The following is a 72,089-nucleotide window of genomic DNA, read 5'->3' on the forward strand; positions in this document are numbered from 1 at the left end:
CCAACAAAAAGCCCGACTGTTTACATAAATTTATGAAATGGTCTTTTCACTAGCTTTCATTTGGTACCCATATTTCAATAGTAAGGAAAAAAAAAACAATCCCTCCTCGCTTTTTTCATTAGCAGGTGCCATTTTCAAAATTTAAATTTATTCGGGTAATAATACGTTTCCAGTATGAAATAGTTATCAAATTTATATAGCCTGTGTCACTACCACAATTCTGACGAATTCAACCACACCTCATATGTCAAAAACCGTCCAGCCGTTTGGACCATTTCACAATCCACACTTGACTTCTAACTGCTCTAAATTGAAAATGGCCGAATGGATTAGTCCAAAATAATTCCAAATAATTGTAATTTTTTTTAACGTTTTGTAATGATTTGTTAGACCGAGTATTGAAAAAGTTACAGTATATATTTGTGATCTACTCACAAAGCCCTTTCATTTGGTACCCCACATGGTATGTTTAAAAGAAAATAAAAATAAAGTTTGTACTACCGACTTTATGACGTCACAGCAACTACCCCCGCCACTTTCGCGCTTGTCATCTCATATATTTGTGTTCAGGGCATTACACTGAATCGATACCATATTCACCCATATCCGAGACGGCATGAGCGAAAATCGACTTCCAGAAGACTGCGTTCGCTGGCCGGTTGACTAAGTTTGTCAAAAACGAATGATGAAAGAAAGAGATTTTGACAGAAAGTTCAAAATCGACAGATTTTTGTGGATTAGATCCTTTTCCACAAATTAGGTATGTCCAAATGTGATATGCATTTCTTCATCTGTAAATAATCGTTGCTTTCCTCTAGATACGAAATTGTTATTTTAGGCGAACTACCATTTTTCACCACACCAGCTCGGAAAGGCTTACTTTGCACTTCAAAAACTGATAGCAAAGTTGCATTTTATTCACATGTGAGGCAAAGTAATCAAATGCAAATTTTGAGTTGTTTTCCTATGTTTGCTGGTAGAATTTACTTTTAAATGATGATTTTGGATGATAAATATTTAATAACATTCATTTAGATTTAATTTTGTTTGATATTTTACGTTGAATATTTGCTTCGGGTTGGTGTGGTGAAAAATTTTGTGTACAAATAACTATTTTTTTAATACAGTTGCTCAAAAAGTGCTACTTTACGTAGCTGTTTAGCGTGCGGAAAGTTGGTTATCTCGAACTAGTGCTTTTCACTTTTCCAATTTTTTTAAATTTATACTCGTTCCAATTCACGACTACTTATTGATGAGTGTTAATATTAGTTTCCATTATACGTCGTAATCAACATAAAAACCTACTGTTAATGTAAGAATACGAAAAATATACATATTTCATATTTTATAACACGTTTATTTTTTCTTCTTCTTCTTCTTTAGGCGTTTTTCTTAAGCGAAGGCAACATTCGATATTGTTTTTATAAATATACGATACACAAATAATCGTAAATAACGATCCTTAGGTAATAATAATACAATGTTTTATATTTACAATTGTTAATGACTTATAGACATTTGAAAAAAAAAACTTTCATTGAAGTGGGTTCAATAGTCGAATAAAAGCTAAAAAAAACACCTCTTCATAATGTCAAAAATTGTCACTGCAAAAGAGCGACGACTTTGTTTTCCAATCTTAAGTTTTCAAAAAGTTGCTTATAAAATGAGTGAATCAGAGTTTGAAATTGATTTTTAACACCGCCAGACATTTGTGAGAAGGCTGCAATTGCAAATGAGAGTGCTTTGCCTGAAAAATCTAAAAATAAGTAAGTTTAGAATTCCTTAGGTACTTGTTGTTTTTCTTATTTTTTCGCAACTGTATTAAAAAACGTCGTTCGATACACGTGCGGAAATGTCATTCTTCACTCGCCCCGAGTCTTGCCACTCGCCTGCGGCTCGTGGCAAGATATCTCGGTACTCGTGTAGTAATGACATACCTTCCGCACTAGCATCGAAATGTACTATTACAAATAGGCTTCGCTCCTAATGATATGACTGGTGACAAAAAATCAAGAAATTTAATCCTTAAACAGGCCTGACGCATTTTTTACTTTTGATTACTGATTCGGGTAGGTAATAGTTTTAAAAGAAAAGTAATTTCTTGATTTTTTTTATTATCACTTATTAAATAAAAAAAACCCGGTGGTTTTTATATGCCCACTGCCCGTTACCAATGGTGCTACGTAGTCCTTATATGGCCACTGCCTTGTTAGCCATACCGAGTAGGTAGTTTTAAGGGTAGGTCACTTGCATATCACATTTACACTTGCGTTACAAAATGCACTAACTGCCAACACTTGCTTGGCTCGCGCCGATGTCGTGGCTCGTAAGATTGACCGTTGAATCAATATTTAATTTAAAAACCAAAGGAAAATATATTTTCATATATCTCATGCTCTGAAAGTGGGTCGTTGTTGTTCTAAAAGGTGCGCAGAAAGTGATACGTTTATGCTCTAGCGCAGAAAAGTGGTGTACTCCTCTGCGTCCCCGTCCCACGAACAACTGGGTGGAAACAAAATGGAAAAATAGTGTCTTTATTTCCTCGCTTGGAACAATTGGTAATTGTTTAGTTTTACTAATCCCACGTTGATCCTTTTTTTTTTTATAAAAAATGATGTAAGTAAATTGTTAAAAATAAATTATTCTTGATTTCTTTCGTTGAATACTATTTACTCGATTTCATAAGGCGGGAACCAAAAGGAATACACCAAAAATATTTTTTTAAACCTTACACTTGCGTAAATGAGCAAAGGCAGGATCTTATTCAGCCACAGTTAAACGTTTGTACGATATTTAGGTGTCCGTGCCTTCGCTTGAACCACATTATGAGATAACACCCTTGTAACTCAGCCCTAATCAAGCGAATTCATCAACTAGTAGCGCCATCTATCGCGCTACCCAAGTACTAATGTCGACCGGTTGCCAGCGCTCGGCTGCTTTCTCTTCAGTACGCTTTTGTAACTCAGCCGAGCAACACGTTTACAAAGCAAGTTTAAAAAGATCAAGAAATTTAAATCGTAAAGATATTTTGAAAACCTCCGACTTCGTGACATTCCGCTCGGTGCCCATGGCCCAGCGACGAGACGCAGTGACCTTCCTACAGGCACCGTCATAAAAAGTACACGGGTACTTACGCCTTATGGCTTCGTCCTGTGGGACAACAAGCGTCGTCCCGTGAGACGACATGGCGTCGTCCCGTGAGACGACGAGCGTCGTCCCGTGAGACGACAAGGCGTCGTCCCGTGAGACGACAAGGCGTCGTCCCGTGAGACGACAAGGCGTCGTCCCGTGAGACGACAAGGCGTCGTCCCGTGAGACGACATGGCGTCGACCCGTGAGACGACATGGCGTCGTCCCGTAAGACGACATGGCGTCAACCCGTGAGACGACAAGGCGTCGTCCCGTGAGACGACAAGGCGTCGTCCCGTGAGACGACAAGGCGTCGTACCGTGAGACGACAAGACATCGTCCCGTGAGACGACAAGGCGTCGTCCCGTGAGACGACATGGCGTCGTCCCGTGGTATCGTCCTGACACACGACTTGGTATTGTCCTGACAGACGACATGGCAGCGTCTTGTAAGACGACGAGCATCGTCTCGTTAAAAGACCTTGTTACATTCCGCTCAGTGCCCGTGGCCCAGCGATGAGACTAAGTGAGCTCTTATAGCCATCATCATAAAAAGAATACCTACGGGTATAAATGGCACACAGCGTCGTCCCGTTGGACGACAAGCGTCGTTGCGTGAGACGACATAGCGTAGTCCCGTGAGATGACATGACATCTTCCTGTGGGACATCAAGCGTCGTCCTGTAAAGCAGTAAGGCGTCATCCTGTGATACGACAGGCATCGCGATGAGTTACGTCATCATGTGAGAAGACATTGCGCCATCCTGTGGTATCGTCCCGTGAGAGGATATTGCGTCCCATAGACGTTGCGTTGCATTGTTTCATAAGACTACATTTTGTCGTATCGTGAGACATTAATGCGTCGTCCTATGAGATGATATCGCATCGTCCTCTGAAATGACATTGAAATGATGTTGTCTTGTTAAACAAAAACCGTTGTCTCATGGTCTACCATTAATACGGTAGCGGACGTCTTATTGGTCGCTTTATCGTTCGATGTCTGCACAGTCGGCCTCGCATTTAAGATCTGCATGGTCATGAACCAATGCACGACTTAGTGGGCGTTATCATCATTGTAGCCGACCAAATGGTGTGTCACCTTTTAGAACGACGAGCAGCAGAATTGCTATTAGCGGGTTTGGCGCGAAATTGATAAGGAAATGCAGTTACAATAATTGTCTCAACCTGCCAGGAAAAAGGAAGGTTTCCGTCTTGGTCGTGTACAAATGTTGGTCTGGGTCGATAACAAACAATTCCCGTGAGATACCAAACAAACCAAAAATATACATTCTGAGGATCCTAAACTGTATGACTAACCGGCCATGAAAAATAGCAGTTAAAAAACTGTGAAAAGGGAAAAGTACAAAGTGAAAAACCTTGTGTTATACTTTGCCCAACTAGATCCTATGTCAAAAAGAGAGAGGGGGAGGCAAGAAAATTGACGTTAGCCTTAAAGAAGGAAAGAAAACTAAAACTCTCTCTTCTGAATAGGAATACCAATACAAGTATAATGCCAATTCATTTACGGCTCTGTCATAGGCTAACAAGAGATAACTCTTTATTGCGGCTCTAAACCTGAAAAGAATAGAGTTTATGATACTCATATATATTAGTGAAAAATCATCGCACTAAATCCCTCTTTTGAATGATGAATGACTAGTCAGGTTAATAGTGTCTTTGGGAATACTGAAGCATCTCCTGTATACTCTCTAAATATTGACCATTAGCTAAAAAATTGCGGCCTGTTACAAAGAGAAATCTTTTACTTACTTTAAATCGTCTACTATGTAGCTGTGAAACAGAGACCACTGAACTAAGACTAACACGTAGAAAACAGCAAGTACCTTCAATCGCATTCCGTCTTCCGTCCAATAGACCGAACTGACAAAGGCATTTATAATGTAATTAGTGCTCTATTCACATCAGTCAGGTAGAAACTTGGGAATTTCCAGGTTCAAAATTCAAGTAACAAGCTCCACTTCGGAAGATTATCTAAGCAGCGGGTTGTCAATCGACCTGCCGTTGGTATAACAATCATACATCATAAAACGTTGACCATAAATGTTACATAGTTCAATTTCAAAGGAAATGAACTCTTACTGGTAATATAACTATCGGAAACAGACGGTATTTGTAGGAGGTGCTTTCACAGAATGTCTAAAAGGACCAACTAGTAAAATATTAAATTAGTATGGCAATCCGCATAGTTACCCATGATTGTTCAATAGGTGAAACATCGGTTTCTTTAGTGGTAAATGTTATGCCTATGTAGAAGATGAGGCGGCCCTTCAAGTTATGTACATAAATAAAGAATTTATGAAAAGATTTTTCGGTAGTTTAGTTAGAGTGGAGTTACTGATTCTGTTTCGAAAAATCGCGAATTGAATTAGAGGTGAAGCCGCCTAAGAGAACTAAGCTGTCGAACCAATAGCCACGGTCCACGGCTTTACATCTAAACGATGATTGTTTAATTTCGCCAAATAGACAAATTAAAATGAAGTCACTTCAGAAACTTTGAAACCATGTGGACTGCGGGGCAAGCCAACGTACATACAAACGTACAACGTACGTAACCGTACACACATGCGTAATATGTAGAAAATATTTGCAGGCAGTCACCGATAGCAGATACCGGATTCTGAAAGAACACGGATCAGAAATATCCTTCTTTCGATTTCCAGATGAGAGGTTTCCTTTGCAGATAAGGAAGTACTCACGTGATTTTATCAACCGACGAAAAAAAAAAAGGAGGAGGTTCTCAAGTCGACGCGTATATTTTTTTTTTTTTTATGTATGACCACGCATAACTTTTTACAGAGATGTTCGATTTTGATAATTATTTTTTTATTGGAAAGGGTATACCCCGAAGTTGGTCCCATATAAATTTGGAAAAAAAAATCCAACCTTAAGGGTAGGAAAATAGGGGATGATTGATTTTTTCACTCACCGATTGTAACGTATGACCACGCATAACCTTTTACAGAGTAGTCGTTATAATAATAAAAAATTGGAAAAAAATCCTACCCTAAGGGTGGGAAAATAGGGGTAATTTATTTATATTACAGAACAAAATAATAGTTAAAGTAGGTTTATTAATATAACAGTTAATAGCTAAAGCAAGGTAGGTAGCTATTTTAAAAGTAATCAAAAATTAAGCATGTAATAATTTGTATAAATTATAGCCACAGAAAAATATAAAATAAAAACTTTTTAACAAAAAAAATAACCGCCGAAAAAAAACTAAAAGGAAATAAAAAAACCGGCACTAACACGAAACGAGTCGACCAACAAAAACAATAGCACACTGAAAAGAAAAAAATAATTATTTTGTCTTCAATAACGCAAGTGAATACCTATAAACTATGTATATACATACTTCTGAAATCAATCACACAAATCTGCGTATTTATATATTTACAATCTGTTATTTTTGGAGTCGGTGCAGGTGCTTCACTAAGGTGCTCAAGTTTGTTTGAGGCTGGCACCGACTCCAAAAATAACAGATTGTAAATATATAAATACGCAGATTTGTGTGATTGATTTCAGAAGTATGTATATACATAGTTTATAGGTATTCACTTGCGTTATTGAAGACAAAATAATTATTTTTTTCTTTTCAGTGTGCTATTGTTTTTGTTGGTCGACTCGTTTCGTGTTAGTGCCGGTTTTTTTATTTCCTTTTAGTTTTTTTTCGGCGGTTATTTTTTTTGTTATAAAAGAACAACAACATACGGTGGTTCAGGAAAAAATGCAAGATCTAAGCGAAATATGATCCCAGTAGTGACTCATGACAGTCATGACTACAAATATGTTCGCCGGTTAAATAGAGCCTGCAATTTACTCTGAAAATCAACACTAGTTCTGCTGTCATTGCCAGATCTAAATACAATAAGCTTAGCTGAAAGCTAGTAGTCCAGGGTTTACAGCATACTGTTGTAACAGGTCTCGTAGGGCATGTAATTGGAAACGTCATCGTCAATGCAATCAATTAGAGTTCCAGGTGTAGTACCCTACAAAATCATCGTGTCTTGGTTATAGGGCAGATGCTCTGCTAATAGAATTACAGCATTAGTTGTGAAGACAACTACAATTCATATATTTATATATTCATGATAATAAGCTTATATCATTAAATACAGTAAATATGAGATGTCAGTAGACATATATCAACGTTACGTCAGGCGTAGCTCACTCCGCGATTTCGTCGCGTCGCTAGAAGTACATGCGGCCCACACCAATTTTGGTGTCTAGCACTAGTAGTTGCCGCGCACCGCTATGGAACGGACGCCTGCTCGCGCTGGCGCCACCTTGCGGTCATAATCTGTCGTAATAGTACATACTATTATTTATTCTATGATTACGTCAAGGTAGTGACATGAATATAATATGTCGCAGAAAGGCCTAGATTATCAAATAATTGTTTATTTGTGGGCATCATGATGCCTAATTAACCCTAGGGTTCCCTCAAGATCATCAAATGATACACAACTTGATTGCACGAAAGCCAATAAACAACATACAACGTCCTTGTATTGCTAAATTTCTAATCAAAAGTACCTACAAATTAATAATAATAATAATTCAGCCTATATACGTCCCACTACTGGGCACAGGCCACTTCTCACTCGCGAGAGGGCTTGGGCTATAGTCCCCACGCTGGCCTAATGCGGATTGGGGCTTCAAAGTACAAATTAAGAAATCAAATTAATATTTGGTAATGAACACGTCTACACGTGTTAAGGTTTGACAGGAATTGTGCCACAGCATCGCCCGCGCGCGCCGGTGCTGGCAGCACTTGAGATTAGATGACATCATGAGACACCCGTGGTTTGTGCCACTGCAATGGTATAATGCCAAGAACTTACTGGTTCGGACCAATATACAAATAATAATAATGTTTTAATCTGTCTGGATGTTACGAAAGTTCCGCAATTGGTTTGAAAAGGTTGCACTACAATTTAAAGTGGATAGGTCCACCTCCTCTACTCTTACTCAAAGAGTCTTTCATCGTCAGTCAAGAGGTTTTTACACTCTTATTAGAAGATCGTATGTATACGAAAGCATTAAAAACTCACACAACGTGCTAAGTCTAACAATAAAGCACAATCCATTACCAGCGCGCGAACCATAAAATCTTCAGTTTGGGAATCAGCTTGCCACCAGAAAGAGTGAACATTAAACAACCTACAATTACAAGCCTTTATTATAATTAGCCTAAAAATTATGGGTGAAGGCATTGGAATTATTCAAAGATTAAAAAATCTTCTATAATATCCTACTTGGTAGACGGATCTTCAGTCTACGCACAACATCATGGTGAGATGCCATCCACAACAACTGGAGTTGTCTGCATCACTTTAAATTCATAATCATCGCCTCCATACGATTGTCACCTTCGTGTCAGTGATTCTGTTCATTAGTTACATTCGCTTGCATGACTGACAAGCATATAATAGAAGCTTGGTTGACCTGGCACCAGCCTAATTGGCAAGTTTTCAGTTATCTGTGGGGAGTAATAAATTTAGCAGCATAATTGACACTTAAAATAGGTAGGAGCCTACCATTTCATATAAGAATTAATATCTATTCATGGCTTACTATTAATATGGTTGTTTTTTTTTTAAAGCAACCCTCACCTAAAACTAATCAGTAAGGAAGGATGTATTATCGCCTCAGTTGAAACTACTGCTAGGGTGTTGAGTTGAGAGTTGTTACTTGTTAGTAACGCATACATTAAATCATGAAGTGTTGTATTTTCTTCTTCACTTTCTGACGTTACTTTCAGGCAGAGGAGTACTTGATTCGAAATAAATCTCAATTGCTTCCACAAATAAGAACATCATGTTTATAATTTTGAACACATTTACGGAATATGTTGTCCTTATGTAATGATAGCCCATTAACAAATAAACCTGGTATACCTAGTCAATAACTATGTATTAATATCTAAATAATGTCAATATCGTATTGTAGTGGGTACCTATACAAACCTTTGGTTATTTGTCCAGATTAAAAGTCATATTACATTACATCTGGCCTATGATGCAACTTACCAATTTACATTAAATTGTTGGAAAATACGATAAATCAGAGAGGACCCAAGCTTTTCCAATTAGTTACAAGAATTTTAAACAGTGGATGGGCCGCAGTGCTTTATTTGTGTTAAGCAGTAGATAAGTAGTAGTAATATCATTACATCATACAACAAATCCTTTTTATCACCTAGTGGGCTATTGTAAGGAAAGAATCAGGTAGTTTGGACGGGTTTAATGTAAAACTCACTCGATGAGGTTCACGTTACACGCATCAGAGCTACTACTTCAGATAGTGGTTACACTTAAATATGTACGACCTACAAGTACCTACTTATGTCTTTAATTATGATTTTAGGGACAGTCTTTCAACTAATAGTCACACAGTTTTGTTTTATATAAAAAGTTAAGTAGTTTTATAGTCGCAATGGATAACTTATGTTGCCAGTTAGTGCTAACAATTGTCTCATCTATCGGTAATTACAAATAAGGAAAATCTAGTTAAGGTTTGACGTAAACAATCCTTTAGTATATCAATACGGAATAAATTTCAAGCCCATATTCTTATCAAGTGATTTTTGCATAAATTTAAATATTATCAGTCACAGTACGCCCGGGCCAGCGCCGGCAGAGGTTTAAACACGTCTCATAATGTGGTTCAAGCGAAGGCACGGACACCTAAATAGAACCGTTTTTCCCCCGAAGGGTAAAAAACGGATATTTAGGTTCCTGCCGAAGCTTGAACCACACCTAAGGGCCTTGCCGGCTTATGTGGTACTGAAGAGAAAGCAGCCGAGCGCTGGCAACCGGTCGACATTAGTACTTGGGTAGCGCGATAGATGGCGCTACTAGTTGATGAATTCGCTTGATTAGGGCTGAGTTACAAGGGTGTTATCTCATAATGTGGTTCAAGCTTCGGCAGGAACCTAAATATCCGTTTTTTACCCTTCGGGGGAAAAACGGTTCTATTAAATTAGTTTTTAAAGTTATTTAGCACTATAATCATGAAAATAAAATAAAATACAAGTTAAAAAATTATTATATTATTAATTAAATTGTTATAAAATTTAAAATACTTTTATTATGTTATTACGTGGTGCGCCTCACCAAGGTCGCGGTGCGGTCCGGTAGTCTGTTGCGGCTTTTAGAACGAAAAAGTATAAAATTAAAAAGTAAGAGGCAATCCCGCTGATTTTCATACTATAATGAACAAATAATTTTAAAATTACTGCAGTTTGTTAATAAATGTGTGTTTTCGTAAATATTGCAATCTAAATGATTTTCGCTAGGGGTTATTAATATTCACACATGTAAAGTCTCCGATTGCAAGTAAGTCCCAAGGAAAAAATTCATGGCCGTAGGTCTATTAGGTACTTCAATTACTGATTTTGCGAAATTGCCTTGTCTTGATTGGTTTCCTTGCATTCGATATGAAAAGTAGAGTGTTTAACTCGGGTGAAAGGCACCATTTCTGTCTCGGACTATTGGCGCTCTCACTGCGTTCGAGCGCCAAACTACCTCGACAGAAATGGATGTCTTTCAACCCTTGGTTAACAATCTACTATACTTTTGTACTATGAGGGTTCATTTATACTAATAAATCTTACCCATAAATTTCATGTAAACTCCCTGCAGGGCAGTGGCCACTTAGAAACCACATGAACGTGCCCCAAACGAGCAAAGGGCTCATACGAACCACAAATTTTTAGAGCGAATATTTTATCAGAAAACAATAACAAAACTGTAACAAATATTTTATCAGAAAACAATAACTAAGGTAGTTTATTAATGTATCTTATTTATTTTACACGATACAATAGAATACAATAAAATGAAACAAGAAAACTAAGGTAAATTATGACTTACTACACATACATTATCTAATAATCTACCAAAAAAAATACAACGCAAAATACTTACAGTAAGTATTTTTTTTCGGCGTAGCAAACTTTTATAGCGGGAGAAACGTACAAAAACGGCCATTTGTAGTCGATTTGAAATTGACAACTAAAATGTCAAAGAAATTTGCTTTATCAACTCCCATTTTTTTACGTTCGGAAATCACCCACTTTATAGACTTTACACGACGTATCCATTGTTCGTGCAGGTATACGCTTAAATCTTACTATGACAAAAAAAAGTGACGTTCTCAGAAAGTGACGTACTCAGAATGTGACGACCTCAGAAAGTGACGAACTCAGAATGTGACGTTCTCAGAATGTGACGTCCTCAGAATGTGACGTCCTCAGAACGTGACCTAACTCGAAAGTGACCTCCTAAGAAGCATTAAACAATTAAAATCATATATTACTTCTAGCATAAATCATCCCTAACTCTGAATTAAAACAGGAATTTAGGTTCCTAACATACCAATTGCATTTTCAAAGTTTCAGATTTTTTTAGCTCTTCTTCTAAATCTTGTAAACCTTGTATATCTTTGATTGGCAAACAATTCATCAATTTTGTTCCTGCAGAATTTTTCTCTGTTATGCCACTTCCCAGCTGCTTTTCAATTAGATCAACTTTGCGGACAGTGTACATCACTAAAGCTTTCAGCTCATTTAGAGTTGCAATAATGTAATTTGAAAAGAGAAAATATATTAAATGTGATATCGTTTACTATAAAAAAGAAAAATAAGAAATTGCCAACTAAGTTACAGAAATATGTGACGAAGTAAGGTAAAAACAGTGTGGGCCCCGTGATTACTTTTTGAAAACTTTCATGGGGGACCTGTCGACACGGCTGGTCGACGCCTCGGGAGACCATAGGGCTGGCGCTTACCTCTCCCAGCGCATATCGCTGGCAATACAGAGAGGTAACGCAGCCAGCGTTATGGACTCAATGCGGTAGGCGGAGGTTTTAGAAGGGGTATTCTTTTTATAACTTCTTTTTATTTTCATCTTTTTTATTAGTAGATTTTAGTTTTTATATAATATTATAAGTATTCGTTTAATTTTTAAGTAGGTTTTTTTTTTAAATTTTAGTTTAGTTTTTAAATCTTTGATTTGTAGTTGTTAATTTACTTTAGTATTTGTTTTATAGTACCTACCTCTGGATATTTAATTATGTGAATAAATGCTTACAAGCGAAAATAAGATAGGTTTTCTATTAGTGAAAATGTGCTGCGCTAATCTATTTTCAAGGGGGTTGGAAGCTCTTTTTACAATGTGGGTTGGGTAGCATCAGATTTTGCGGTTACCAAACAATAGGTACTACTGTTTTCTTTAAATTGAAAGGACACGACAAAAAACGATGTTTACCTTAAACAATGAACATAAGATTCAAATTAGATAATTTGAAATTATTTTTTCTCCCTGTCCAAGAGCAGGATTGTGCACCATGATTGGTGAAAATCTTCTCTAAACACCGGATTATGCAGTCCTTACTGGTCGCTCCACCAGAATACTTCAGAAACTGGAGCATTAAACAATTAAAACCATATATTACTTCTAGCATAAATCATCCCTAAATCTGAATTAAAACAGGAATTTAGGTTCCTAACATACCAATTGCATTTTCAAAGTTTCAGATTTTTTTAGCTCTTCTTCTAAATCTTGTAAACCTTGTATATCTTTGATTGGCAAACAATTCATCAATTTTGTTCCTGCAGAATTTTTCTCTGTTATGCCACTTCCCAGCTGCTTTTCAATTAGATCAACTTTGCGGACAGTGTACATCACTAAAGCTTTCAGCTCATTTAGAGTTGTAATAATGTAATCTAAAAAGAGAAAATATATTAAATGTGATATCGTTTACTATAAAAAAGAAAAATAAGAAATTGCCAACTAAGTTACAGAAATATGTGACGAAGTAAGGTAAAAACAGTGTGGGCCCCGTGATTACTTTTTGAAAAATTTCATGGGGGACCTGTCGACACGGCTGGTCGACGCCTCGGGAGACCATAGGGCTGGCGCTTACCTCTCCCAGCGCATATCGCTGGCAATACAGAGAGGTAACGCAGCCAGCGTTATGGGCTCAATGCCGTAGGCGGAGGTTTTAGAAGGGGTATTCTTTTTATAACTTCTTTTTATTTTCATCTGTTTTATTAGTAGATTTTAGTTTTTATATAGTATTAGTTTAATTTTTAAGTAGGTTTTTTTTAAAAATCTTAGTTTAGTTTTTAAATCTTTGATTTGTAGTTGTTAATTTACTTTAGTATTTGTTTTATAGTACCTACCTCTGGATATTTAATTATGTGAATCAATGCTTACAAGCGAAAATAAGATAGGTTTTCTATTAGTGAAAATGTGCTGCGCTAATCTATTGCATTTTCAAGGGGGTTGGAAGCTCTTTTTACAATGTGGGTTGGGTAGCATCAGATTTTGCGGTTACCAAACAATAGGTACTACTGTTTTCTTTAAATTGGAAGGACACGACAAAAAACGGGTTTTCTATTAGTGAACTTCATTAACTTTGCGGACAGTGTACATCACTAAAGCTTTCAGCTCATTTAGAGTTGCAATAATGTAATCTAAAAAGAGAAAATATATTAAATGTGATATCGTTTACTATAAAAAAGAAAAATAAGAAATTGCCAACTAAGTTACAGAAATATGTGATGAAGGTAAAAACAGTGTGGGCCCCGTGATTACTTTTCGTTTGGATTATTATTGACGGGTCGATAATTTATAATAAATTGCGCATCATAAGTGATTATTTGTAAATTTCGATAGGAAAATTTTAAGTAGTTTAGTTTCTGAGAATAAGTTTTCCGTGACGTCCGCTTAGTATGACGTGTTTGTCACTTGCACTTTCCTTCGATGTCATTATAAGCGGATTCTACTGTATTGTACAATTATTTTTGTGATCATTGTTTATTATTTTTATTGTAATTCTGACGATCATGTAGAAATTCATTTGCACTGTATGCCATGCAATTTATTATGTAATCATCTTTCATTTAAAAAATAATGTAATCGAATCTAATCAGTGACATTCATTGAAATACATTAAATTGATTATCTGTATTGGGGTAGACAACTAGTTAGTCAGAAATGGTAGTTCGTTTCATTTCAGCTATAAAAAATATGTAAAAATTACAGTTCACAGTTTTAAAGTATTCCGTACTCCGTGACCGCCGGAGAAGGTGAGGCATAGTTCACCAAAATGAGCGTTAAGGAGTGTACACGCTCCTTGATATGAGAATTTCAACAAAATAAGCTCGTAAGTCGGCAGGAAACTAATATTTCTTACCGTAGTCGCCGCTAGAATTAGACTTCCCAGAGTTATTGGATATAGTACGTATTGGAGACGAAACCCTCTCCGCATCAGCATTTAAACAGCCATCTCTTACTTCTTCATTACATGGAAGACTGGAGTTTGACATTGTTGGGGATGCCACTACATTAGCATCGGGATTGGAGTTTAACCCTTAAACAGGTTGTGTATCGTTTCAAATCGACTACAAATGGCCGTTTTTGTACGTTTCTCCCGCTATAAAAGTTCGCTACGCCGAAAATAAGTACTGTAAGTATTTTGCGTTGTATTTTTTTGGTAGATTATTAGATAATGTATGTGTAGTAAGTCATAATTTACCTTAGTTATTGTTTTCTGATAAAATATTCGCTCTAAAATTTGGTTTGGAAGATCTGAATCGAACAATCGGCCGAATATTTGGCATACTTCATATTCGGCCCATCTCTACTTTGTATATTCCAGTGAATGCAAACAAGGTTTAATGTTTTAGGTTTATTGTGTAGTAAAATTAGTTTTACTAGAAATTTTTTTTTGTGGAATGTTGAAAGAAAAATAGATGTGTAACATGTTTCATACTAAAGTAAAATAATTATGTAATACTTTATTAAGTAAAAGTTACTTTAGTAAGTAGAAGTTAATACTTCTCTCTACTCTCATTTCAAATCTGTATTCTGCCATGTGCAGACATAGAAGTTTGGCAAAAACGAGTGTTTGAGAAAGTGAAACATCGATAAATCTGTTATCGATAAGTCATAGGTAGATTAATATTTAAAATAATTATGTAACTACTGTGACGTCCAGGCTCCGTTGTGTACTGGGTGATCAAATGAAACAACTGTTATTGTTCGTGCACTCCGCCAGCCACCCGCCGCCATCACACTTCTCCACGGAGTGAAGCTAGCGGGTAGTTGCGTCGTTCTGTTTATTGTGTAATCGTCACATCTCTCCCTTTTTATAATGATTTATTTATTTTACTTTATATATTTATCATGCAACAATAGTTCAGTTTATCGTATTATCTTATACTCGCTAGGTTAATTTATTTTTCCAATCTAGGTATACTACCACCGGTTCGGAAAGGTTAACCTCAGACCCGAGAAGAACCGGCGTAAGAAACTCGGCGAGGTGTGGATGTATTCATTTTACAACAGTTAAATAATAAATATTTTCCAACACTAGCAAGCCTTTAAATCTGTAAAACTATTATTTTATTTTTACAATTTCTTCTTAGGTGTCAGTCCCTCTCCTTCTCCTATTTGCAGTTTTGAGTTTTTTATTCAATTGCTTATAACTCTTACTTTAAACGCCTTAATTACTACATTTTCCTTTTGATGCTTACACATTTCCAGGTATTTCCATTAGCATACAATATAATATTTTACTAATTAATACCTATTTCATGATTTAGGTACAATAACATTGTTAGGTTGCCAAGCGCCTTGGACATTAGTTACTTATTGGCAATAACTGATTGACTCTGTTTTACTTGTCTTGTATGATGTTAATATATATAATGCAATTTAAAATACTTGTAGATAATCCAAGGTCAAATAAAGTAGGAATGTTACATTCGTTGTAGAGGTACCACGTCAAGTACCTATGATTAGTTTTACTTGTGAATAGGTTAAGCAAACAATAATCTATATAAATAGATTTATATATTATTAATTTGTTAGGTGACCGCGTTAGGTACCTACTAAGATTTACCTGCCTATTTGACCATTATTATTATTAATTGCATTGCATACATATCTAATTATCGTTCTTTAATTATAATACTTGAATAATATAATCTTGACATCAATTAATCCAAATATTTATTTTATTCATTTTATTGCTCAAAAAGTAACACAGCAAATATAATATCGAATGTAATATTATTCTAGCAACTTACTTATGCGAAGAATCATAATTACAATTTATGTTATGACAAAAAAAATAACCGCCGAAAAAAAACTAAAAGGAAATAAAAAAACCGGCACTAACACGAAACGAGTCGACCAACAAAAACAATAGCACACTGAAAAGAAAAAAATAATTATTTTGTCTTCAATAACGCAAGTGAATACCTATGAACTATGTATATACATACTTCTGAAATTAATCACACAAATCTGCGTATTTATATATTTACATTCTGTTATTTTTGGAGTCGGTGCAGGTGCTTCACTAAGGTGCTCAAGTTTGTTTGAGGCTGGCACCGACTCCAAAAATAACAGAATGTAAATATATAAATACGCAGATTTGTGTGATTGATTTCAGAAGTATGTATATACATAGTTCATAGGTATTCACTTGCGTTATTGAAGACAAAATAATTATTTTTTTCTTTTCAGTGTGCTATTGTTTTTGTTGGTCGACTCGTTTCGTGTTAGTGCCGGTTTTTTTATTTCCTTTTAGTTTTTTTTCGGCGGTTATTTTTTTTGTTAAAAAGTTTTTATTTTATAATTTTCTGTGGCTATAATTTATACAAATTATTACATGCTTAATTTTTGATTACTTTTAAAATAGCTACCTACCTTGCTTTAGCTATTAACTGTTATATTAATAATCCTACTTTAACTATTATTTTGTTCTGTAATATAAATAAATTACTCCTATTTTCCCACCCTTAGGGTAGGATTTTTTTCCAATTTTTTATTATTATTACGACTACTCTGTAAAAGGTTATGCGTGGTCATACGTTACAATCGGTGAGTGAAAAAAATCAATCATCCCCTATTTTCCTACCCTTAAGGTTGGATTTTTTTTTCCAAATTTATATGGGACCAACTTCGGGGTATACCCTTTCCAATAAAAAAATAATTATCAAAATCGAACATCTCTGTAAAAAGTTATGCGTGGTCATACATAAAAAAAAAAAAAATATACGCGTCGACTTGAGAACCTCCTCCGTTTTTTTTTTCGTCGGTTGAAAATAACGTAACACTTTACTAATTGAAAGCTGATTTTTCAATTGAATTGTGACCAGTAAGTATTGTATTATTATTTCCACAATAATTACTGTCAGACTGTCACATAAATATTATTATTTGTACTTATACACTTTTTCATCGGTTTATTTCAATTACTTGCAACATATTTTATAAACCTGAAACATAGGTATACACCTTGTAAGTATATCTGCTTCCTATATCCTGCCATTGGTAAGTATGTCATTTAATTTCAATAAACATCTCCCAACGAACCAATGGAATTCCATTATTCTAACCATGATCCCATGAAATACTGAGTACACCAGAGTACAGTTCGAATGTTTAGGTAAGTACTTTACCATTTTATCGTTACGTTTAACGTTTCTAAATGATAAGACCTAGGTTTTTGGTCTTTTGAGTCTTAGTGCTCAATTAGTACAATAAATGTGTACTCTTGGGTAGATCAATGAAGTGGTTCAAGCTACAACTTTAATCTACTAGTTTTACTTAATTTGTTAGCCTCAACAAATTAAACATCAGGCAAACTGTCATTGAGAGCGATCAAAATCACGGTTAATTCGAATACTTATTGTTTTTATTTTATAATGTGTAGGAATGTGTACCGACACACAGTATTTAGTTATTTGTTTCTGTTTTGATTTAATGTATCGGTTCTGAGACTATGTATAATTTCTAATGTATGTATTGTCTCAACCGCATACCTAAGCGTTTTGGCATCCTTAATTATTGTAAGTTTATGCATGTGACTGAAATAAGGAAATATATTTTCCGGTAAAGTGCCTTTTTAATTACACTTAATTATAATTAGTCATCACATCACACACATCACTCATCTTCATCTGAGTAGGTGTACCTACTACCTAGGTAGTTAAAAAGGGACTTCGTCATCTACACTGTTAACCGACAAAAGTCGTATGTCTATTTACAAGACATTAGGTTAACTGCTGGTCACTAGAGTTTTTCTGTTAGTACCTTAGTCATGGTTGCCTTGGGTATAGTTTCGTAGTTTAGTAAGCAGTGCTTCCTCACCGTGTAAGGCTCCCCGCATCGCCACTTCAGTTTTTACAGCATTGACTTTAGGTACTACATGACATGATGTATTATGACAGGCCCAGCGTCTATTTACGTACCTGTTGTACTTGGGTTTGTAATTGAGCTTTGCCCTGATTATTATTCTATAGAATCATGTATTCCGGCTCTAAAATAGATTGGAATTGGGATTTATTATATGAAATCTGGGTCATATACGATTTTGAAGAATTGTATATCCTCATCTATTTATAGGTTTTATTTGGGCAGTTTAGGCATGCCTCTGTGTTCCACAATTTCCACGGCTACTTACGCAGAATGCATTATTACTCTTATCCTGGTCACCTGCTTGTTTCTCTTAAACTATAATTTAACCTGTCTCCTAACTGTTCCAACAGGATTGCTACAACAATTTTTAACCGGAATACCGTCAAAGTCGTCGTATAATATATTTTTATATATACTTTGTTCGTTTTTATTTAAACTGATACATTAAGTTCTTACCCATACGAACATCTGCAAAATGCAGTAAATTTATGATACGGGTATAGGTTAGAAGAAGGTTAAATTGTAATACTTTACAGGAAATGTTTTCCAACTGGCGTATTTTTTTTTTTGTATAATTGAAATCTATCCTGAATCTACATTAGTAGATATGCCTATTCCCGAGGCCATCCATCTATACCTACGCCTTAAGTTAACTGGAACAGTAGGCAGAGGCACTTAACTGCTTAGTATATAATTTCGAATTCAATAAATAAATTACATAATAGGAGGTCACTCTATACTAACATAATGTCAGTTAATGACTATTTTGCCTCCCTATTAAGTTTTGGTCGGCTAAAGAATCCATCTAATGGTGGTATCTAGGACATTTTGGATGACCTAAAACAAGATACTATCGTTAGTACCAACCAACACTATATCGCGTCAGTTTACTTTTAAGTACTATGTTGTACTAATTTGGACGACCTATAACAAAAGGTCCTATCGTTAGTACCAACCACCACTATCGCGTCTACTAGACTAGTTACTAGGTACATTTGACTCTTTTGGTTTGTTAGTACCAGTTGAACATTCAACTTACTAATTATTCTCTGTTTGTATCGTAGGTAAGTGTTATGATTTCGCTTATCATTTCTTTTGTTTTGCTAGTACTAGTTGAACATTCAACCTACTACTTATTTATTTTGCTAGTACCAGTTGAAAGTTCCAACCTACTAATTATTTGTTTTGCTAGTACCAGTTGAAAGTTCCAACCCACTAATTATTTGTTTTACTAGTACCAGTTGAAAGTTCCAACCTACTAATTATTTGTTTTGCTAGTACCAGTTGAAAGTTCCAACCTACTTATTATTTGTTTTGCTAGTACCAGTTGAAAGTTCCAACCTACTAATTATTTGTTTTGTTAGTACCAGTTGAACAATCAACCTACTAATTATTTGTTTTGCTAGTACCAGTTGAACGTTTCAACCTACTAATTATTTGTTTTGCTAGTACCGGTTGAAAGATTCAAACTACTACTTATTTGTTTTGCTAGTACCAGTTGAACGTTTCAACCTACTAATTATTTGTTTTGCTAGTACCGGTTGAAAGATTCAACCTACTAATTATTTGTTTTGCTAGTACCAGTTGAACATTTCGACCTACTAATTATTTGTTTTGCTAGTACCGGTTGAAAGTTTCAACCTACTAATTATTTGTTTTGCTAGTACCGGTTGAAAGTTTCAACCTACTAACTATTTGTTTTGCTAGTACCAGTTGAACATTTCAACCTACTAATTATTCGTTTTGCTAGTACCAGTTGAACATTTCAACCTACTACTTATTTGTTTTGCTAGTACCAGTTGAAAGTTTCAACCTACTAATTATTTGTTTTGCTAGTACCAGTTGAACGTTTCAACCTACTAATTATTTGTTTTGCTAGTACCAGTTGAACGTTTCAACCTACTAATTATTTGTTTTGCTAGTACCGGTTGAAAGTTTCAACCTACTAATTATTTGTTTTGCTAGTACCGGTTGAAAGTTTCAACCTACTAATTATTTGTTTTGCTAGTACCGGTTGAAAGTTTCAACCTACTAATTATTCGTTTTGCTAGTACCAGTTGAACATTTCAACCTACTACTTATTTGTTTTGCTAGTACCAGTTGAAAGTTTCAACCTACTAATTATTTGTTTTGCTAGTACCAGTTGAACGTTTCAACCTACTAATTATTTGTTTTGCTAGTACCAGTTGAACGTTTCAACCTACTAATTATTTGTTTTGCTAGTACCGGTTGAAAGTTTCAACCTACTAATTATTTGTTTTGCTAGTACTGGTTGAAAGTTTCAACCTACTAATTATTTGTTTTGCTAGTACCGGTTGAAAGTTTCAACCTACTAATTATTTGTTTTGCTAGTACCAGTTGAACGTTTCAACCTACTAATTATTACTTATACCAACTGCAGCATAGATGTGATGTACAGTTTACTTCTTGCAATTTATTTTTCTTGTTAGTCCGACTCCGACTTACTACTCAATTCATTTGATGCTGAGTTTACGTGTCTACTCCTACAGTAAAACAATAACAAAGCCCTCGGCATTCATCAGTCTAAGTACGCTATCTATGTTCTTGACTCACTTGACATCGTAACGGTCCTTGATAATTTAACTGGTCCGTTACCTGCTAGCATTGTTTATTATCATAAACAGCACATACCTATTTATATATAAATACATGTTAAGTCGACACTAAGTTAACATCGATTCATACCCATATCGTGCTATAAATAGCATTTCAATTGATTATAACTGGTTATTTTAACCGAACAATATTTCTTTTAGGACATAAGGTCCATAAAATGTATACAACTATACCGACTTAATATGCAGGTTTCTCTATACGTTCCCTCATGTAAAAATATCTTAGTATTTGATTACACGACTAAGTAGGTCGGTATATTTTAAGTATGAACGGTAAATACACAACTCATAATAATTATGATTTCCGCGAAGGTAGTTTGATTATTTACCCTTTATATCATATGAATTCTAATATACGATTTTGAGTCAGAAAATAAACCATGTACCATCTGTATTTGTAACACGCAAACCATCAGCATATTCGTTTCTGTCATTTCATGGAAATATTCATGGCTAATACGTCGGTGCCACATCATAGGAATAATGTAACATGAGTACATTATTTTTTGTAGTGACCCCAATTATTGATCTATCTTGCATTGATTACACTTTTGGATTTACATTTGGTAACTAGGCTCACGCACAGTAGCCATTGTCAAAGAGTTAGTGTAATAAGCACGCGTATATTTCTTCTTTGCTTAGTAAACATTCCTCCCGAGCTACGTACCATCAATTATTTACTCAATAATAGTTGTAAAGTTAACCACTGTTCTTATGTAAACAGTCAACAAATTTTCGCATTATGTACAACCGTACGTCACTCGTTACACTGAATATCACCTCGCCCAAAATTTTGTATTACCTGAATACAATCGGCAGCTCGGGAGGAAATGGACAAATACGGTAGCTATTAGGTTAGGATTTCCATACCTTAGGTTTGTTTTTTTTTCCGCCACCGTTACTTTTCCTTTCCGTATTTTTTTTGTAATATTTTACCCTCGTCGCCATCTGTGACGTCCAGGCTCCGTTGTGTACTGGGTGATCAAATGAAACAACTGTTATTGTTCGTGCAGTCCGCCAGCCACCCGCCGCCATCACACTTCTCCACGGAGTGAAGCTAGCGGGTAGTTGCGTCGTTCTGTTTATTGTGTAATCGTCACAACTACCACTTGCTGTAGGTAAGTCACCGAAAATGTTCAAAAATGCAAATCAATTACAAAGCGGTACATAATTTCTTTATTACATATATTTAGTATTTAAAACTTAAACCTGTAGTATACAGTGCCAAAAGAATTGAAAACTACCAATATGTCAAAAGAGAAGAAGATATCGAACGTGTTGTGTACTTCGCGGTAGCTATCTTCTTATAAAATGTAATAAATATCCAAGCATAAAGTTAAGGTAACATCAATAACAGACATGTCGATTTTTCTTTTTGTCAATCACTTTATTTTGCCACAAAAACTTCTGTCTGGCCATGCACAGTGGCTCCGTAGTAGGCCATAAGTCTAGGAAACCCATAGTGACTTTGGTAAAGGTTATCTATGGCAAATTATTAACTAATAGCCATACTCCCTGAGACTATATATAGTTTCTAAATTATTTAAGTAGATCACTAATTTTAGGACCCTCGAAGTGAGCACATCGACCACGCGTAATTAGCGTTAGCAGTGACATGGTCAAGTTAAAGTTTGTTTACGGCACATATTTCGAAATTCTTTATTTTTTATCAACTGCGTCATTATGGAAGTTGTAAACAAAGGTATGTATTATTATTAATTTTTATTAATAGCATGTTATTTATTTAATAAGATCGATTAGCTTGGGGTCTACGTGGCCTCTTAATGTTACCAAGTTATTTCATACTAAGAGGTATTCACGGTAGCTTTCAAAATTGTGCGGCCACATGCCAGTAATGACACTATATGCATCGTATTGCCCATAAAGCATAGTTATGGGATCATTATACTTTGTTTGCGCAACCCTGCGACCCTGGGTGTGTAAACCGGTGTGAAGTTATCGGCCAAAGTTATCGGCGAACAATAACCCGACCAAATTAAGAAGTCGAGATTTTCAATGTTTTTATTCGTCGTTAAAAAGAGCGTAAGTACATTCGTTTAAGGAAAAGTTGAATGTCATCAATTCTATTAAGAACATTTCATCATAAATTTTACTATGTAGCTGAAAAACATGCATCGTGACTGGTCGTAGAATTTTGTGCTTAACAAACAAAGAAAATCCTACTTTCTAGCCTACAAAACGCTTCAAGTCTATTATTTGTAAAAGCTATTGACAAAAGCTTGCATTTTTCTGTTAAAAAAACTTACTTTCTTTGATAACGATTTAACGATTGATAATATATAGTCAGCGCTCTAAAGATTCTAGACATATATTTATCAATTTGACCAACTTCCGGGCAGAAGACCACTGCCTAACTGACATCATCAGAAACTGTACATCAGAATCTTTCATAAAACGCTTTCAGAACCCACTTAGCGAAATAACTGTAGCTGCATTAGATAAAATAAAGTTAGCGGCGGAACGATTTTGTAAACTCATTTCAACAAAAGAAAATTTATTAACTTACATAAACTGAAAATTTACATCGACAGCTTTTATTTTAAGCTTTCATAATCCACCAATCTAGGTATTCTAAGTATTTTTTAAAAATAATTAATTGCAGAGTCAATTGCTGAAATATTCCAAATACACATAACTAATTTTGACCCACTTCTAGACGAAAGACCACTTTCGTTTTGACAACATTCGGAACTGTACACCAAGATCTTTCATAAAACACCTTCAGAACCCACTTCGCGAGCTTACTGTAGTTGCATCAGCTGAAAGAAAGTTATCGGCGGAACCATATTATATCCTTTATTAATTCAGAAAAAAAAACCTTTGAATCATACATGATTTGTGAATGTAAATCAAGAGCTTTTTCATAAAGTTTTCAGAATCTATTAACCTAGGTGTTCTAACTAAGATTTATTTTTTAAATAATTTATGACCAAGTCCGTGGCCAAAATATTCCAAATGCACATCACTAATTTTGACCCACTTCTAGACGAAAGACAACTTTTATTTTGACAACATCTGGAACTGTACAACAAGATATTTCATAAAACGCTTTCAGAACCCACTTCGCGAGCTTACTGTAGTTGCATCAGCTGAAAGAAAGTTATCGGCGGAACAATATTATATCCTTTGTTAATTCAGAAAAAAAAACTGAATCTTACATGATTTGTGAATGTAAATCAAGAGCTTTTTCATAAAGCTTTCAGAATCTATTGTTCTAGGTGTTATAAGATTTATTTTTTAAATAATTTATGAACAAGTCCGTGGCCAAAATATTCCAAATGAACATCACTAATTTTGACCCACTTCTAGACGAAAGACCACTTTTATTTTGACAACATCCGGAACTGTAAGTAGTAGGATATTGGGACTTTTGAGCCATTTTGGAACACGTTCCGCGTCGCTTTGCTCCGCTACACTCGTTCCAAAGGCCCAAATCGTCCCAATATCCTAGCTACAACACTGGGGCAGAATCCGAAGTGAAGTAGTCGTAGAATGCCATTATCCTAGCTACAACAGTGGAGTAGAATCCAATTGCATATTTAGGATGGTTCCTAATGCGTATCCATAATCGTCTACAGTTTTTGTGTTGTTGATGATCCGATGTGGGGTAGAATCCAAAGTTGATTTTGAATAATTATCCCGCAGCAGTGGAATAAAATCCAAATTGCATTACAACTCGTTAAAGTTATCGTTTAGGTTTCGCTTAAGTTGATTATTAAAAAATTTTTTTTTTTAAAGTGCAAAAGGCTTAACAACGGGTACTAGCTAGCATTGTACCCACCAGATCTTGTTCTGATTCGAACAGGATCTCGTAACGCACCATCATTGCCCAGATTTGCAACGGGTAGAGATTTGCCGGGCTAGGTTTATTACGGTGTTTGTCACAGTATCACATCGCAGAATTGGCCAGAAACTTTGATGTGAACGTGGATCGGTTACCCATACTATCAACCGCTATAGCATGGATAAACCGTTGTATAGTACAGTACCTGCCCTGCCCTGCCCAAGGTAGGGTTATTAAAACCAAGCAGGATACTGTATACGCTACCGCGTGTTTGTGTTTAACCGCCACCGCGTTGAAGTGTGTCGTGCATACATGCCCTGCCCAAGGTAGGGTTATTAAAACCAAGCATGATATGCACACGCCACCGCGTTACCAAACCAATATCGCAAGGTTGGCCAGACCTCGTAACATTGAGATGGTAAGAGTCACCGTGAACTAGCGATTGTAGTAGCCACGGATTCTCCGAGAGCTATATCAATGTTATTTGTATTTATACAAACGATTCAAAAAAACTTTAAAAGCGCGATGCAGAACATGGAAAAAATATGATTCGAAGACAAACCATAAAATAAGGAGTGTTAGGTTTAATTTGAAATGCATAATTTTGATGATAGTCGGTTTTATATTTCAAACAACATTGCTTGTGTGACGTAGATGTGACGATTCAATTGGATTTTGTTTATGTGTTAATTAGTTTCAATCTTAGTCCAATCGTATTAAAGTTTATTTATATAAGACTATGATAACTCAGTAGTATGGTGTAAAACAGTCAAATCGTAAAAATAGGTTAATGCAAAATCAGTCTTACTTATTGAAAAAATAAAGATACATTTTATTTTTAATTCAAAGTTACATAGGTATATGTGAATACACGGTGAAATACAGTACGGGTGAATTAGCACTCGAAACCGTGTTCGTTAATCGTAAATAGTCGAAGCTTCAGTCCTCGTCATACTTTAAGCATATAAAGCAATAAACAAGTGACAGAGTATGAGATACGATAGATAGTACGTACGAACGATCTAATTACACATCAAAGAATAAAATAAACGGACTGATTACTGTTTCTACCTTTGTAATGTAAACCTCACAAATTTTATTGCAATTTCAAAATATGATCTCTAATTTAGTCTACTTTCATAAACATTTGTTTGATATTTATTAATAATATGTGATAATCCAAATGTATGGAAACCTTGAGGAAAATATAACACTAATTTACCTAACTGGGAAAACTATCTTCGGAAATAAGTTTTGTGAATAAAACTCGTACTGAGTTAGTTCATTGTGTTTCCATATAGGAACAATAGTTTAAAAATATTTTTCATCGATACAAGAACTATTGGTAGAGATGACGCCTCTGTATCGTTACTCACGCTATAACGGATCATGTTGCATATCGTCAGGTGACAAGCAAAACTCACTAAGTACCAGCACAAGTTCATAACCATAGTGAACCATATTAGTACGAAAAGAAGGTTGATTTTTGTTTCAATATTTTATAGTCGTTAGGGACTTTTGCTTGTCACCCGTCAATATTAACACTTAATGAAATAAAGCGGCACGTGCTGAGCCGCACTCTGTTTGTAATCTGAGACAGTAATTATAATTTTACAACAAGGCACGTACCCAGCAGTCGGAAGTGAAAAACTCTGCAAGTAGAAGGTATTTACTTAACACTTATATAATCATCACCATGTGCTAGTAATTAAAGTTACAATATTTAGAAACCTAAAATGTATGTCTATTATTTCAGTAAAAGATTTAACTGAGTGTTCGAGCAGTGACATCTCATTCTGAACCTGATTAGTTTACAAACTAGGAGACGAAGACGTGGTTGAAAGCATCATAATTGTGGTCCATTGTCATATAGGATACTTTGAAGTATGATTAAGTGTTATCTTCCAAACATAGTCGCGAAAATGAGTGCACTAGGTATATATGATTTTCATAAAATATTAAACATGAATGTGTTTGGAAAAATAAAATACATATTTGGTAGTAAAAAATATCATTTTATTAACATCGATCATACAAAACAGACTGAGAAAATGGATACTAAAATATACACATGGGATATACTTTCGGACAATGAAAAAAGGGATACTAGACTTGAAGTACACCGAGAGAATGTTAGTAATTATTTTATACTAGTAGTTAAACCTGACCGAGTAATACGAATCAACTTGTCGCCTGATGAATTCCAAGATTTATTACCATATTTGAAGTCAAGTTTATAAACAACTTTTATCTTTTGTGTAGAATGGAAGAAACTCAAGGATACTTCTATGCCTGTTCCTCGGCTATATTACGATCAATGGGCTATTTACAGATTGGAAGCACTAACATTGCAAAAGATTTGAATATTTTGATGGTTGCAAATAATATTGGAAAATTGCCAGAAAATCAAATGACTATTGATTGTTCAATTTATAGCAATAGATATAAAGAGATTGAACGAACGTTTAGAGAAAGATTCAATGATCAAGAAATATGTAATAATGTGTATTCGGTAGATGTGGCTAGCATATTTCGGTTTGTGAGAGGATTAACTAAAATGAAGAATCTTTAAAAAAAATGTTGATTATTTTTTGAATACGCTTCGCTCAAGCTTAGATCCATAACTTGACTCACTTGTAAAGCATATAGTAATATGGTTCTTGTTTAATGTATTATGTCAACAATTCATCATATCAAGTTTAATGATATTGTAATTGAATACATAATTTCAGAAAATTAAATATATTTTGGTGCAAAGAATTGACCTTGTTTTTGGGGTATACGGATTATTACGCATGCCAACAAAGCCAGTTACAATATAAACTTAAATTAAAAACTTACTTATGTGATACAGCAAATATTCCTAAAGTTAGCTTTAATGAAGGTGAAAAAGTGTATTTAAAATTGAGCGGATTCATAAACTATGTATGTTATCAAAATTAGCAGGAGCAAAGAAAATGCAAAAAGTTACTTGCGAATTATGAATACCTCAGATTAGCAATACTACGAGTACTGTTATTAATTTTATTGAATCTATGTATATATTACAATTGTAAATATGTAAGACTCGTATTCAAGGTCTACTTTTATGTCTGTTCTACGTCGCGATCAAAAGGATATTTAAAAATTGGAATTACTATAGTCCGTTTTTTTTAGCATTAGAAAGAACTTCGCAAAAGTAAGCTTGTGGTTCCAAATCCGGCACTTTAGCGGTAATAATTTGAAGTAAATTATATGTATTGACCATGCTACATTAGATAATTCAGTAATTATTAACAATTAAAGAGCCTGATAAAAACTGCACGCTTGCTTCTGTGGAGTTCTTTCCAATGCTAAAAAACGAACTATAAGTAAAAGATTTAAACAGTCGTTTAGCCCAGTATAATTTTGTGGTAGAATACCAGAAATCATATGAATATTGACTTTACAAAAATCAACAAATATGTAATGAAGTTTGGGTAATCATAGACATGATCAATAACAATAAATGTGAACACCACATAATTTTGAAGGTTATTTCATTAGTATATTTTTAATATGTATAATGAAAATAAAAATATTCATTATACATACATATATGTGGGATTGAGTTAAATGGAACGTTTTGTGAATGAGTGAGACAGAATGAAGATCATGTCAACAAGTATGAAAGGGATAGCATGAATGAGTTATGTCGTTTTAGTTATAAGGCGCAGGCCGTCCGCCATTGGGATATGTTTCGAAAAGCTTACAAGAAAGACGTGCCGTTTATGTTAAATTTGATATTTCTTTAATTACTTTGTTTTAATATACCAAGTTTAGTACAAAAGTGAGTTTACTTTCGCATCCACTTCCTACATACATATGTACAAACCCATGACCATATTCCTGATTCAAATATTACGTTATCATAACCGACAAGATTGATCAAGTTTCAAAACTCTATAGACAAGATATGATAATTTTATACATTGAGTTTACAACAATTATGCGTAAATTGCCATGTTGCTGCCATCGCACAAAAAGAGTGCTGCTCGAACTTATTAATACGTTGTAAATACGTTTCTTAATGGTTAAAGTAAACTTACTTATTTTAATTATGTTATTGATAATCATTAAAAAATTACATTTGTATTAGGAAATGGGTTATTGAAAGTCTTGTTCTTTTTTACATTAATTTTGAATATTTGAACTAAATTACGTTTTTAACTATTGTGAACGCCTTAAAATAAAGTAAGAGCAATATTCGTGTGTGATCATTGCGATCTTAACGCGGTATTCGATCAACCCTTGCGAGTGCATTTTACTATTTTCTAGCTGGTGGCTACCTTAAGTTTAAAATAATTAGGTACGTGTGTACTATAATAATGTAATATTACGATATTATTTATTTTTGATTGGTAAAACAAACAAAACATGGGTTAGGAAAAAACTTTATTCAGTTTATTTACATAGGTACATTAGGTACGTAACATTCATTTTAGACCATTGACTTAAATTAAGCACCTACATTTAAATACAGTACCTATAGAGCAATACAACCATTGTGTTTTGTACGAACATGTAAGTATAGAGTAAAAAAACTATAGTTTTGTTTTCTGATTTCATACATTACTAGTCATTTTATACAAAAATATGATAAATACTGCAATGAAATACTGTGAATTATAAAAGGAGATTCTCCATATTACACAATAATATTAATTAACATTTATATTGTTTACTATAAAATGTGAAAAAAATATAGATCCTGGAAGGAATAGAATAGAAATGTTTATTTGCCAAATGTTTAAAGTGGTTTAAAATCTTAAGTTGGCTTATTTTGCTTAAAGGAAACAATCGTGATTTTATTCTACTAGCCGATACAGGTAATAATGAGTGTTTATTTTTTAGGTAATGAGTGTAATTCTTTTTTTGCAACCAAGAAATAAAGATAGCATACAAAAAATGATAAAAGTAGGACTATTATTCAGTTTTTGTATGCTATCTCTATCTCTTGATTGCACAGAAGGGCTGCGTCTAGATGGGTAACTCTTTTTTTTCTTCTTTCTCTTTCCTTTTATTATCCGCCGCCTTTAACCTGTGTAAGAAGTGATAATGTGATCAATCATTAAAAGAGAAAAAACCGTGCAAGTGCGAGTCGGACTCGCGTTCCAAGGGTTTCGGACATTACGGAATGACCATTTTTTGCATATTTTCTTAAATAACTTTAAATTATATAAAAAAATATTTGAGATGCTCACAATGAGCTCTTTCATTTGATATATAACAGGATATAGTTTGCAAAACTTTGTTTTATAATTGACTCATTTACCTTACACAAGTGTGGCTTACATAATTACATAAGTATGTGTACCAAATTTCAACTTAATTGGTTCAGTAGTTTCGGAGAAAATAGGTTGTGTCAGACGGACAGCCAGACGCATTAGTAAACCTATATGAGTTCCGTTTTTTCCTTTTGAGGTACGAAACCCAAAAAAAGAAAAATAATTTAAACAGAAACATACCGATACTTTTTTTTGAGTTCTGGCTGTTCTCTCCCGTAATCAGCATAGAATTCGCTAATGGCGCGCAGCATACAAGACGCGGCTCGTCCTTCAGCGCTAATATGCGTGGTGGCGAGAAAAAGCGTCATCGATTTAATGTTGTATTGATCCTGGCTCTCTTTCCTTTTCTTATCCGCCATCTCTAACCTGTGTAAGTAGTGATAAATAAACCACAAAAAAAGAAATAAGTTTTTGGCAAAATTTTCATTTTTGGTACAAGCTTTTATCGCCGACTGTACTTTTTTCCACAGGCAACTAATACTCATCGAGACTATTCTAAAAACCCCAAACACAATTAGGTTTCGTTGTTTTATCACAGAGTTCCTATGACCACCTCCGGTCTCCATCATCAGATCAGCTTGATGACACCATAATATTGCATTGTCACCCGACTTACGTATGTATACAAATTTCAGCTCAATCGGAAATCGGGAAGTGGATCAAATTTGATTACACATAGACAGACAGACAGACAGACAGACAACGGTCAGGTGAAACTAAATAAAAGCTTGTAAAAAGAAAAAAAATATTAGTACAGAAACATACCGATCCTTTTTCGTTTCTGCTTGTACAACAAATGTCACAACAAAATACAAAAGCGTTAATAGGTTGGAATGATACAACAATAATGATTTACTTATGCTAAAGATTATTATCGTTGACCAATAATAATATTCTGCTAGGGTTGATACCATAATCTTTTAAATATGGTTTACTAACCTTACATACATAGTTCAGGTTAGGAATAATTTGTTTCGGTTTAGGTTATTATTATTATCATTGATATAAATTTGTGTTGTATGCGTTTTAACTTATATGTTTGGTATGTAATGTTTTAAACTTGATAAATATAGCGCGTCGAAATGTATAGTTAGTTTTTAGCATTAGAAATAAGGTAAACAATCTTGATGTGTCTTTAATTGATAAACACATTTAAAAAATAAGTTACGGCAAATATGTAACAATTATGAATCTAATACGATCATTTATATTCTTCTGCTTTCATAAGTAATAGTTACTGATTTTTAAAAAGCGTGCTTTCCTTTTTGCAAGTTCTTTCTAATGCTAAAAAACTAACTATAATTAAATATTAGTTTTATTATTGTAATAAGATAAATAACCCTAAATGTATGATTTCAGTGTTACATTTGTTATCAGTTATCAATGTTATAGTCTGGCTAATGAAATATTACATTATTTATTTATTTTTTTAATGGGAAATTCTAAAAATCTTGGGTTGGTCATACTTTGTGTAGTAGAAGTTATAATTTGATACTAGGCATTATTTTTGATTTTCTATGCACAAGTAAGGTACCTAAAGTACGTTTTGTATGTAAGTATGTTTTGATTTTATTGTTATTTTCTAGTTTATCCGTTTCTTTACACACAACTTGTGTCCTGTTTATGAGATGAAGGTATTTATAAAATCACGTACTTAATCACAGTTATAGGCAAATGTTCGTACTAGTACTTAAAGTATCAAAATATTAATAGACCAACAACGTACTAAATTGTTTACGACATTGGTTTTTCGTTAAAAAACGCTTTGCGCTAATTTCACACATTGTTGTAATTATTTAAGACCTTAAATAATAGTTTGCAGACCTCACTCAGTATAGTCTTAATTAATATTATTTGAAATAAACCCTTATAAACCGAGAACAATTTGAATAAATGACACAAATTGACAACAGACTTTTGGCTTTTCTTAAAACCATAGACGATTGGTGATATAACAAGGAAATATCTGTAAACAATCTACCATGGATACAATGATTAAAAAAATATATTTATTTCAATTACTGGTTGTGATTATAACGAAAAAGTAGGCCAACATACATATCTATTAAAAGCAGGATATACAATTGTACATCCCTAATGCAACATTGATACGCGGAAAAACTGCAGTATCATTTTCGCTACAATAGGAAGTAAACTCACTTAGCGCTATTTGTTTGAAAGTTGATCTATGATAAGGTTACTAGATATAATATATGATTCGGAATGGTGTGGAGTTTATATTTGGATAAAATAATTTATTTTTGTACTTCAATATTTTGTATCTGAATATTTAAAAAAAAATAGTTGATTGATTTGGTTATAATCACGTTTAATGATACTTACCTAAATAAATAAAGCAGATGAGATAGTATAGTTTGTCAAGAAATGGACGATTGTGTGTTATATGTGAAATTAATGAGGACGTGTCTGAGCTTCAACAGATTAACTTTTGACGATGACATACATATAACGTATGTTTACAACTTACCTCAATAATTATAATTGATTAATTATATTTAAAACAGCATACTATGTTTTGATTTATTAATATAAAGTTATATAATAAGAGATACTTGTCCGTCATATCAGCAGATCATTCATAATCATCTTGAATTTAGATTACCTACAATCCATTAATATGAAATTTAAGGTCAACTGCCTTTCAAGCACGTTTGAATTGTTTTTATCTTCCGAGTTTAATTACATTTTGTTTTATTGAATATGAAGCTTACTATTTCTTTTATTCATAATATATGTATTTAGTTTAACACATATGTACAGGATTTTTAAAACTTCATGGGTGTATCATGTCGTTTTTCTTCAGCCTATAGTTCCAAATAACTGTTAGTTAATTTGCTATGTTTATTAATTAAGTAGTATGAATTCAATATACACATACATATTTAAAACTAAAAATCATTTGTACTAGTTTGTATAGAAATATAAAAAAAATTGTTTGTTGTGCCGACAGTGCTCTGTGTACTGTTTCGCATTAGGTTCAATTTTAACTATAACTCAAAAACGTCTGAACCTATTTGTATACCATTAGATTTATAAGATTTTGTCTTCACCAAGAAAAGCGGACATTAATTATGTATATACAATATTAACTCCACACTATTTCGAAACAAAGACCGTGAGAAAGTTCAATGATGAATGTCATATCTCATATCGTATAAGTTCAAAATTAACTTTACACACGTATGTTTCATAAGTGAATAATCTAAAAGCTGCTTTATTTTGTTTCGAACAGAGTTCATAAATGCAACGTTAGATCTGAGACTTAAGTCGTTTTTTGATGATATACATTAAATTACAATACGTCTCCGAAATGCTGACTCTACGACTTCAACGTCATCGTTATGAATTTTACTTGAACCTGCAATTGTTTTGTGCACATTATTTCGAAGATGAGCTACCCAATTTTTTTTCTACAGAATTATTATATGGTACACAAAAAGTATAATTAAATAATAATATTATTACTAAATATATAGCTTACCCTACGTCCTAACTAAACTAGAATAATTCTAAATAGTTAATTGTTTTACATGTTCTAATATTTTTATTTTAAACCACCGATGATGTTATTAATAGCATACGTTGTATTACTTACTCAGAACGGATGACGAATTAAGTCTCATCAATGTAACAGAACGCGATTAAGCATATAGGGATAACAAAAAATGCTCGATAAAATTGCATAACATGTATGTTATTTCGCTTTAGAATAATATATCTTGGTAGAACAAAGGTGTTCCAGCTTATTATCTCTCATTCCGAGGTTGACCCCTTTTTAGGCTTAAGATGACTAGTCCATAAGTAAAGTAAAACATGCGAATGCCTATGAACGTGAACATGTTCATAACTATTATACCCAAAGATCATTTTATTTAAATAAGTAATTATAATCATCATCATCGTATTTCCCGTACATTCGTCAGAAATGAGAAATTATTTATGTGTATTGATACAGTATGGGGATGTTACAATATATGGTGTTACAGATCTTGTTGTACACCTAGCTTGCATACAAGCGTGTAAATTCATCATAATAATCATAAATTTAAATAAATATAAAATGTCAAATTGAAATAATTAACATAATAGGCATATCACAATACAATTAATAACTAAATATCACTAGTTTGAATATTGCTGGTATTCGAGATACGACTCTCTATTCCCTATTAAACACATTACTATAACCTACAAGTGAAAATAATGAAGAAATATTAACAGTTTCTCACGGCATATCTATTAAAAACCTTGAATGTTAAACCTAAACTATCAGTTATTATTTACTCTTTGCTGAGCTCTATATACCTACATATTTATTCAAACTTATACATTATTGAAATTGTAATAGGGAAAATTTCAAGTTTCGTTAAACAATAAAATACTATCACAAAACATAACGCACCTATTTAGGCAGTCGGGTAATAAATATTTCTTAACTTGTATCGTGGTACAGGGTCGCATTGGTAAACACGCTGACACAAAATAAATAAAACAATGCTCGAATACTTCGAATTGAAATGTGATCCGTTATAGCGTGAGTAACGATACAGAGGCGTCATGTGTAGGTACTAATTGTTATTGTTACGTTGAAAATATTTTTAAACTATTGTTCCTATATGGAAAATAATGAACTAATTCAGTACGAGTTTTATTCACAAATCATGTTTATCGAGGTAATTTTCCTAGTTAGGTAAATTAGTATTATATTTTGCTAAAGGTTTTCAGACATTAAAATTATAGCTTAATCAAATGTCAATGTAATTAGAGTTAATTGGAAATCATACTTTAAAAGTGTAGAAACATTTCTGAGGTTTACCCTACAAAGGTTGAAACAGTAACCAGTCTGTTTATTTTGTTCTTTGATCTGTTTAATTAAATATCAACACACGCTTGACTCTATCGTATCCCATGCTTTGTCTCTTGTTTATTGCTTGCCAAGCTTGAAGTAAAAGAAGGACGGAAGCTTCGACTATTTACGATTAACGAACACAGTTTCGAGTGTTAATTCACCCGTACTGTATTTCACCGTGTATTCACATATACCTATGAAACTTATGACTAAAATAAAATGTATCTTTATTTTTCAATAAGTAAGACTGATTTTGCATTAACCAAATTTTATGATTTGACTATTTAGCATCATGCAACGAAGTTTACGTAGTTTTATAAATGAATAATATATTTTAAACTTTAATATGGGGCATTTTCTATGAAAAGGGACCTTATTGCCGATGGCGCATACGCTGCACAGCGTCGCGCGGCATTGTATTTGTATCGGAGCATCGTTAATAATGGCGTAAGCGCCATCGACAATAAGGTCCCTTTTCATAGATAACGTCACATATGATGAGACTAAGATTTAAACTGATATGTTCTCTAACAAAACTGAATTCAATCGTCACATTTACGTCATAGGTATTGACCAATAGGGTGCTTGGGTCTGCATCGCGCTTTTAAAGTTTTTTGAATCGTTTGTATACATACAAATAACATTGATATAGCTCTCGGAGAATCCGTGGCTATTACAACCGCTAGTTCACGGTGACTCTTACCATCTCAATGTTGCGAGGTCTGGCCAACCTTGCGATATTGGTTTGGTAACGCGGTGGCGTGTGCATATCATGCTTGGTTTTAATAACCCTACCTTGGGCAGGGCATGTATGCACGACACACTTCAACGCGGTGGCGGTTAAACACAAACACGCGGTAGCGTATACAGTATCCTGCTTGGTTTTAATAACCCTACCTTGGGCAGGGCAGGTACTGTACTATACAACGGTTTATCCATGCTATAGCGGTTGATAGTATGGGTAACCGATCCACGTTCACATCAAAGTTTCTGGCCAATTCTGCGATGTGATACTGTGACAAACACCGTAATAAACCTAGCCCGGCAAATCTCTACCCGTTGCAAATCTGGGCAATGATGGTGCGTTACGAGATCCTGTTCGAATCAGAACAAGATCTGGTGGGTACAATGCTAGCTAGTACCCGTTGTGTTAAGCCTTTTGCACTTTTTAAAAAAAAAATTTTTAATAATCAACTTAAGCGAAACCTAAACGATGACTTTAACGAGTTGTAATGCAATTTGGATTTTATTCCACTGCTGCGGGATAATTATTCAAAATCAACTTTGGATTCTACCCCACATCGGATCATCAACAACACAAAAACTGTAGACGATTATGGATACGCATTAGGAACCATCCTAAATATGCAATTGGATTCTACTCCACTGTTGTAGCTAGGATAATGGCATTCTACGACTACTTCACTTCGGATTCTGCCCCAGTGTTGTAGCTAGGATATTGGGACGATTTGGGCCTTTGGAACGAGTGTAGCGGAGCAAAGCGACGCGGAACGTGTTCCAAAATGGCTCAAAAGTCCCAATATCCTACTACTACTGTACACCAAGATATTTCATAAAACGCTTTCAGAACCCACTTCGCGAGCTTACTGTAGTTGCATCAGCTGAAAGAAAGTTATCGGCGGAACAATATTATATCCTTTGTTAATTCAGAAAAAAAAACTGAATCTTACATGATTTGTGAATGTAAATCAAGAGCTTTTTCATAAAGCTTTCAGAATCTATTGTTCTAGGTGTTATAAGATTTATTTTTTAAATAATTTATGAACAAGTCCGTGGCCAAAATATTCCAAATGAACATCACTAATTTTGACCCACATCTAGACGAAAGACCACTTTTATTTTGACAACATCCGGAACTGTACAACAAGATATTTCATAAAACGCTTTCAGAATCCACTTCGCGAGCTTACTGTAGTTGCATCAGCTGAAAGAATGTCATCGGCGGAACAATATTATATCCTTTGTAAATTCAGAAAAAAAAAACTGAATCTTACATGATTTGTGAATGTAAATCAAGAGCTTTTTCATAAAGCTTTCAGAATCTATTGTTCTAGGTGTTATAAGATTTATTTTTTAAATAATTTATGAACAAGTCCGTGGCCAAAATATTCCAAATGAACATCACTAATTTTGACCCACTTCTAGACGAAAGACCACTTTTATTTTGACAACATCCGGAACTGTACAACAAGATATTTCATAAAACGCTTTCAGAACCCACTTCGCGAGCTTACTGTAGTTGCATCAGCTGAACGAAAGTTATCGGCGGAACAATATTATATCCTTTGTTAATTCAGAAAAAATAACTGAATATTACATGATTTGTGAATGTAAATCAAGAGCTTTTTCATAAAGCTTTCAGAATCTATTCACCTAGGTGTTCTAAGATTTATTTTTTAAATTATTTATGTCCAGATCCGTGACCAAAATATTATAATTGAACATCACAAATTTTGACCCACTTCAGAACCCACTTCGCGAGCTAACTGTAGCTGCATCAGCTGAGATGAAGTTAGCGGCGGAAAGATTTTGTTAACTCATTTTCAACAAAAGAAAATTACATAACTTACATAAACTGATAATTTACATAAAGAGCTTTTATTTTGACCTTTCAGAATCCACCAATCTAGGTATTCTAAGTATTTTTTTTAAATAATTAATTGCAGAGTCAATTGCTGAAATATTCCTAATACACATAACTAATTTTGACCCACTTCTAGACGAAAGACCACTTTCGTTTTGACAACATTCGGAACTGTACACCAAGATTTTTCATAAAACACCTTCAGAACCCACTTCGCGAGCTTACTGTAGTTGCATCAGCTGAAAGAAAGTTATCGGCGGAACCATGTTATAGCTTTTATTAATTCAGAAAAAAAAACCTTTGAATCTTACATGATTTGTGAATGTAAATCAAGAGCTTTTTCATAAAGCTTTCAGAATCTATTGTTCTAGGTTTTCTAAGATTTATTTTTTAAATAATTTATGACCAAGTCCGTGGCCAAAATATTCCAAATGCACATTACTAATTTTGACCCACTTCTAGACGAAAGACCACTTTTATTTTGACATCATCCGGAACTGTACACCAAGATCTTTCATGAAACACCTTCAGAACCCACTTCGCGAGCTTACTGTAGTTGCATCAGCTGAAAGGAAGTTATCGGCGGAACAATATTATATACTTTATTAATTCAGAAAAAAAAAAACTTTGAATCTTACATGATTTGTGAATGTCAATCAAGAGCTTTTTCATAAATCTTTCAGAATCTATTGTTCTAGGTGTTCTAAGATTTATTTTTTAAATAATTTATGACAAAGTTCGTGGCAAAATATTCCGAATGCACATCACTAATTTTGACCCACTTCTAGACGATAGACCACTTTCAGTTTGACAACATCCAGAACTGTACACCAAGATCTTTCATAAAACACCTTCACAACCCACTTCGCGAGCTTACCGTAGTTGCATCAGCTGAAAGAAAGTTATCGGCGGAACAATATTAATTATAAGAACACCTAGGTTCTTGATTTATATTCACAAATCATGTGAGATTCAAAGTTATTTTCCTTTTCTGAATTTAAAAAGGAAATCGTTCCGCCGCTGCTAACTTTATTTCAGCTAATGCAGCTACAGTTAGCTCTCTAAGTGGGTTCTGAAGGCGTTTTATGAAAGATCTTGGTGTACAGTTTAGGATGATGTCAAAATGAAAGTGGTCATTCATCTAGAAGTGGGTCAAAATTATTGATATGCATTTTTAATATTTTGGCCACGGACTTGGCCATAAATAATTAAAAAAAAATCTTAGAACAACTAGATTAATAGATTCTGAAAGCTTTATGAGAAAGCTCCTGGTTTATATTCACAAAAGATGTAAGATTGTAATTTATTTTTATTTTTCTGAATTCATAAAGGAAATCGTTCCGCCGCTAACTTTATTTCAGCTGATGCAGCTACAGTTAGCTCTCTAAGTAGGTTCTGAACACGTTTTATGAATGATCATGGTGTACACTTTCGGATAATGTCAAAATGAAAGTGGTCTTTCATCTAAAAGTGGGTAAAAATTAGTGATGTGCATTTTGCATATTTTGGCCACGGAGTTAGCCATAAATAATTTAAATAATATCTGTATCATCACACAAATAAATGCCCTTACTGGGATTCGAATCCAGGACCATCGGCTTCTCAGGCAGGGTCACTACCCACTAGGCCAGACAGGTCGTCTACGATACACAATAAAAAATCAATTAATCGTAGACTTAAGTTTTATGTGAAAATTACCCAGCGTAACATGGGAACTGTAAAATTCGATTTATAATACATACTAAAAATATTTTTAATAAAATAAAAAAAACGATCAAACGTAGACTTAAGTTTAAAAAGAAAATTAAGCAGCCAAACATGGGAACATCAAAATTCGTTATATAATTATAAAATTAGTACATTTGTACGTAACAAAAACAAAAAAATTACAAAAAATACAAAAAAAACACAAAAAAAACAAACAAAGCAATAAAATAAATGGATTTGGTCATAAATTATTCTTCTTCTTCCTCGCGTTAGCCCGGCATTCTGCCACGGCTCATGGGAGAAAATTATTAAAAAAAAAATTATAAGAACACCTAGGTTCTAAAACTAACTATGAATTAAAGATTTAAAAACTAAACTAAAATTAAAATAAACCTACTTAAAAATTTAACTAATGCTTATAATATTATATACAAACTAAAATATACTAATAAAATATATGAAAATAAAAAGAAGTTATAAATAGAATAGAGAATACCCCTTCTAGAACCTCCGCCTGCGGCATTGAGCCCATAACGCTGGCTGCGTTACCTCTCTGTATTGCCAGCGATATGCGCTGGGAGAGGTAAGCGCCAGCCCTATGGTCTCCCGAAGCGTCGACCAGCCGTGTCGACAGGTCCCCCATGAAAGTTTTCATGTCCGCCGACCAAGGACCCATTGTTTCCACTGCAAGCGCCGCAAACTCATAATCTTGCAGTAAAGATGAGTATTTGCGGCGCTTGAGTAGTTGGGCCTGGTCGGCAGCAGCGCCAGCCTGTGCCCGGGTAGCCTGGATGTGGGACTGCGCAAAGGTGTCTACGCATGTAGCGTCCCACACCAAAGGCCTACCCAGTCTCCACGGCACCAGTGTGGCTCCGTCCGGTCGCTTATTATCGTCTCTCGCCATGCCTGAGGGTTCTAAAGTAGCAGGCACAGAAACGGTAGCAAGCGACCGCCGGACCAAATCATTAATGGTGCCGTGGCGATATAAACGGCCGGCGCTTTTGATGCAAGAGAGGCCATGTCGACCTAGCTGGTCCACGTCCTTGCCGCAAGCACAGGTGTGGACGGAGCATATTTTGGCCCCAATGCGCAGGCAAACTGATATTCTAAGCGTGTTTTTTAGGGTTCCGTACCCAAAGGGTAAAACGGGACCCTATTATTAGGGTTCCGTACCCAAAGGGTAAAACGGGACCCTATTACTAAGACTTCGCTGTCCGTCCGTCCGTCCGTCCGTCCGTCCGTCCGTCCGTCTGTCACCAGGCTGTATCTCACGAACCGTGATAGCTAGACAGTTGAAATTTTCACAGCTGATGTATTTCTGTTGCCGCTATAACAACAAATACTAAAAACAGAATAAAATAAAGATTTAAATGGGGCTCCCATACAACAAACGTGATTTTTGACCAAAGTTAAGCAACGTCGGGAGTGGTCAGTACTTGGATGGGTGACCGTTTTTTTTTTTGCTTTTTTTTCGTTTTTTTTTTGCATTATGGTACGGAACCCTTCGTGCGCGAGTCCGACTCGCACTTGCCCGGTTTTTTTCTAAAACAGTACCAATATTGCGAGACGGTAAGGCGTTCAGCCAGTGACCCGATTCGTAACTAGAGATAGCTAGTAGGCGGGCGCGATCTGAGTCGTCCGGACTAATTTGTATGAGAGACGCGTGAGTAGCTTCAAGGCCGGGGGTATCCCAGGCTCTCTGGACATGTTTTGTGGCCGGGGCGGTCACCCCTGGGCACGTGCCACTCCAAGCGGTCTCAGCCTCCGCCAAGCTCGCTATCTCAGCGCCGGAAATCTGAGGGAGATTTAAGATTTTACCGACGAGAGACAGCGAACAGTAAACGGAAGACAAGAAGGCAGGAAACGCTACGCTGGTCGAGGAGCGAACACCCAGGCCACCAAATCGAACAGGGACAACCGCCTGGGTCCATGATCTGAGGTCAAATTAAACATTTAAAATTTTAGATAGAGTGGTTTGGAGACTGCTGTCAATTGATGAAAGTATGGCGGGGTATTTCCATATCGGACAGGATCGAAGTAAATACATACATTTTGGAGTGAAAAGGCAAAAACGGATGATGTAAAGGGCCATGTGGGGATTAATTTCGAATAACAGATTGGATGTACAGTTAAACAGATTTAATTTGCAATTAATAACAGGGTTGATGGCTTCGTCGAAAATTGGTGAACCTAGAAGCGTAAGAGATGAATTGGAATGAACAGAGAGGTTGGGCAGGATGGCGTTAAAGTTTGTAAGTATTTCGGATTTTCTTTCTGATGGAAGGTGATTAGGTATGAAAATTTCACATTTTGTAAAATTAAAAGAGAGGTCTATGTCTAAAAACTTGTCAATTATAAATTTTAAATCCTGTAGGACTGTAGCGGCGTCTCCACCGAGGGAGCCGTCGTCTAGATACCAAAGATTATATTTAGAATTTAAATTTGAAATTATCGGCTGAATTGCTAGACTGAAAATCGCAGGTCCAAGGGGGTCACCTTGTTGACAACCTGTGCTTGACAGAATGGTTCTATCACCAAAGAGTAGTTTCGTAGGTGCCCCGTAACATTGCCATAAATATGCGTATAAATCTGGAAGATTTTCTTTTATTTCTGTTAGGAGGGCACCACGGTTAATCGAATTAAACGCGTTTTTAACATCTATTTTCAAGAATACTTCATAGTCCGGACGACTCAAGAACGACCGAGCGGCGTGTACGGCAGCTTCACATCCGCTCTTGACTCCAAAGCCTAGCTGCCGGGGCTTAAAAATGTTGGTCAACTTATCATTATATTTCCGGCAACAGAGTTTTGAAGCCAAGCGCCTAAAAGTATCGTAAGTAAGCCTATAAGCATCCGACAGCAATCGGGAGTATGCCACCGTCTTTCTTCGCCAAGGCAACGAGGTTGGCGCCGTAAAGGAGAGGGACGATATCAGCATTTACTCGGCCTGCTAACATTAAGTTCATTAGGCCGGTCAGCTCTTTAAGTAAGGCTGATCCCGAGTCTCCAGAAGGGACACCAATGAGGTCTTTTAGGTGTTGGGGGGAAAGACCATCCAGACCGCCTGCAGATCCATTGGGGAACAAAAGGATTGATTGTTGTACTGCGTCCTCTGTAACGGTTCGTCCTATATTGTCCTGAGTAGGGGGATCTGGTAGCGGGGTGGGAGCTAGGGGAACCGGATGTTTATCACTGAGGGCGGCAAAGGTTTCTGGTGAATGCGTCGCCAAGTCGTCATTTGAGAAGAGGAGTCGAGCCGCTCCGCTTATGTTCCCTTCTGAAATTTTGTTTTCTGTTGATTTGATTTTTGAGTATGGCCGAGGGTTACTAATAAAAACTGTGTGATTTAGTTGACTAAATGGGGGGAGGTAAATTGTATGAATTGTTTTTCAGTTGGGTCGTTAAGGAGGTTTTCTTAGATTTTTAAGCGTGTAAAACGGAATAAGAAAAAGTGAGCAGGCGCTCCCAAGCTTGGGGAGAATTCTCCGTGACGACCTTGGCGACGCATTCCGAAAGAGAGTTAGCTACAGCTCTGCGGGCGCCACGGGGTATTCTCTTTATAACTGTGACATGTCTTTTTAGGGCTCCTAACCTATCTGCAAGAAAAGGAGAGCTATTGGAATTGCCTACTGTTGACGGTGTAGGCTGCGAAGCGCTAGGCAGCGGGGGATTAAAGGGAAGCTCTCTCCCTTATAAAGCTTGTTATCTAAACAAACAGGGCATTCCAATAGCTCCACTGAAGAAATGCTGGGCTGTGTAGACATTCGATATAGGGGGATAAAAAGTAATACCTTACCTAGAAATAAATACAATAAAAAACTAAAAAAAGGTGCAGCAACGGCGCTACAAGACGCTGGCTTACGTATTTAGGGTCCTTATTTTTAAAAGTATTAGAAGCACATATTTTGGTTTGACAACCAAACACTGATTAAAATATGAAAATACACTGATAAATATGAAAAAAGTAAACAAAACCAATGTTGATGACAGTTACGTTTCAAAAAGATCGTCACTGCGCATGTTGTGTTAGGGCATCGTCTTGGCGACGGCCAATAAAACGGAGATACGTGACGGTGCGAGCCTGCACGATGTGTGTGGCAATGGCTGAGGCACTGGGTGGATGAAGGCGATATGTGACTCCTGTCAGCAAGCGCTGCCAAGGGGATATTCACAGATTGTGTCGGGAGGGGAGTCCTCCGTATGCTGCCCACACTTGCAGAACCTCACAGCGACCTCTAGTTTATTTGTAACATGTTTAAGATGCGTGAAAATTCATATTTCAATAGTTATTAATTTATAAAGAGACGAGACGACATTTGTGCTTGTTGCTACGATACGAAATAATTTACATTACATTATCATAAATTCAAAAATACAATTAAAATTGACTGTTAAGTAATATGTATTATATACCCTAGGTTCTTGATTTATATTCACAAATCATGTGAGATTCAAAGTTATTTTCCTTTTCTGAATTTAAAAAGGAAATCGTTCCGCCGCCGCTAACATTATTTCAGCTGATGCAGCTACAGTTAGCTCTCTAAGTGGGTTCTGAAGGCGTTTTATGAAAGATCTTGGTGTACAGCTTAGAATGATGTCAAAAAAACCGGCCAAGTGCGAGTCGGACTCGCGTTCTAAGGGTTCCGTATATTACACAATTTTTAACAATCAGTGCCGGATTAAGATATTTTGATGCCCTAAGCATTTCTAGGTGCCCCCTCTCCCTAGGGTCATCAAGATTACATTGATTTTTTGGTAAATTGAGAGAAGTTCATTGCCGCATTACAGCTGAGAATGGAAATCAGTCACATCATTTTATCACGAAAATTGACAGTGCCGCAGCAGTAATGTTGCAACAGAGTACCTAATGCTGTTGCAGTCGCCACCCGAATGTCACCTTTATCATAGCTTAGAAAGTAATAGAAACGCGAGCGAAGCGAGCGCGGAAATTTTTCGATATAAAAACGCAATATGATAGACAGTTGTACATTTTTACTTTTAGTATGGAAATCAGTCACATCATTTTATCACGGAAGTTGACAGTACTGCAGCAGTAACGTTGCAACAGAGTAATGTTGCTGCAGTCGCCACCCGAATGTCACCTTTATCATACCTTATAAAGTTATTGAAAACGCGAGCGAAGCGAGCGCGAAAATTTTTCGATATAAAAACGCAATTTTAGTTTTAGTCCCAACCAGGCGCGAATCCAGGATTTCATACAGAGAAGGGATGGGACAGTTTTCTATCAGCCTAGCTTCGCATAGGGCTCGATATTTAAGGGTCTCAGCGAGGTTGTTTTCATGCATAAAATATGCAAGAAAGCAGAGCTTGGAATTGAATTGGCGAACTGTGAGAAAGGCAGTAGGCCCAGCTGCGAAAGAGGAAAGCTTGGATTTGGATCCACGCCCAAGTGTAATTAAGGCAGAAGATCAACTTTGCCGTAAGGCAGAAGGCCTCGCATAAGACCTAACGCCGAACCGCAAAAGAGTGGGTTGAAATCGAATCTATGCATGTAATCACGACTCTTCTACTGCGACCGATTGTTTCCCAAAGAATTACGCGCCATTATTTTTGCAAATTAGCTTTTGGACAGCTAAAAAAATCGTGTGGTAAAAACGATGTGTCTGTCCCTAATTTTAAAATTTGTTCACCTTTTTCAACCTGGCATTTTGGTGCCCCCCCTGAACGTGGTGCCGTAAGCACGTGCTTGTTTTGCTTATTGGTTACAAAGTCTTTATTAATTCAACCATTAAAGTCGACGAGTACAAAAAACTTTGAGCTAGCTCTCAATTTAACATTTTTTTTTAAACATTATTTTTAATTTGACCTTACAATTACTCGTAAGTAGGTAAGACCGTTAAATATTTAAAATGATTATCTTATCAGAAAATTATCACCAATTACTCTAAGAAAACTACTACTCTAAGTAATCCGGCACTGTTAACAATGTATTTTTTATGTGAAACGTGAGTGAAATCTCTTTAAAAAATCCGTAGGGGTCGGATCAAAAACTGTAATTAAGTCCGACTTACGCTTGACTGTACATTTCTAATAGGTTTTCCTGTCATCTATAGGTATAGACCAATTTTATGTATTTTTTTTTTAATTTAAGACCTAGTAGTTTCGGAGATAAGGAGGGGGAATGGTCATTTTTTGCTTATTTTCTTGAATAACTTCTAAACTGTTTATTCGAAAATTATAAAAAAAATATATTTGAGATCCTTACAATAAGCTCTTTCATTTGATATGTAATATAATATAGTTTGAAATCTTAAATTTTTTCATTTTTTCATTTACCCCCCAAAAGTGGCCCCCATGTTTAAAATTCATTTGTTTACGTTACATGTCCGTATTTGGGTCACAAATTTACATATGTGTACCAAATTTCAACTTGATTGGTCCAGTAGTTCCGGAGAAAATCGGCTGTGACAGACGGACAGACAGACAGACAGACAGACAGACAGACAGACAGACAGACGCACGAGTGATCCTATAAGTGTTCCGTTTTTTCCTTTTGAGGTACGGAACCCTAAAAAGTGGTCATTCATCTAGAAGTAGGTCAAAATTATTGATATGCATTTTGAATATTTTGGCCACGGACATGGTCATAAATTATTTAAAAAATAAATCTTAGAACACCTAGAACAATAGATTCTGAAAGCTTTATGAAAAAGCTCTCACAAAAGATGTAAGATAGTAATTTATTTTTATTTTACTGAATTCATAAAGGAAATAGTTCCGCCGCTAACTTTATTTCAGCTGACGCAGCTACAGTTAGCTCTCTAAGTGCTTAAAATAAAAGCTCTCGATGTAAATTATCAGTTTATGTAAGTGATGTAATTTTCTTTTGTTGAAAATGAGTTTACAAAATCGTTCCGCCGCTAACTTCATTTCAACTGATGCAGCTACAGGTAGCTCGCGAAGTGGGTTCTGAAAGAGTTTTATGAAATATCTTGGTGTATAGTTCCGGTTGTTGTCAAAATGAAAGTGGTCTTTCGTCTAGAAGTGGGTCTAAATTAGTGATGTGCATTTGGAATATTTTGGCCACGGACTTGGTCATAAATTATTTAAAAAATAAATCTTAGAACACCTAGGTTAATAGATTCTGAAAGATTTATGAAAAAGCTCTTGATTGACATTCACAAATTCACCCAAATTCAGTGTTTTTGTAAACATTTTTAATCTTTGACTTTGGACATAGTTCCATTTGTATGGAAATCGTTACTACCGCGCGCTATAAATATTTTTTTTAGTACGAAAAAATGTATGAATGCCTACTATAAAGTGAAATTTTTCAGAATAAAGAATACATGGGCTACATTGTCCAATTTTTTATTTAGTGCAAATCGCCACACTGTGATTGTAACATCCAATATTGTCACAAAAAATTACATAACATTTTCATGTTTTGTACAACATTTTTTTTTGTATGAGAAGGTATAGTAATTATTTCAAAAATGAATTCCTCGTCCCTTAATTATACGAAAATGATATATAACTTGCCCTAGTTGCTAAGACTAGGATGGAATATAGCATAGATTGGACCTGAGGAGCCGACCCTTTCACCCCCCCCCCTTTTTAGGGGGTCTGCATGGTACGATCTCCTGGCTACCGGGCCAGATCAACTTTGTTAGACCTAAGGAACAATCGTGCTAAGCGGCATCGCCTGAGACTAAAGTGCATGCACTTCCATACATTTGTCTTACTTACTAACCCTACTACAAAATAGTATTTTTACTCGACTGCATCAGAAGGAGGGTAATGTTTTCGAGCGTGGGTATGTATAATATATGTCTATTTATTTGACACGACTTACAGCCCAAACGGCTGGACGGTTTTTGACATATGAGGTGTGGTTGAATTTGTCAGAATTGTGGTAGTGACACAGCCTATATGTATAAATTTTGAAAATGGCGCTCGCTAATGGAAAAAGGGTGGGGGATTGATTCAACATGATCGGATAAAGGCGTATCCAGACTAGTAAATTTTTCGCCAATCTGATTAAATTGCCCGATCGAATCAGGACGTGCGGACGCAAACGCCAATTTGGCTCGCCGAATTAAACCGCCGATTATGACCGATATTACCAATAAAATGGAGTGCGGACGCAAGAATACCAATTTGTGACGCTAGTATTTTCGTTTTGGGGCATTTTTTCAATTTAGGGGGCTGTAATATCACCATCAATCGAAAGTTGGTGATTAAATTGTAAATTGCCACCAATTTCATTTCTGATCAAATCAGTCGATTTGATCACCTCTGTCTGGACACCAAAGAATATAATACTCACTAGGAGAAGAACGGTAACTCCATACAAAAAAATGTCCCCAACCGTTTATACGTTTATACTAGTGGCGCCGTCTTTGTGTACCAATGGAACTAAAGTTGACAACCGGTTTAGCCTGGCGGGTATTGGTAGGTAGTAATTCTGTTGATAAACATATTTGTTATCTTCATATCACGAAATATATGCAAGATGCAAATATTACCCCTTGTTTGTGGTATTATCAATTGATTTAAATAAAAGGCATGTTTATGTTTATAACATTATATATATTATTTATTAAAAAATGTTTTACATATAAAAATATACACTGAAAACTGGCAACTGGCAACTTAATAAAAAAATAGACATTAATAAAGCGCATTCACAAAGTTTTCAGTACCTTTTATACAAATAACATTAGGCATGCCTACCTATTACACTTTACACACAGATACACTACACTTTACATACGGCATTTTACACAGATTTCCAACTTGTATTCATACATTTCTTCACGGTTAATTAATACGCTTTCCAGATGCGTTATGACTCGGTTCCTTCTGAACCCACTAAAGTTGTAAATTTCACTCTGGCTGCTTCAACAGCCGTTGCTCCGCATTTAGCACATTTTCTATGTGCATTGCTGTAATCCATGTAGGTACAGACTTACAGTCTTAAGTGGTACGTAGCGGTACACGTTGTATGTATTATTTAAAGAGTTAATAAATAAAATTTTCGTTATGAACTTTAACCACAGCAGTTGGACAGGGTCATTGACAAATATATTTTTTATTATGGTGGGTAGACGTACCTACCCTCCATATATTTTATGAACATTGATAAAGACAGTTGGAAGCAAATATTCATTATAAAACTTAATCGCATGTAATTAAGTTTTAAGCGTTTTAAGTCCCGTTTTATGATTAATATTGTATAAAATTCGTGATAATTTAAATCAGAGTTGGGAGCAATGTTGCTGTAGAAAAATGTTTTTATTTTTATTACTCGCAACTTTTTCCCGGAGGCCAACGCACACATAGAAGATTAAGGCGCACACATGCGCAATTATTTGGGGACATAACTTTCTTAGGAAGTGAACAGGCCTTGCTGGACACGCCTTAAAATAAAGCAATTGGAGGCACACTAAAAGCTCGAGACAGATGGCGCTGCAAGCGAATATACCTTGTTTACATTTCATGTCAAGTGTGTGGTGTCGATGTTTTGCTTAATCCTTGCGATTATCTACTTAAAATGTACGCTTTAATGACTGTGCGTGAGCTTCAAGCTGAGCTTCGAAGGAGAAATGCGACAGTGGCTGGAAAAAAGGCTATTTTGATACAAAGGTAATCACTTATTATATTTGAGGTTATGTCTCGTATTTTTAGTGTTCATTTAAAATTTCCATGTACAAGTGTGATCTTTTTTTAGATTGGAGGCTTACGATCGTAACCAAAACTTTGGTGCTAATCTGGACGTTCAGGAGGACCGGTCATATGTGTGCCCGCCGTCTGATACTTTCAGAGATTAACCCCGAATCGCCTATTCCCAACATCAGCAAGCATGAAATACAAGAATATTTTCAAAGGTATCTTAATAATTTAGTTTCTTGACTGTACATCACACTGTCCATGATTATTACTTGTTGACAATGTATATAAAATGTCTAATGTCTGCACTATTTTTCTACAGATTCAATACTCACCCAAAAGGACAACTGTTATACGAATCTCGTCATCTTGTGACGGCTCGTTACTCGTCCGATGGTGCGTACACCTATTTACGTGGACAATGCAAAGCCAGCATGAAGAGCCTGACATATGTTGTTGATGTGAAAGTCACTCAAGAAGGTTCAATAGAGGAGTGCCACTGTGAGTGTGCTACAGGGAGCGGTACAGAAGCTAGCTGCAAGCATGTTGCTGTATTGTTGTTAGGTACGCACGATATAGTAAACAAACAGTATCTAGACACGCGGTAGCGTGTCCAGCCAAGTTCAAAGAAAAAGGAACTGGCGACGCAGCAACCGTGTGTAATATTACACGAACCATTTCGAGCTACTTTTGACCCCTTCACAACTTGAAACCTACTTAACCTACACAAATGAAATTTGGCACATGTATTCAAGCCCCTTAGCTTGTCCAAAATACAAAATTTCATAAAAATAGCTCATACAGTTATTGATAAATCAACGTGTAAAAACCGGCATTTTTGTGACTGACTGACATATAGATCACAAACCTAACCCACTTCCAGATGACCTAGAAACTTGAAATTTGGCATCAAGGTAGACTATTAGGTGTATATAGAGGGAAAAATCTGAAAACTGGAAATTATTGATATTTCGATGGAAAAAAAATTATTAATACTTATAGACCAAAATCCTAACCCACTTCTAGATTACTTAGAAACTTGATATTTGGCATGAAGGTAGACTATGAGGTGTATATAAAGGAAAAAATCTGAAAACAGGAAATTATTGATATTTCGATGGAAAAAAAATAATTAATACTTATAGACCAAAAACCTAACCCACTTCTAGATGACTTAGTAACTTGATATTTGGCATCAAGGTAGACTGTTAGGTGTATGTAAAGGGAAAAATCTGAAAACTGGAAATTATTGATATTTCGATGGAAAAAATAATAATTAATACTTATAGACCAAAAACTTAACCCACTTTTAGATGACTTAGAAACTTGATATTTGGCATCAAGGTAGACTGTTAGGTGTGTATAAAGGGAAAAATCTGAAAACTGGAAATTATTGATATTTCGATGGAAAAAATAATAATTAATACTTATAGACCAAAAACCTAACCCACTTCTAGATGACTTAGAAACTTGATATTTGGCATCAAGATAGACTATTAGGTGTATATAAAGGAAAAAATCTGAAAATTGGAAATTATTGATATTTCGATGGAAAAAAAAATTAATACTTATAGACCAAAAACCTAACCCACTTCTAGATGACTTAGAAACTTGATATTTGGTATCAAGGTAGACTATTAGGTGTATATAAAGGGAAAAATCTGAAAACTCGAAATTATTGATATTTAGATAGAAAAAAAAATTAATACTTATAGACCAAAAACCTAACCCACTTCTAGATGACTTAGAAACTTGATATTTGGCATCAAGGTACATTATTAGGCGCATACAAAAGAAAAAATCTGAAAACTGAAACTTTTTGACAACTGACCGCGCGTTAGCGAGGGTCTCCTTTTCAGCTTAGGCAAACTGCTTTCATGATGAATAGAATACTTACTATAGTAATTTCTGTACAAAAAGTAATGATATCCCAACAAAAACATAAATGTGAAATGAGAGCCAAGTTCAATATTAAGAATATGTGTTGTTGTTGACTCGCTGACAAAAGAATTGAGATCTATATTGGTGCCAAGTTCTGTGCTGTGTAGAAAATCCTGAAATTATAAAGGATTTGTCTTGGCTAGTTTTACCAACAAACCAAATTTTAGAAAAGTAACGTACCTAGTCAAATATAATAAATAACCTATACGTAAAAACTAGCCAAGACAAATCCTTTATAATTTCAGGATCTAGACACGCGGTAGCGTGTCCAGCCAAGTTCAAAGAAAAAGGAACTGGCGACGCAGCATCCGTGTGTAATATTACACGAACCATTTCGAGCTACTTTTGACCCCTTCACAACTTGAAACCTACTTAACCTACACAAATGAAATTTGGCACATGTATTCAAGCCCCTTAGCTTGTCCAAAATACAAAATTTCATAAAAATAGCTCATACAGTTATTGATAAATCAACGTGTAAAAACCGGCATTTTTGTGACTGACTGACATATAGATCACAAACCTAACCCACTTCCAGATGACCTAGAAACTTGAAATTTGGCATCAAGGTAGACTATTAGGTGTATATAGAGGGAAAAATCTGAAAACTGGAAATTATTGATATTTCGATGGAAAAAAAATTATTAATACTTATAGACCAAAATCCTAACCCACTTCTAGATTACTTAGAAACTTGATATTTGGCATGAAGGTAGACTATTAGGTGTATATAAAGGGAAAAATCTGAAAACAGGAAATTATTGATATTTCGATGGAAAAAAAATAATTAATACTTATAGACCAAAAACCTAACCCACTTCTAGATGACTTAGTAACTTGATATTTGGCATCAAGGTAGACTGTTAGGTGTATGTAAAGGGAAAAATCTGAAAACTGGAAATTATTGATATTTCGATGGAAAAAATAATAATTAATACTTATAGACCAAAAACCTAACCCACTTTTAGATGACTTAGAAACTTGATATTTGGCATCAAGGTAGACTGTTAGGTGTATATAAAGGGAAAAATCTGAAAACTGGAAATTATTGATATTTCGATGGAAAAAATAATAATTAATACTTATAGACCAAAAACCTAACCCACTTCTAGATGACTTAGAAACTTGATATTTGGCATCAAGATAGACTATTAGGTGTATATAAAGGAAAAAATCTGAAAATTGGAAATTATTGATATTTCGATGGAAAAAAAAATTAATACTTATAGACCAAAAACCTAACCCACTTCTAGATGACTTAGAAACTTGATATTTGGTATCAAGGTAGACTATTAGGTGTATATAAAGGGAAAAATCTGAAAACTCGAAATTATTGATATTTAGATAGAAAAAAAAATTAATACTTATAGACCAAAAACCTAACCCACTTCTAGATGACTTAGAAACTTGATATTTGGCATCAAGGTACATTATTAGGCGCATACAAAAGAAAAAATCTGAAAACTGAAACTTTTTGACAACTGACCGCGCGTTAGCGAGGGTCTCCTTTTCAGCTTAGGCAAACTGCTTTCATGATGAATAGAATACTTACTATAGTAATTTCTGTACAAAAAGTAATGATATCCCAACAAAAACATAAATGTGAAATGAGAGCCAAGTTCAATATTAAGAATATGTGTTGTTGTTGACTCGCTGACAAAAGAATTGAGATCTATATTGGTGCCAAGTTCTGTGCTGTGTAGAAAATCCTGAAATTATAAAGGATTTGTCTTGGCTAGTTTTACCAACAAACCAAATTTTAGAAAAGTAACGTACCTAGTCAAATATAATAAATAACCTATACGTAAAAACTAGCCAAGACAAATCCTTTATAATTTCAGGATCTAGACACGCGGTAGCGTGTCCAGCCAAGTTCAAAGAAAAAGGAACTGGCGACGCAGCAACCGTGTGTAATATTACACGAACCATTTCGAGCTACTTTTGACCCCTTCACAACTTGAAACCTACTTAACCTACACAAATGAAATTTGGCACATGTATTCAAGCCCCTTAGCTTGTCCAAAATACAAAATTTCATAAAAATAGCTCATACAGTTATTGATAAATCAACGTGTAAAAACCGGCATTTTTGTGACTGACTGACATATAGATCACAAACCTAACCCACTTCCAGATGACCTAGAAACTTGAAATTTGGCATCAAGGTAGACTATTAGGTGTATATAGAGGGAAAAATCTGAAAACTGGAAATTATTGATATTTCGATGGAAAAAAAATTATTAATACTTATAGACCAAAATCCTAACCCACTTCTAGATTACTTAGAAACTTGATATTTGGCATGAAGGTAGACTATTAGTTGTGTATAAAGGGAAAAATCTGAAAACAGGAAATTATTGATATTTCGATGGAAAAAAAAAATTAATACTTATAGACCAAAAACCTAACCCACTTCTAGATGACTTAGAAACTTGATATTTGGCATCAAGGTAGACTGTTAGGTGTATGTAAAGGGAAAAATCTGAAAACTGGAAATTATTGATATTTCGATGGAAAAAATAATAATTAATACTTATAGACCAAAAACCTAACCCACTTTTAGATGACTTAGAAACTTGATATTTGGCATCAAGGTAGACTGTTAGGTGTATATAAAGGGAATAATCTGAAAACTGGAAATTATTGATATTTCGATGGAAAAAATAATAATTAATACTTATAGACCAAAAACCCAACCTACTTCTAGATGACTTAGAAACTTGATATTTGGCATCAAGATAGACTATTAGGTGTATATAAAGGAAAAAATCTGAAAACTGGAAATTATTGATATTTCGATGGAAAAAAAATAATTAATACTTATAGACCAAAAACCTAACCCACTTCTAGATGACTTAGAAACTTGATATTTGGTATCAAGGTAGACTATTAGGTGTATATAAAGGGAAAAATCTGAAAACTCGAAATTATTGATATTTCGATAGAAAAAAAAATTAATACTTATAGACCAAAAACCTAACCCCCACTTCTAGATGACTTAGAAACTTGATATTTGGCATCAAGGTAGATTATTAGGCGCATACAAAAGAAAAAATCTGAAAACTGAAACTTTTTGACAACTGACCGCGCGTTAGCGAGGGTCTCCTTTTCAGCTTAGGCAAACTGCTTTCATGATGAATAGAATACTTACTATAGTAATTTCTGTACAAAAAGTAATGATATCCCAACAAAAACATAAATGTGAAATGAGAGCCAAGTTCAATATTAAGAATATGTGTTGTTGTTAGGGCTTGCAATTCGAATATTCGAATATTCGAATTTGTCGAATATTCGGCCTGTTTTGATATTCGAATATTCGGCCGCTCAGGTTTCGAATATTCGAATATTTTTTATTACTATAAAAAATCTATTTAATCCGCTGCAGTTACAGTACTTACAGTTTCTGTGTGTTTTCCGGGTATTTACAGTGAATGAGTAATGGGTAGGTACCCAAATACGAAGGAAATAATATTTTTTACTGTATTCCTCTCGATAGACTTCGTGAATATAGTGAAACCTAACTCAATTTGAAAGAAAACGAAATCAAAAAGTATGTTATTTTTACGGTGCATAAGTTTTAAGTTAAAGGGTCATTCTGTTTATTAAGACTAAACCTTGCCCGCACTTATCGCAATTCTCAAATTTGATCATACCAAACCTGCCCAACTAGGTAATCTAACTATGCACCTTTAGCTGACGAATAATCCAGTAGTCAACTAACTTTTTCCCTTAAATATTCCAATATTATATAATTAAGCCGACCATTAATTAAGGCCTCTGAGTGACTACAAGTTAATTTAAATCAGAAAATAATTACCTACTAAAAAATAGTACATTTCGATGCTAGTGCGGAAGGTATGTCATTACTTCACGAGTACCGAGATATCTTGCCACGAGCCGCAGGCGAGTGGGAAGACTCGGGACGAGTGAAGAATGACATTTCCGCACGTGTATCGAACGACGTTTTTTAATACAGTTGCGAAAAAATAAGTAAAACATTGTTAATCGTACACTAAACAAAAGTGGTAACAGTGACAGCTCGCTTAGACGTCGTCTTTAAGTATATTATATCTATGGGCGTTTGGCAGCTATTCCGTTCCATTCAGACACCTTATTAAGAACGGAATTTTCAATATTCAATATTAAAAAATAAACGTGTTATAATGATGAAGAGGTAAGTATTAAAATATGAAATATGTATATTTTTCATATTCTTACATTAACAGTAGGTTTTTATGCTGATTACGACGTTTAAAGGAAACTAATATTAACACTCATCAATAAGTAGTCGTGAATTGGAACAAGTATAAATTTAAAAAAATTGGAAAAGTAAAAAGCACTAGTTCGACATAACCAACTTTCCGCACGCTAAACAGCTACGTAAAGTAGCACTTTGTGAGCAACTGTATTAAAATAGTACATTTCGATGCTAGTGCGGAAGGTATGTCATTACTTCACGAGTACCGAGATATCTTGCCACGAGCCGCAGGCGAGTGGGAAGACTCGGGACGAGTGAAGAATGACATTTCCGCACGTGTATCGAACGACGTTTTTTAATACAGTTGCGAAAAAATAAGTAAAACATTGTTAATCGTACACTAAACAAAAGTGGTAACAGTGACAGCTCGCTTAGACGTCGTCTTTAAGTATATTATATCTATGGGCGTTTGGCAGCTATTCCGTTCCATTCAGACACCTTATTAAGAACGGAATTTTCAATATTCAATATTAAAAAATAAACGTGTTATAATGATGAAGAGGTAAGTATTAAAATATGAAATATGTATATTTTTCATATTCTTACATTAACAGTAGGTTTTTATGCTGATTACGACGTTTAAAGGAAACTAATATTAACACTCATCAATAAGTAGTCGTGAATTGGAACAAGTATAAATTTAAAAAATTGGAAAAGTAAAAAGCACTAGTTCGACATAACCAACTTTCCGCACGCTAAACAGCTACGTAAAGTAGCACTTTGTGAGCAACTGTATTAAAAAATATCTTACATACCTAGGTTTGGTTTAGATGATTAAAGTTATATTATTTCACTCAACGGCGCATTTATAATAAAAGTTTTATCTAGAAATATTGAATACGTCTTATTTTGGCGTTTTACTTGTTTTTATAAATGTGGGCATCTCATAGTAGGATGATAAAATCTAGTCAATTAAGTGGATTTCTGCAAAATATCATTAGTTTTAGCAATATGTGAAATAAGCTTTTGAATAAAACGATAATAAACCGATTTCTCGTTCTTTTTCTTATTTTTTATAATATTCGAATAATTATTCGAATATTCGAATATGTCGTCAGAAAAAGTCGAATATTCGAATACCTGAAAGTTTCGAATATTTGCAAGCCCTAGTTGTTGTTGACTCGCTGACAAAAGAATTGAGATCTATATGGGTGCCAAGTTCTGTGCTGTGTAGAAAATCCTGAAATTATAAAGGATTTGTCTTGGCTAGTTTTTACCAACAAACCAAATTTTAGAAAAGTAACGTACCTAGTCAAATATAATAAATAACCTATACGTAAAAACTAGCCAAGACAAATCCTTTATAATTTCAGGATTTTCTACACAGCACAGAACTTGGCACCCATATAGATCTCAATTCTTTTGTCAGCGAGTCAACAACAACACATATTCTTAATATTGAACTTGGCTCTCATTTCACATTTATGTTTTTGTTGGGATTGAATTTATTATGACGCCACCTTATGCTAGTCATTTTGCTGGTCTCGTCGAGGCTGGTGTTAAGAGTTGCAAGCATCACTTGCGACGTGTGATAGGTGATGTTAAGCTAACTTACGAACATTTTAGCACGATTTTGACCCAATGCGAAGCTATCCTGAATTCCAGGCCCTTGAGTCCATTGTCCTCAGACCCGCAAGACTACACCCCTTTAACCCCTGCTCATTTCCTGGTTGGACGTCCGCTGACAGCTCCTGCATGCGCTGACCTCAATGACGCTCCCGTGCACCGTCTGTCACGATACCAGCGAGTGGAGCAAATGCGACAACATTTCTGGGCTAGGTGGTCGAAGGAGTTCATATCCGAGCTGCAGGTCAGGACTAAGTGGACGCGCAATATGGACGACCTAAAGGTGGATACCCTCGTCTTGATCAAGGAGGACCATGCTCCGCCCCTCAAATGGAGCTTAGGGCGAATCACCAAGACTTTCCCGGGCAAAGACGGCGTCTCCCGAGTAGCCGATATCCGCACATCCCGCGGCACTGTACGCCGAGCTTTTTCGAAAATCTGCCCGCTACCTACGCATGATGACTAACTTCACCGTCTCATCTTCACATTGGAAGTTGACTCTTCCAAGGCCGGGAGCTTATGTTACGGCAATACCTAAAGCGCATAGAAACAGGCGGCGGCCCGTGACCTTCAGCCTAGCTCGCGCCTAGCGACCCGCGCGCTCATCCCCGGCTGCGATGCATCTACCACGAGTACCATGACGTCACACACATGTCATCGCGTCATGTTACCAGCGACCAATGAGAGGCATACATCAGATATGTCGTGATCGGCAGCCAATGGTGTAGCGGCTCGTCATCCCTTCGCGCACCAATGAAGACAGAGGATGACACTTACAATTTTGATCGATCATATCGAGCTACCACGTAGCCCATACCTATCTTCACTTTTGCTCATTTTTAATGTAAATTTAATTAAGTAAAAAATAATGTAAAATCCCGAATTAAATGTAGTTAATTCGAAGAACCTGCTGCCTTCGTCATTTCATCAACCTGCCATCCACATCAGCGCAAATCCTGGCCATCAGCCCCAACTTATGTCTATACGCGCAGACACCGACCTACTTAGTCGTGTAATTAAATACTAAGATATTTTTACATGAGGGAACGTATAGAGAAACCTGCATATTAAATCGGAAGGTATAGTTGTATACATTTTATGGACCTTATGTCCTAAATAGAAGAAATATTGTTCGGTTAAAATAACCAGTTATAATCAATTGAAATGCTATTTATAGCACGATATGGGTATGAATCGATGTTAACTTGGTGTCGATTTAACATGTATTTATATATACATAGGTATGTGCTGTTTATGATAATAAACAATGCTAGCAGGTAACGGACCAGTTAAATCAAGGACCGTTACGAAGTCAAGTGAGTCAAGAACTATATATAGCGTACTTAGACTGATGAATGCCGAGGACTTTGTTATTGTTTTACTGTAGGAGTAGACACGTAAACTCAGCATCAAATGAATTGAGTAGTAAGTTGGAGTCGGACTAACCAGAAAAATAAATTGCAAGAAGTAAACTGTACATCACATCTATGCTGCAGTTGGTATAAGTAATAATTAGTAGGTTGAAACGTTCAACTGGTACTAGCGAAACAAATAATTAGTAGGTTGAAACTTTCAACCGGTACTAGCAAAACAAATAATTAGTAGGTTGAAACTTTCAACCGGTACTAGCAAAACAAATAATTAGTAGGTTGAAACTTTCAACCGGTACTAGCAAAACAAATAATTAGTAGGTTGAAACTTTCAACCGGTACTAGCAAAACAAATAATTAGTAGGTTGAAACTTTCAACCGGTACTAGCAAAACAAATAATTAGTAGGTTGAAACTTTCAACAGGTACTAGCAAAACAAATAATTGGTAGGTTGAAACTTTCAACCGGTACTAGCAAAACAAATAATTAGTAGGTTGAAACTTTCAACTGGTACTAGCAAAACAAATAGTTAGTAGGTTGAAACTTTCAACCGGTACTAGCAAAACAAATAATTAGTAGGTTGAAATGTTCAACCGGTACTAGCAAAACAAATAATTAGTAGGTTGAAATGTTCAACTGGTACTAGCAAAACAAATAATTAGTAGGTTGAAACTTTCAACTGGTACTAGCAAAACAAATAGTTAGTAGGTTGAAACTTTCAACCGGTACTAGCAAAACAAATAATTAGTAGGTTGAAACTTTCAACCGGTACTAGCAAAACAAATAATTAGTAGGTTGAAACTTTCAACCGGTACTAGCAAAACAAATAATTAGTAGGTTGAAATGTTCAACCGGTACTAGCAAAACAAATAATTAGTAGGTTGAAATGTTCAACTGGTACTAGCAAAACAAATAATTAGTAGGTTGAAACTTTCAACTGGTACTAGCAAAACAAATAGTTAGTAGGTTGAAACTTTCAACCGGTACTAGCAAAACAAATAATTAGTAGGTTGAAATGTTCAACCGGTACTAGCAAAACAAATAATTAGTAGGTTGAAATGTTCAACTGGTACTAGCAAAACAAATAATTAGTAGGTTGATTGTTCAACTGGTACTAGCAAAACAAATAATTAGTAGGTTGATTGTTCAACTGTTGCTAGAAAAACAAATAATTAGTAGGTTGGAACTTTCAACTGGTACTAGCAAAACAAATAATTAGTGGGTTGGAACTTTCAACTGGTACTAGCAAAACAAATAATTAGTAGGTTGGAACTTTCAACTGGTACTAGCAAAATAAATAAGTAGTAGGTTGAATGTTCAACTAGTACTAGCAAAACAAAAGAAATGATAAGCGAAATCATAACACTTACCTACGATACAAACAGAGAATAATTAGTTAGTTGAATGTTCAACTGGTACTAACAAACCAAAAGAGTCAAATGTACCTAGTAACTAGTCTAGTAGACGCGATAGTGGTGGTTGGTACTAACGATAGGACCTTTTGTTATAGGTCGTCCAAATTAGTACAACATAGTACTTAAAAGTAAACTGACGCGATATAGTGTTGGTTGGTACTAACGATAGTATCTTGTTTTATGTCATCCAAAATGTCCTAGATACCACCATTAGACGGATTCTTTAGCCCACCAAAACTTAATAGGGAGGCAAAATAGTCATAAACTGACATTATGTTAGTATAGAGTGACCTCCTATTATGTAATGTATTTATTGAATTCGAAATTATATAATAAGCAGTTTAGTGCCTCTGCCTACTGTTCCAGTTAACTTAAGGCGTAGGTATAGATGGATGGCCTAGGGAATAGGCATATCTACTAATGTAGATTCAGAGTAGATTTCAATTATACAAAAAAAAATTACGCCAGTTGGAAACATTTTCTGTAAAGTATTACCGCCTGTTGCTACCTTTATTTACACTGTAAATCTGGTTTTGTATTTTTTTTTCTTTGTGGTGCAATAAAGTGTATTTACTTACTTACTTACAATTTAACCTTCTTCTAACCTATACCCGTATCATAAATTAACTGCATTTTGCAGATGTTCGTATGGGTAAGAACCGAATGTATCAGCTTAAATAAAAACGAACAAAGTATATATAAAAATATATTATACGATGACTTAGACGGTATTCCGGTTAAAGATTGTTGTAGCAATGCTGTTGGAACAGTTAGAAGACAGGTTAAATTATAGTTTAAGAGAAACAAGCACGTGACCAGGATAAGAGTAATAATGCATTCTGTGTAAGTAGCCGTGGAAATTGTGGAACACAGAGGCATGCCTAAACTGCCCAAATAAAACCTATAAATAGATGAGGATATACAATTCTTCAAAATCGTATATGACCCAGATTTCATATAATAAATCCCAATTCCAATCTATTTTAAAGCCGGAATACATGATTCTATAGAATAATAATCAGGGCAAAGCTCAATTACAAACCCAAGTACAACAGGTACGTAAATAGAACCGTTTTTCCCCCGAAGGGTAAAAAACGGATATTTAGGTTCCTGCCGAAGCTTGAACCACATTATGAGATAACACCCTTGTAACTCAGCCCTAATCAAGCGAATTCATCAACTAGTAGCGCCATCTATCGCGCTACCCAAGTAGTAATGTCATCCGGTTGCCAGCGCGCGGCTGCTTTCTCTTCAGTACCACATAAGCCGGCAAGGCCCTTAGGTGTGGTTCAAGCTTCGGCAGGAACCTAAATATCCGTTTTTTACCCTTCGGGGGAAAAACGGTTCTATTTAGGTGTCCGTGCCTTCGCTTGAACCACATTATGAGACGTGTTTAAACCTCTGCCGGCGCTGGCCCGGGCGTACTGTGACTGATAATATTTAAATTTATGCAAAAATCACTTAATAAGAATATGGGTTTGAAATTTATTCCGTATTGATATACTAAAGGATTGTTTACGTCAAACCTTAACTAGATTTTCCTTATTTGTAATTACCGATAGACGAGACAATTGTTAGCACTGACTGGCAACATAAGTTATCCATTGCGACTATAAAACTACTTAACTTTTTATATAAAACAAAACTGTGTGACTATTAGTTGAAAGACTGTCCCTAAAAACATAATTAAAGACATAAGTAGGTACTTGTAGGTCGTACAAATTTAAGTGTAACCACTATCTGAAGTAGTAGCTCTGATGCGTGTAACGTGAACCTCATCGAGTGAGTTTTACATTAAACCCGTCCAAATTACCTGATTCTTTCCTTACAATAGCCCACTAGGTGATAAAAAGGTTTTGTTGTATGATGTCATGATATTACTACTACCACTACATGATACTACTACTTATCTACTGCTTAACACAAATAAAGCACTGTCGGCCCATCCACTGTTTAAAATTTTTGTAACTAATTGGAAAAGCTTGGGTCCTCTCTGATTTATCGTATTTTCCAACAATTTAATGTAAATTGGTAAGTTGCATCATAGGCCAGATGTAATGTAATATGACTTTTAATGTGGACAAATAACCAAAGGTTTGTATAGGTACCCACTACAATACGATATTGACATTATTTAGATATTAATACATAGTTATTGACTAGGTATAGCAGGTTTATTTGTTAATGGGCTATCATTACATAAGGACAACATATTCCGTAAATGTGTTAAAAATTATAAACATGATGTTCTTATTTGTGGAAGCAATTGAGATTTATTTCGAATCAAGTGCTCCTCTGCCTGAAAGTAATAGCGTCAGAAAGTGAAGAAGAAAATACAACACTTCATGATTTAATGTATGCGTTACTAACAAGTAACAACTCTCAACAACCTAGCAGTAGTTTCAACTGAGGCGATAATACATCCTTCCTTACTGATTAGTTTTAGGTGAGGGTTGCTTTAAAAACAACCATATTAATAGTAAGCCATGAATAGATATTAATTCTTATATGAAATGGTAGGCTCCTACCTATTTTAAGTGTCAATTATGCTGCTAAATTTATTACTCCCCACAGATAACTGAAAACTTGCCAATTAGGCTGGTGCCGGGTCAACCAAGCTTATATTATATGCTTGTCACTTGTCAGTCATGCAAGCGAATGTAACGAATGAACAGAATCACTGACACGAAGGTTACAATCGTATGGAGGCGATGATTATGAATTTAAAGTGATGCTGACAACTCCAGTTGTTGTGTGGCATCTCACCATGTTGTGCGTAGACTGAAGATCCGTCTACCAAGTAGGATATTTTAGAAGATTTTTTAATCTTTGAATAATTCCAATGCCTTCACCCATAATTTTTAGGCTAATTATAATAAAGGCTTGTAATTGTAGGTTGTTTAATGTTCACTCTTTCCGGTGGCAAGCTGATTCCCAAACTGAAGATTTTATGGTTCGCGCGCTGGTAATGGATTGTGCTTTATTGTTAGACTTAGCACGATTTGTGAGTATTTAATGCTTTCGTATACATACGATCTTCTAATAAGAGTGTAAAACCTCTTGACTGACGATGAAATAATCTTTGAGTAAGAGTAGTGGAGGTGGACCTATCTACTTTAAATTGTAGTGCAACCTTTTCAAACCAATTGCGGAACTTTCGTAACACCCAGACAAATTAAAACATTATTATTATTTGTATATTGGTCTGAACCAGTAAGTTCTTGGCATTATACCATTGCAGTGGCACAAACCACGGGTGTCTCATGATGTCATCTAATCTCAAGTGCTGCCAGCACCGGCGCGCGCGGGTGATGCTGTGGCACAATTCCTGTCGAACCTTAACACGTGTAGACGCGTTCATTACCAAATATTAATTTGATTATTTAATTTGTACTTTGAAGCCCCAATCCGCATTAGGCCAGCGTGGGGACTATAGCCCAAGCCCTCTCGCGAGTGAGAAGAGGCCTGTGCCCAGTAGTGGGACGTATATAGGCTGAATTATTATTATTATTAATTTGTAGGTACTTTTGATTAGAAATTTAGCAATACAAGGACGTTGTATGTTGTTTATCGGCTTTCGTGCAATCAAGTTGTGTATCATTTGATGATCTTGAGGGATCCCTAGGGTTAATTAGGCATCATGATGCCCACAAATAAACAATTAATTGATGATCTAGGCCTTTCTGCGACATATTATATTCATGTCACTACCTTGACGTAACCATAGAATAAATAATAGTATGTACTATTACGACAGATTATGACCGCAAGGTGGCGCAAGCGCGAGCACGCGTCCGTTCCATAGCGGTGCGCGGTAACTATTAGTGCTAGGTACCAAAATTGGTGTGGGCCGCATGTACTTGTAGCGACGCGACGAAATCGCGGAGTGAGCTACGCCTGACGTAACGTTGATATATGTCTACTGACATCTCATATTTACTGTATTTAATGATATAAGCATATTATCATGAATATATAAATATATGAATTGTAGTTGTCTTCACAACTAATGCTGTAATTCGATTAGCAGCGCATCTGCCCTATAACCAAGACACGATGATTTTGTAGGGTACTACACCTGGAACTCTAATTGATTGCATTGACGATGACGTTTCCAATTACATGCCCTACGAGACCTGTTACAACAGTATTCTGTAAACCCTGGACTACTACCTTTCAGCTAAGCTTATTGTACTTAGATCCGGCAATGACAGCAGAACTAGTGTTGATTTTCAGAGTAAATTGCAGGCTCTATTTAACCGGCGAACATATTTGTAGTCATGAGTCACTACTGGGATCATATTTCACTTAGATCTTGCATTTTTTCCTGAACCACCGTATGTTGTTGTTCTTTTATAAAATCACGTGAGTACTTCCTTATCTGCAAAGGAAACCTCTCATCTGGAAATCGAAAGAAGCATATTTCTGATCCGTGTTCTTTCAGAATCCGGTATCTGCTATCGGTGACTGCCTGCAAATATTTTCTACATATTACGCATGTGTGTACGTTTACGTACGTTGTACGTTTGTATGTACGTTGGCTTGCCCCGCAGTCCACATGGTTTCAAAGTTTCTGAAGTGACTTCATTTTAATTTGTATATTTGGAGAAATTAAACAATCATCGTTTAGATGTAAAGCCGTGGACCGTGGCTATTGGTTCGACACCTTAGTTCTCTTAGGCGGCTTCACCTCTAATTCAATTCGCGATTTTTCGAAACAGAATCAGTAACTCCACTCTAACTAAACTACCGAAAAATCTTTTCATAAATTCTTTATTTATTTACATAACTTGAAGGGGCGCTTCATCTTCTACATAGGCATAACATTTACCACTAAAGAAACCGATGTTTCACCTATTGAACAATCATGAGTAACTATGCGGATTACCATACTAATTTAATATTTTACTAGTTGGTCCTTTTAGACATTCTGTGAAAGCACCTCCTACAAATACCGTCTGTTTCCGATAGCTATATTACCAGTAAGAGTTCATTTCCTTTGAAATTGAACTATGTAACGTTTATGGTCAACGTTTTATGATGTATGATTGTTATACCAACGACAGGTCGATTGACAACCCACTGCTTAGATAATCTTCCGAAGTGGAGCTTGTTACTTGAATTTTGAACCTAATTTCACAAGTTTCTACCTGACTGATGTGAATAGAGCACTAATTACATTATAAATGCCTTTGTCAGTTCGGTCTATTGGACGGAATGCGATGGAAGGTACTTGCTGTTTTCTACGTGTTACTCTTAGTTTAGTGGTCTCTGTTTCACAGCTACATAGTAGACGATTTAAAGTAAGTAAAAGATTTCTCTTTGTAACAGGCCGCAATTTTTTAGCTAATGGTCAATATTTAGAGAGTATACAGGAGATGCTTCAGTATTCCCAAAGATACTATCAACCTGACTAGTCATTCATCATTCAAAAGAGGGATTTAGTGCGATGATTTTTCACTAATATATATGAGTATCATAAACTCTATTCTTTTCAGGCTTAGAGCCGCAATAAAGAGATATCTCTTGTTAGCCTATGACAGAGCCGTAAATGAATTGGTATTCCTATTCAGAAGAGAGAGTTTTAGTTTTCTTTCCTTCTTTAAGGCTAACGTCAATTTTCTTGCCTCCCCCTCTCTCTTTTTGGTATAGGATCTAGTTGGGCAAAGTATAACACAAGGTTTTTCACTTCGTACTTTTCCCTTTTCACAGTTTCTTAACTGCTATTTTTCATGGCCGGTTAGTCATACAGTTTATGATCCTCAGAATGTATATTTTTGGTTTGTTTGGTATCTCACGAGAATTGTTTGTTATCGACCCAGACCAACATTTGTACACGACCAAGACGGAAACCTTCCTTTTTCCTGGCAGGTTGAGACAATTACTGTAACTGCATTTCGTTATCAATTTCGCGCCAAACCCTCTAATAGAAATTCTGCTGCTCGTCGGTTTAAAAGGTGACACACCATTTGGTCGGCTACATTGATGATGACGCCACTAACTAAGTCGTGCATTGTTCATGACCATGCAGATCTTAAATGCGAGGCCCACCGTGCAGACATCGAACGATAAAGCGACCAATAAGACGTCCGCTACCGTATTAATGGTAGACCATGAGACAACGGTTTTTGTATAACAAGACAACGTCATTTCAATGGACGATTCATAGGACGATGCGATATCGTCTCATAGGACGACGCATTAATGTCTCACGATACGACAAAATGTAGTCTTATGGAACAATGCAATGTAGTCCTATGGGACGCAATATCCTCTCACGGGACGATACCATAGGATGGCGCAATGTCTTCTCACATGAGGACGTAACTCATCGCGATGCCTGTCGTATCACAGGATGACGCCTTATCGTTTTACAGGACGACGCCTGATGTCCCACAGGACGATGTCACGGGACTACGCTATGTCGTCTCACGCAACGACGCTTGTCGTCCAACGGGACGACGCCGTGTGCCATTTATACCCGTAGGTATTCTATTTATGGTGATGGCTAGAGCTCACTTAGTCTCATCGCTGGGCCACGGGCACTGAGCGGAATGTCACAAGGTCTTTTAACGAGACGATGCTCGTCGTCTTACAAGACGCTGCCATGTCGTCTGTCAGGACAATACCATTGTCAGGACGATACCACAGGACGACGCCATGTCGTGTCACGGGACGACGCCTTGTCCTCTCACGGGACGACGCCTCGTCGTCTCACGGGTCGATGCCATGTCGTCTCATGGGACGACGCCATGTCATTTCCCGGGACGACGCTTGTCGTCTGACGGGACGACGCCATGTCGTCTCACGGGACGACGCCATGTCGTCTCACGGGACGACGCCATGTCGTCTCACGGGACGACGCTTGTTGTCCCACAGGACGAGGCCATGAGGCGTAAGTACCCGTGTACTTTTTGTGACGGTGCCTGTAGGAAGGTCACTGCGTCTCGTCGCTGGGCCATGGGCACCGAGCGGAATGTCACGAAGTCGGAGGTTTTCAAAATATTTTTACGATTTAAATTTCTTGATCTTTTTAAACTTGCTTTGTAAACGTGTTGCTCGGCTGAGTTACAAAAGCGTACTGAAGAGAAAGCAGCCGCGCGCTGGCAACCGGATGACATTACTACTTGGGTAGCGCGATAGATGGCGCTACTAGTTGATGAATTCGCTTGATTAGGGCTGAGTTACAAGGGTGTTATCTCATAATGTGGTTCAAGCGAAGGCACGGACACCTAAATAGACGCTGGGCCTACATCGTGTCATGTAGTACCTAAAGTCAATGCTGTAAAAACTGAAGTGGCGATGCGGGGAGCCTTACACGGTGAGGAAGCACTGCTTACTTAACTAAACTACGAAACTATACCCAAGGCAACCATGACTAAGGTACTAACAGAAAAAACTCTAGTGACCAGCAGTTAACCTAATGTCTTGTAAATAGACATACGACATTTGTCGGTTAACAGTGTAGATGACGAAGTCCCTTTTTAACTACCTAGGTAGTAGGTACACCTACTCAGATGAAGATGAGTGATGTGTGTGATGTGATGACTAATTATAATTAAGTGTAATTAAAAAGGCACTTTACCGGAAAATATATTTCCTTATTTCAGTCACATGCATAAACTTACAATAATTAAGGATGCCAAAACTCTTAGGTATGCGGTTGAGACAATACATACATTAGAAATTATACATTGTCTCAGAACCGATACATTAAATCAAAACAGAAACAAATAACTAAATACTGTGTGTAGGTACCTACACATTATAAAATAAAAACAATAAGTATTCGAATTAACCGTGATTTTGATCGCTCTCAATGACAGTTTGCCTGATGTTTAATTTGTTGAGGCTAACTAATTAAGTAAAACTAGTAGATTAAAGTTGTAGCTTGAACCACTTCATTGATCTACCCAAGAGTACACATTTATTGTCCTAATTGAGCACTAAGCCTCAAAAGACCAAAAGCCTAGGTCTTATCATTTAGAAACGTTAAACGTAACGATAAAATGGTAAAGTACCTAAACATTCGAACTGTACTCTGGTGTACTCAGTATTTCATGGGATCATGGTTAGAATAATGTAATTCCATTGGTTCGTTGGAAGATGTTTATTGGAGTTAAATGACATACTTACCAATGGCAGGATAGGAAGCAGACATACAAGGTGTATACCTATGTTTCAGGTTTATAAAATATGTTGCAAGTAATTGAAATAAACCGAAGAAAAGTGTATAAGCACAAATAATAATATTTATGTGACAGCCTGACAGTAATTATTGTGGAAATAATAATACAATACTTACTGGTCACAATTCAATTGAAAAATCAGCTTTCAATTAGTAAGGTGTTGCGTTATTTTCATAACATAAATTTTAATTATGATTCTTCGCATAAGCACGGACTAGTCTACTAGGACGAGCAATCGCCATATTGAGTAGCGTGACTTTATATTTAGTTCCCAAAAGTACAGCAGATGTCTCTAGTAGTGTCAAATGTTGCAAATGGTTGCAATAAGTGTGATTCTGTATTAATGTCATCTGACGGGTTTGAATGACAACTATCGTCATGCTCTCGTCTTGCCTCAATGTTGATAATAGATTTCGTGAGATGGCGCTTCGACCATACCCGTACTTGCCCGTACTGAGGGCCTACCGCGAACCACGTTCGACGTGTTGCCCCTCTGTCGCACTTGTAAATTTGTACGTAAGTGCGACAGGGAGGCAACACGTCGAACGTGGTTCGCAGTAGGCCCTCTGAATGCGTTTCGTTTGACGCATATTTTTTGAAGCTGTTTGATATCAAAAAAATATATAAATATATTCATACGGATAATAGCATTAGCGATGTCTTATTAATTTTAATAACTGTAATACATTTTTCTTTCACATAATATTAATGTTACCGACGCGCGGTAACACGATACATTACATTTAAGTATTTTTACCTATTTGTAATATATAGATGGTCAAGCAAATCTTGTCAGTAGAAAAAGGCACGAAATTCAAATTTTCTATGAGACGATATCCCTTCGCGCCTACATTTTTCAAATCTGTCGCCTTTTTCTACTGACAAAATCTGCTTGACCAAGTATATTTGATAATTTTTCGCAAATTAAAGTTCTATTTTTCTATTGACATAATTATTTATTTACACTGGGTACCATGACAACCTCAAATATTATACTCGTAACATAATTATATTAATTATGTAATAAAAAGGTAAGTAATGCTGGATATAGTAACAGTTAACTACCTACAAAAAAGTGATAGATATCTTCGAAAAGTCGAATAGAGTTGGACCAAGGGAAGTTTGCAGCGATTTTGATAGCCCATGCAGTGCAAGTGTTATTTACACGTCATAATTTCATAGAAGTTTGACATTTAAAGGCCTTTGCACACCGGCTTGCGTGTGCGTGACTTGCAAGGCCCCAACGTTGTCTGTTCACTTTGACGGCGCAGCAACTAGTATCTCTTCTCTCTCCTCGCTCTTTTAACAATGCCATTTGTCAAAAAAGGACAACCATACTGTTGACAAGATGAACTACTCAGAATCACGAGTTCTTTCTATCCTAATAGGAGAAAAAAAGTGTCCCAAGGTTTTTTCCCATTCCGTTACCATTTTTTCATAGACTTTGTATGGCGGTTTCGGAATGGAAAGATCGAAAAATGTATGGAAATCTTTGGACACTTTTTTCTCCTATTAGGATCAAAAGAGCACATGATTCTGAGTAGAAATAACACAAAAAATCCCAATTTTGAAAAAAAAGTGTAGGGGACAACTTTAAATAAAATGGCCCATGTGTGCTCTTTTAGGGATGTGAAAAGTCGATTTTAATCATGTTATATATCGATAAACGCTACACAGTGGAACGAAATAGCTATTAATTGAAGCTTCAATATCTTCGTTAAACATAAACATAATTAAAATGCTAATGGATACTGAATATATTAGAAGACAAACAATAAGAATATAAAACTAAAACTAACTACAATTAAAATAACTAAAACTAAAAATTAAAAATACCTATCAAAATTTGGTGCCCTCGGGAGGGTGCCCAACACGCAGGCAGCGTTCCCGCGCTGGATTGCAATTGAAATTCTCTGCGCGAGAAAGCTGCCCGCGCGGGGGTCGCCCGTTGCCTCCCTGTGGAGCATCTGTGCGCCTCTGCCCCACGAACCAAGCGTCTCGACGCCAAACGCGACGAAGTCGTATTGGGCGCCGAGACAGCTGTACTTGGCTACCTTTTGACGCTCCCGAGTGTCCGCCGCCGCGCCAGCACGCCTGCTGGTCGATGGGACGTAGGACGCCGCTAGCGTGTCAGCGCAATATATTAGAATATAATAAAATAATTCAATTATTGCGGAACACATATTTTAGTAGGTATTTATGTATTTTAATTAAATATCTGAACTTTCCCTTCGTTCCCTGCTGGGGCGTGACGATAAAATTGTAATCTGATAACCACAATAAAGAATAAAAGCGTTTTTATTCATTTTAGGTATCGTTAAACCTTTGAAGTAAAATTAAAATTGCAAGAAATGTCGATAGTTTATCGTTATGACTTTATCGACATGGCTACAGCAAGGTGGAGTTACATTGTTAATCGTACACTAAACAAAAGTGGTTACAGTGACAGCTCGCTTAGACGTAATCTTTAAGTATATTATATCTATGGTGACGTGCACGTGCGCGTACGCCGCGCACACGCACACGTCATGCAAGCGGTGTGCCGTCTCTCATAAGGATCTGTATACTACAACGCCGAACGCGCACGTGCTCGTCACGCACACGCAGCCGCGCAGATTTTCGATCAGTTTTGACCACCTTCGTTTTATATTTTTATTATATGCTTTATAATATTTTACATCCCACTGTAAAACTCCCGTGTGATTATCTTGCTTAGTTTACGTAAAATATATTTTTTTTTGTAGATGAGGTCAATGGCCTTAAGAAATCATGTTTATCGGTTTATTTCCTAAAGTATTGTCAATGTGGCCGCAAGTTTTATTACTGAGTTTAAGTAGAGTGTAATTAAAATAAGGTAAACTATCATCATACATCATCATCATATCAGCCTTTTATCGCCCACTGCTGAGCATAGGCCTCTCTTCGAGTACGCCACTTATCCCGGTCCCGAGCCAATCTCATCCAGAAGTGACCCGCAGTCTTCCGGATGTCATCCACCCAACGAGCCAACGGACGCCAGGCACTCCTTTCGTCTGTAAGCGGCCACCATTCCGTTAACATTTTGGCGCACCTGTCATCACTCTGCCTGGCAACATGTCCCGCCCAGCTCCACTTGAGTTTGGTAATGACGTATCCGACTATAATTCCTAAACTAAAATAGACTATAAACTATAATTCCTCAAAATTTCAAAAGCTAATCTTGCGGGATTTAGGATTTATAACATTTCTAAGTTTTTTTCCTATTTCTATGGAAATAGGGTTGTCAAGTTTGAAGTTAAGAAATAATACTTCAATAGGTATAGTTTTTGACAAAGAAAATTTTAAATTTAACTCTTTATTGAGAATTGTCATAATTCATCATCATTATCATCATCATCCGAATGAATAAGAATTTCTTCTTCTATCTTGCTGCTTTTGACATGTTTCGACAGCAATTTGTGTAACGTTCTTCACAGTCATGTGTGAACTTGATAACAATTTTTTAGAGTTGCGTACCTCAAAAGGAAAAAACGGAAACCTTATAGGATCACTCGTGTGTCTGGCTGTCCGTCTGTCACAGCCTATTTTCTTCGAAACTACTGAACCAATTAAGTTGAAATTTGGTACACATATGTAAGTCTGTCACCCGAAGACGGACTTGTAACGTAAATAAATTAATTTTTAACATAGGGGGCACTTTTGGGGGGTAAATGAGACGATTAAAAAAATGACCATTCCCCCCGCCCTTTAGCTCCGAAACTACTGGGTCTAAAGTTTTGAAAAAAAAAATACACAAAATAGGTCTTTACCTATAGATGGCAGGAAAACCTATTAGAAATATGCAGTCAGGCGTAAGTCGGACTTAATTACTTAGTTTTTGATCTGACCCCTACGGGTTTTTAAAGACATTTCACTTACGTTTCACATCAAAAAATACATATACGAGGGACGCCTTCCCAACACCACATCATATTCTTCATCAGAGATATGTCACAGTGGCCTGATATGGCCGTTCGTTCTACTATAGAGTTAATGCTTTTCAGGCAAGCGTAACAACAAAATACTCTACACTCAAACAACAACGAAAACACACTAAACAATCTAAATACTTGATGTACCAAATAAATGCTTAATTATTACAACAATAAATATTTTATTGTGTTACTACGGTTTTCAGATACGGCCGCTTGTGTTTCATTTGGATTTACAGACATTTTAACTATGTAGGTACACCACCGGAGATAAAGGTGACAGCCCTGACCCAAATATTAAAAAATACATATTTCGGCAATCCTGCGTTATTTTCGTTCAATTTTTTTTTCAGTACTGCCTATCGTAGCATAGAACCGTTTTGTTTAGAAATAAAATGCTAAAATTGTAGGATTATCGAGAAAAAAAATTATTTTTCTATATGTAAAAAAAATATATATATCGCCATT

Source organism: Cydia splendana, unplaced genomic scaffold (assembly GCF_910591565.1).
Source record: "Cydia splendana unplaced genomic scaffold, ilCydSple1.2 scaffold_46_ctg1, whole genome shotgun sequence".
Taxonomy (NCBI): Eukaryota; Metazoa; Arthropoda; class Insecta; order Lepidoptera; family Tortricidae; genus Cydia; species Cydia splendana.